The sequence below is a fragment of the Amphiura filiformis genome, chromosome 2 (genome assembly GCF_039555335.1).
Source record: "Amphiura filiformis chromosome 2, Afil_fr2py, whole genome shotgun sequence".
Classification (NCBI taxonomy): Eukaryota; Metazoa; Echinodermata; class Ophiuroidea; order Amphilepidida; family Amphiuridae; genus Amphiura; species Amphiura filiformis.
Genome location: NC_092629.1, coordinates 25,609,302 through 25,660,328, shown reverse-complemented (window position 1 = coordinate 25,660,328; position 51,027 = coordinate 25,609,302). Strand labels below are relative to the sequence as shown.

Genomic DNA, 51,027 nt, shown 5'->3' with positions numbered 1-51,027 from the left:
AGTCATGTTGTATGATTTTTCAAAGTAAAATGCTAATACCTTTTACAATACATCCCCGTGTCGCTGGAACTGGAATAGATAATAGCACAATTAATAAGGCGAACAAGGTGCTCGGCTTTCTCAGGAGGAATTTTTGGTTCTGTACAACCGACGTGAAAACTTGCACATATAATATGCTTGTGCGACCTATACTGAATATGCCAGTATTGTTTGGGACCCCATACCCAAATACATAAGCACAGAATCGAAATGGTGCAGAGGAGAGCAGCCAGATTTTGTAGCCGGAACTTTAGCAAATACAGCAGTGTCACAGATATGTTAACTAAATTGAACTGGGAAACATTAGAAAAAAGAAGAAAGAATGATAGACTTACAATGATGTATAAAATTTCAAATGGACTGGTCGGGGTCAAGAGCGAGGATTATCTGATTCCTGCACAAGTCACCAGAACCAGGGGAAGCCATCTTCATAAATACCAAAGACAGCACACCAGACTCAATATCAACAATCGAACAATCCCAGACTGGAACAAGCTACCCGGGGAAGTCACAGCAGCAACTGCATTAGACATTTTAAAACAAAAAACTGAACAATTGTTAGAAGTTCTCAAGTTAAAGTCCTGCAAGCGCGTCAAGTCAATAAATACTCTAATGAAGTTGGCGAAATGTGGACAATTTGTCTACCCTACCGACGACAACAGAAACTGAAACTGAAACTGAGTTTATGGCCTTCTCATCGACTCTCGGACTAGCTATATCATTAGCTATATTATTCAGTGTAGACTGACATTTTCTTTCAGAAAAAAGTGAAAAAACAATAATAGTAATTATTTCGTTCAAATAATGGCATTTTGTTTTACCAGAGTAAGAAACTGGCGAACCTGTTATTTCGGTTTAATGGTCCTACAGACTCCAGATATTACGACGTAGAATAGTGGATGTAACATGCCTTCGTTATTTAATCTACGGTATTCTTGATGGCGTACAATCAGTAATTAATTTATGTTATGTCGAATATCTGGTGGAAATATTATCGATTTTACGTTATCAAACATTCGTTAGAGTTAAACACTACTGGAAATAGAATGGGAATAGATAAATAACGTACATACGAGTATGTTACATCAAATGTTCTACGTCGCACAGTAGCTCGAGATACTCTAGCTAAAATACAGGTTTACATTTACTATCTTACATTATCTTGCTGTATTGTCGCACAGTGTCATCGCCCCGATATCTTCATGGCAGAAATCGCCATGGTAGGTTGAATCCACCGCCACGCATGGCCATTTTGCTCCGACCTGTTAAAGACGCATCGGGGCCGAAGGACATCTGACTAATGCTACTGATAATTGCCCGGTGACTGACCTCGCTGCGTGTGAGTCGAGCATGGTACGCCATAGGTCATATATGCTTTTAGACTACCCACGATTGGCCTATACACTGCGCTATATAATTCGGCACATATAAAATCAGAATTATTGTCAGTTTTTGAGTTCAAGACGCAAGCTTCTTTCTCAAGACGCAAGCTAACGACTATCATATCTGTTCAACACATATATTCAAGTGCAAGGAACTACATCTGGTTTCTTTAGACGAAATCATTTACGGGAGATATTCATCATTTTCTATCCCGGTATCCAAAGATTTTCCTTTAGCACATTCACGAGTATCGATCCCGGGTATTGATTTTAGCATCTCTGGTGTACCAAGTAATTATTAGCCAGGCGATGTCGGTGTGCGTCGAATACTCGGTCGGAGTCTGTAGGGGCCTTATGATATGAAAAATGTTAATCATTTCTACCCTCGGGTTCGATTCAGATCTCTGTGCCCTGTCCCCCTTCCTCGTCCCCCACGCATTAAGACAACTCTTAATAACAAAATAACAACTTCATCAACACAACAGAATACACAGACATTTTGGGATGGATTAACCATTTATTTTTAATGAAGTTTACAATATCATAAAAGTATTAAAACTATTAAAATCGTCTAAACTACGAAAACAACTTCTTACACATAGAAATGCCAATATTATTAGAAAGAATTTTATTATTTGAAGCTCATTTGTTGAATTATACTAAAACGATCATCCAAAATGGGAAAAATCACATGGTAATAACATGACATGTTGGTTTTTTCTCTCTGGAGTACAGATTACAGAAATATTACAAACTAAAGTCACCATGGTCACAGTTCAATTATACGGTATATACAGGGTGTCCCAAAAAAAGAGGCCCCTAATTGCGCCCCCTTTTTCGCCTATTTCTGAAAAGTTGATCAAATATATTTTGGTATGTAAAGAAACCTTTAATTGTTAGTTTTAAGGGGTACTTACACCCCTGCCCAATTTTGTGCCTATTTTTGCATTTTTCTCAAAAATTATAGCGCATTGGTGACAAGTAAGATATGTATATTAAAGGGGCAAGGACTACAACTACTGCACTGGAAGTTTTATTTCAGCACAGACAAAAGTTGTGGAGTTACAGTCAAAAATGAGGGAAACCCAATATTTGATCAATAAATCAATAACTACTTGCCTTGAGTTGCTGAATTTTCAGTGCAGTAGTTATAGTCCTTGCCCCTTTAACATACATATCTTACTTGTCACCAATGCGCTATAATTTTGAGAAAAATGCAAAAATAGGCACAAATTGGCCAGGTGTAGTACCCCTTAATAAACCAAAACAATTATTTCAATCGGCTCACAACTTTTGAAGATATGCCCTTTTAAAGACAAGTACCCGTTTTTCACTCTGTCCACGGACATGACGGATAGCAAACAGAGTGGTTGGGACCCGGGGTTGGGATGGGTCATGCTGTGGAGTGGCCTGCAAGATTTGTGGCAAAATCCGAGATCTTTGCAAACGTATTACTGCTATATTCGCAAGTATCCGGCGTACAAGGTTGGTACGCAAAGCAATTGATGCAATCACAGATATTCCAATATCTGTGATGCAATGAGGACTAGGGCTGAAACCTGTATTCGTCAAGGAGGCAACTAGGTAGGGCAGAGCAGCACAGTAAACTCACTTCAAAAGAACCAAAGACAAACTAAACAGCCCTTTTCAGGGCTACCTTTTATTCCAAAAAGAGAAATGACTTATGTTGTCAATACAAAATAAAGTAAGACATTAAGAAACATGATAAAACAAAAAGGCATAAAATAACCGAGAAAAACATAAGTAATTGCAAGTATAGCAAAAGAAGTCCCATCCCACATCAATTTCGCCCAAATTAATGACACTTATCAAAATCCATAACCCATAAGCCCACCGGTAAAGCCCATTCCCTAAAATAAAGTTGTTATTTTATCAAGTTATCATCGAGGAATGTTTTATATTCATGCATGGTATATGCCCTTTTCAATCTTTTGAAGTAGCCAAACCTCCTCCGTGGACAGAGTAAAAAACGGATACATTTCTTTAAAAGGGTATATCTTCAAAAGTTATGAGCCGATTGAAATAATTGTTTCGTTTTATTAAAGCTAACGGGTAAAGGCTTCTTTAGGCCCTACATACCAACATATACTTGATCAACTTTTCGGAAATAGGAGAAAAAGAGGGCGCAATGAGGGGCCTCTTTTTTGGGACACCCTGTAGGAAATATCACATGGTAATAACATGGCATGTTGGTTCTTCTGTTCTCTGGAGTACATATTATAGATTACAGGCTATATCGGATCACTAGCGGCCCTGCTGGACATGGTTAAAGCAGTAATGTGTGATTTGCATAAAGAATAGATTCTTATTTAAATGTTTGTTTTCACTGATCACATTATCCCCTTTTAATTTCCAGCCAAACAAATGAGGTATAACGAAGAAAATTGCGATTCATTCCAACGCTTACAATGTGTGTACTACGCTCGCCGATCGTATTAGGCATTATAATTATGCAAAAAGTAGAAATCCGAGTAAAATTGTGGGCGTCGCTGTGAAACAAATCACACATTATGGCTTTAAGAAAGGCAGCGATATGATAAACCAGAGCAAATTGAAACGGCAAAGGTCATCTGAGGTCAAAGGTCAGGTCAAATTTAAAGTTGTTCTGCTTAGACTGTAACTCGGGGAAAATGATCCATGACACTTGAGTATAAAACCGCAAAGGTCATCTGAGGTCAAAGGTCAGGTGAAATTTAAAGTTGCTCCGATCGGCCTGTAACTTGCAGAAAATGATCCCTAACACTTAAAGAGTATGAAACCGTAAAGGTCATATGGGGTCAAAGGTCAGGCCAATTTTAAGTTGCTCCCATTGGGCTGTAACTCAGGGAAAATGATCCCTGGCACGTAAGAAGTATGAAACTGCAAAGGTCATCCAAGGTCATAGGTCAGATCAAATTTAATGTTGTTCCGATCAGGCTGTAACTAAGGGAAAACAATCACTGACACTTCAGGAGTATAAATCCGCAAAGGTCATCTGATGTCAAAGGTCAGGTCAACTTTTAAGTTGCTCTGATTGTGCTGTAACTTGCAGAAAATAATCCCTGACACTTGGGTAGTATGAAACCGAAAAGGTCATCTGAGGTCAAAGGTCAGCTCAAATGCAAAGTTGCTCTGATGGGGCTGCAACTCGAGGACAATGATCGCTGACACTTGGGGAATATGAAACCAAAAAGGTCATCCGAGTTCAAGGGTCAATTCAAATAAAAAATTGCTCCATTCAGGCTGTACCTTGCGGAAAATGATCCCTGACACTTGGGGAGTATGAAACCATAAAGGTCATCCAAGGTCACAGGAAAAGTCAAATGAGGTCAAATGTTGATATAGGCCCGATTGGGCTTAAATGTGATGCAAATTACCCTTGGTTTGAGAGAGCATGAGTAGTCAACCCGAGTTTACTCGAGGTCAAAGGTCAAATGAGGTTAATCAGAAGTCACCACCCGATATTCGTGGCTTTAGTAGCTCTAGTTCTTGTTTTCCAATGAATACCTTGGTGCCGTAGCTACATTGATGAGGTTTCTCACCCTTATGAGTCATTTCATGTTCTTTCTTGTGTCCCACATTAGCAATGTGTTGCAATAGCTACAGGTTTCTCTCCTGTATGTATCATTTCATGTCGTTTTTTGTTTCCCAATTGGCTGAATGATTTGTTGCAATAGCTACATTTGTGAGGTTTCTCACTCGTATGAATCATTTCATGTGTTTTCTTATTTCCCAAATGACTGAATGACTTGTTGCAATAGCTACATTTATGAGGTTTCTCACCCATATGAATCATTTCATGTTCTTTCTTGTGCTCCAATCGGCTGAATGACTTGTTGCAATAGCTACATTTATGAGGTTTCTCACCCTTATGAATCATTTCATGTTCTCTCTTGTTTCCCGATTGGCTGAATGATTTGTTGCAGTAGCTACATTTATGAGGTTTCTCACCCTTATGAATCATTTCATGTTCTTTCTTGTTTCCTGATTGGCTGAATGATTTGTTGCAGTAGCTACATTTATGAGGTTTCTCACCCTTATGAATCATTTCATGTTCTTTCTTGTTTCCCAATTGGCTGAATGATTTGTTGCAGTAGCTACATTTATGAGGTTTCTCACCCTTATGAATCATTTCATGTCTTTTCTTGTTTTCCAAAAGGGTGAATGACTTGTTGCAATAGCTACATTTATGAGGTTTTTCTCCTGTGTGAATCATTTCATGTCTTTTCATGTCATACGATCGATTAAATGATTTGTTGCAGTAGCTACATTTATGAGAGTTCTCTCCTGTATGTGCCATTTCATGTAACTTCTTTTCATATTTTGTGACGAAAGATTTCGTGCAATAGCTACATTTATGAGGTTTCTCGCCCTTGTGAATCATTTCATGTCTCTTCATGTCATGTGATCGACTGAATGATTTGTTGCAGTAGCTACATTTATGAGGTTTTTTTCCGGTATGAATCATTTCATGTTGTTTCTTGTGTGCCATTGTCCCGAATGATTTGTTGCAGAATCTACATCTATGTGGTTTCTCTCGGGTTTGTGTTATTCCATGCATATGGTCAAGTCTCATCATGGTGTCTGCAAAAGAATATCGGATAAATAAATATTACGATAATGATTTGAACGTAACTACTTATTGGGACGAAAATGGTCTCGAATTATTAGACGCAAAGCAAAAAAGAAATGTCTTTAAAAAGACAACGCCATGAATGAAGTTCATGTTTCATAATTTTACATTGACAAGTACTTGGAATGCTAGTAATATTTTGTGTGTGGTACATGTACAACTAGCCGGTGGGAAATTTCGTTATACTAGGAAATTCTCAAGAATTTTCATGTTGCAACCTAAATTGAAAAATGTATGCTAAATAGGTCTACGTTTTGGCGCAGAATTGTGATCGACAATCTGACAATCTATACTTAATTCACCTCGGATGACTTTGACATGGTCCTCAACATTTTCGCGCATACACCTATCATGTCCATAACAATTTAACTCTTACAACTTCCTGTCAACTCTCTAATTCATAACTCTAAACTTCTGTCTATTTGCCTTTTCTGTCTTTTACCATTTAGTCCACTACAGTTTTTTTAAATTAAGGAAGGGGTATGAACGTTTGGACAGTATTTATTTTGGGACATTAGAGCACATCAGACATATCGAATTGCATTCTGAATACGAAGAATGTCCTTCTGATATCAAATAATTTTGATTTTTGAAATTCGCAATTTAATACACATTTTATGGCAAATCATTAAAATTGATATTTTTGATATTTAACAGTACTCGAAGTAAACTTTACAAATCTGATGATTTATACTTAACGTGTATGTAGGTGGGATGAAAAGCCGACGATCAATTGAAAATTTTGACCTTTTGTATTGAAGATATGGATATTTTTTCCCAAAACACCAAAAAAATTAGTTCTTTTGGGGAAAAAATCCATATCTTCAATATGAATGGTCAAAATTTTCAATTGACCGTCGGCTTTTCCTCCCAGCTACATACACTTTAAGAATATATCATTAGATTTATATAATTTACTTCGAGGACTGTTATATATCAAAATTTGAAAAATATCAAATTTTTATAATTTGTCATAAAATTTGTATTATATTGTGATTTAAAAAAAAAAGAAAATTATTTGATATCAGAAAGACATGCTTCGTATTCAGAATGCAATTCGATAGGTCTGAGGTGCTCTCATGTCCCACAAAAAATACTGTCGAAACGCAATAAACGCTCATTCTAGATCCCTTAAATTGCTAAAACTGAAAAAAAAAATGGATTGGTCACGATTAGTAAGGTTAAATCCTGCAAGTGTACCACAGATGGGAGAGATCGAATAATTTTAATGATTATAAGCAGCACTAGTGGCATGATTTTGCATGTAAGTTAGCTAATCCCCGGACATCATAGACTTCGAGGGCAAGTCGTAAAAAATAGCGACTGTCAACCTATGTGCCCAGTCAGAGGGATCAGGCAACGGCTGATTTCAACCATAGATGTCGCTAAAGGTTCGTTCATACTACCACCGCATCTGCGATGCGGTGCTTTGCGATACGGTGCGTTGCCGCATCGCATCGTACTGCAAACTACTGCATTGCGATATCGCAATGAAGTTAAATACATTTTAACTTGGAAATGCGACGAGTTGCGTTGAGTTGCGGCAAAAGTAATCGATATATCGGCATCGCAAAGCAACGCATCGCAAATGCGGTGGTAGTATGAACGGACCTTAAGAACTGAGTCGCTCCTGTGAAGAAAAGTTGATGTTTTCTTAAGGGGTACTACACCTCTGTGGTAAATTTGTGACTATTTTTGTATTTTTCTCAAAAAATAATAACACACTGGTAACAAAAGTTATGTATATTATTGGGGCAAGGGATCCAATTACTACACTGAAATGTCAGTAACTCAAGACAAGCGGTTCAGCATATATGATAGGAAATGAGGTACATCCTAGCGGTACCTTATTTCTTATCATAAATAACGAGCCGCTTGTCTTGGGTCACTGAAATTCCAGTGTAGTAATTGGATTCCTTGCCCCTATAATACACATAACTTTTGTTACAAATGTTGGTACAAATTTCTATGGGACTTTGATTTGGTGGGGTGATATCTGAAATATCACAACTTTGTTATAATAATGACGTTGATATTACATTGAAATATACGGCATTACTCGTAAACGTTCACCAAAATTCATTACAAACTTTGAAGAAAATATATCACCTTTGAAACGTTCTAATAGATTTCTGCTTTTGCTTGCACGAGCGTAATTTTATATAAACAAAAAGAGAGCAATGAGGAGCCTTATTTTAAACAAAATAAAGTAATATAAACCATGTGGTCCTTTCAGATTCAGATTGTTTTATTTTCACATAGATCTTCATCAACACATACAGAAATATTTGTGAAATAAATATAACATGGTTGCACATATAAAATTATTACAATTAACATACTAATCATCATTGTCATAACTATTTATGAAAATATTGGTAATAATAGCAATGACAAAGAAGGAGGTAGAAATAATAATGATAATAATACCATACTAATAGGCTTGAAATTATTACATATATGGTCAATTCCAGCCAAAGCGGGACAAAATTCTCTCTATGTTAACTTTCCACTTTAAAATCTTATTAATAAAGGAAACCACGTTATTGATGGAGCATATCATGTCACGTCCAATGTGCTCTCTTTGAGCATATAGGCCTTTACTAGCAAGTCATACCAGGGGACAAGTTATGATGGCTTAACTGAATTGGCGTTACCCACGAATTCAAAGATAAAGCACCATATATGTCATTGAATGTCCTTAAATCAAAATGAAATTATTACTGTTAGAAAAAGGTTTACATGATCTATCATCATATGTAAAACGATTGCACCAAAGTTTGTGGACTCCAGAGGTCATTAAGTCAATTTGGCTAATAATGTTGTTACCCGCGTATCAAAAATAAAATGATCGTTCTGAAAAATGTTAAGTGAATATGCCATAAATGATTATATCATGAAATGTAGTTTCGTACTATAATTCTGAGGTCCAAGTGCATTTTACTCATAAAAATCCACAAAATCAAATGTTACCCACGAGTCCAGCAAATATAATTGCCATAACTTAATTTAACATTTAATGACCTTGGACAGTGAATTTAGTTTGACAAGCGCTTAAAATTGTAAATCGTATAATTATGTTCACCGCTTTAAAAAAAATCTACGACGGTTTAAACTTTTGATACCCACGAATCCCGAATAGATGCTTACCTTGAAAAACAAGGAGAATATTTATTTTAAATCTAAATCAGCACATAGTCAAGCCATGGGTATGCTATAATTTTTACAGTACTTATAGTTTATGCACCTAAAAAACGCAAACCCCAAACGGTACTATAGTACTTATAGCTTTACCTACGAATTTGGCGTTACCCACGAATCCAAGGATTTACTCGTAAATTAGATGTTTCTTATTCTTCTTAACATTTTGAAAACATGCAAAATAGGTTCCAAAACAACCCTGTTTAATAGCGCCCTCTTGAAGGTATACTGAAGCTGTATCGTGAGGTTTTGATTAATTATCCTAAATTACCATTTGTTGGGTGCAAGCAAAAAATAGAAAAACGGGAATCATTGAAACACAATGGAGGAATAACCACATGATGATTTCCAACCTTCTGTAAAATTTTCTATTTTGCCGCTTACCAATACATACCTTCAAATATGTGTTACCCACGAAAATGTTGGTTACCCACGAATTACTACTAAAATTATAGTTAACAATGTCTTGATAATGTTTTAGTTCATAGGAACCATTAAACACGATTCAATAGAATATTGCTGCATGAAAATATGGAATGAATTTACTTAAAATAATAATATAAAACGGTTTGCTATGTCTTTTTGAATTTGGCAACTTCATTATTTTCAAAATTTATACCCAAAATGCCATAATGATAAATTCTAAATATTCCATGTATTTTATATTGTGATTAAAATTCATTTTAGTGCCATTGTAGCCTGAATTATTGACATACGGAAATTTTTATTTTTATTAAAAATTAATAGGAATTTGCCCATTTTCAGACGCTGTTACCCCACGAATCCATCCGAGGTCCTCATCCTGCGACGAGATACAAAATCTAACTTTATATTTCTATAAAGCATTTATTCTAATCTTTCGAATTTATGCAGTAATGTTAAATGACAGCCACTTTGGAAATAGTTCGAAGAATTGACACAATCTTACCTGTACACCTGGTTCTTTCTTAAAATGTGTAATAACCAAAATATTTCTTTGAAGATATATGTAATAAAATTCTATTTTACGTTCAAAGTCTTCACCGATATCTAGTGTGTATGGGACACAAGTAAAATATTGAAAGATATTAAAGAAAGTGAAATTTTATGGCGTACAACAGGTGAAAAAGGCTTAAATTCGTGGGTAACATGCATATGCGCATTCAACACTTTATTTGGTCTAGCAAGAAAAGTTATTTTTCAATCCGATGGCACTTCCACCTGATGATTCACTAGATATGATCTTCTCATTTGATAAGTCTAGAATTGAAAAGGAATACATTTTTAAAATGGCCCCCAGAGAGAATTTTGTCCCGCTTTGGCTGGAATTGACCATTATATAATAACGATTTTATAAAAAATTATATGGGTATCACTTAGATAATTATGAAGAAATAATACTTTTTCATTACAGATATGAATATCACAATCAATAAGTACTGTAAAAATTATAGCATACCCATGGCTTTATTATGTGCTGATTTAGATTTAAAATAAATATTCTCCTTGTTTTGCAAGGTTAGCATCTATTCGGGATTCGTGAGTATCAAAAGTTTGGCGTCGTAGATTTTTTTTTAAAGCGGTGAACGTATTTATACAATTTACAATTTTAAGGGCTTGTCAAACTAAATTCAGTGTCCAAGGTCATTAAACGGTAATTTAAGTTATCATGTGGTTATGGCAATTATATTTGCTGGACTCGTGGGTAACATTTGATACGTGGGTATCGTCAAATTTGATTTTGTGGAATTTTATGGGTAAAATGTATTTGTATAAAATAATCACTTGGACCTCAGAATTATAGTACGAAACTTCGTTTCATGATATAGTCGTTTATGGCATATTCTCTTAACATTTTTCAGAACGATCATTTTATTTTTGATACGCGGGTAACAACATTATTAGCCAAATTGACTTAATAGTCTCTAGAGTCCACAAACTTTGGTGGAATTCATTCGTTTTACATATGATTAGAGATCATGCAAACCTCTTTCTAACTGTAATAATTTCATTTTGATTGAAGGACATTCAATGATGGTACTTTATCTTTGAATTCGTGGGTATTCCCGCCAATTCATTTAAGCCATCATAACTTGTCCCCTGGTATGACTTGCTAGTAAAGGCCTATATGCTCAAAGAGAGCACATTGGACGTGAAATGATATGCTCCATCAATAACGTGATTTCCTTTTTAATGACATTTTAAAGTGGAAAGTTAACATAGAGAGAATTTTGTCCCGCTTTCGCTGGAATTGACCATATTCGTAGCCCAATCTAAGACATCATAAGCTATATCATAGCACCCAATTTTAGTTTGTGGTTTCGAAATATTGCAATTAAACATTGTTTCTTTCAAATATGAGCCGCTAAAACCCAAATCTAATACAAACAGCCATTATATTTTATAAAGACATAGCAAACTTTCCATGGTAGAGATTGGACCCAAGATAACTTACACCTAAATTAAGTACCGGTATCAATTCAGGGGTTAAGGGGGTACTATACCCCTGTGGTAAATTTGTGAATATTTTTGTATTTGTCTCAAAAACTAAAATAACACTGGTAACAAAAGTTATGTATATTGTTGGGGCAAGGAATCCAATTACTACACTGAAATTTCAGTGACTCAAGACAAGCGGTTCAGTATGATAGGAAATGAGGTACATCCTAGCGGTACCTCATTTCTTATCATAAATAAAGAACCGCTTGTCTCGGGTCACTGAAATTCCAGTGTAGTAATTGATTCCTTGTCCCTATAATATGCATAACTTTTGTTATCAGTGTGTTATTAGTTTTTGAGAAAAGTGCAAAATAGTCACAAATTTATCGAAGGGTGTATAGTACCCCTTAACTATGGCGGGAAAATGATAGTTTGCACCGCTATCATGGCTATGTACCCTTTAAATTATGTTAGGTGGAATATGCCAATTATATGGTCAATGCTATTAGCCATGTTTTGGTGGACAATTGACCTGCAGTTTTATTAGATTATTTGGCATGACAAACTACACTCTTATCTAATCGGTATTTTTCGTATCCTTTTAAAACGGTAGCCCCCTTAGAAACTGGGTAAATTCGACCACTATCTAAAATGTAATTCCTGTCACTCTTCTGTAATTTGTCACGTGATAAACAGCAGAATTAAAACAATAAACATGTACAAACTCACCTTAAAATGTCTCATAAAACTCCACCTCCGTGCGCTGATATGATGGCATCAAAACAGTTTTGACAAAACTGGCTGTGTAGCTCTGTGTAAGGTTCAACCCGGAGGTTCAACACCCGGCCGGGGTTCAACAGCAAATTTAGTTCTCGTGGACAGAGGAACCTGAGAGAAGAACGAGATGCTTTTATTTTTCAAGATATAGCAAATACAAGCCCACTTCGAGTGAATAAAGGCAGTATTCTGTTTCTGTTCTGAGACTTCTGAAATATGCTATAATGCTTATAAAATTGTGCATCAAAAAAAAATTCAAAGTAAGTGGATTTAGCGGAATCCCTGTAGCGGAAGCAGGTAATAATAATAATAGGGCATTCTTCTGCTTGTTCGATAATTACCTCTTGAGCCAATAAGAAACACTTTCAATGGAGAAATTGATCGATACCGTTTTCCAATGATTCTATGTTCAAAATAGAGGTCACGTTTACGGCCGAGTTACGTATATTGAACATTAAATCATCTTCAAAACAATGCAAGATTTGCGAAATTTTTGCAGAAAATTCTGCATAATAAACATCTCTGAAAATAACTCAACATTATTGGGTCTACTTTTTAATAAAATTAGCGAATGTGTATAAAAATAAATCAGATTTTCTTTTCAAATTTGTAGAGTCACATTCACAGATTCTAGTAAAACACGACTTAACACTAAAATTGAATATATTGTACTAATTTATCACAATATTTCTCACCATGTACACAGTTTACCATGTAGGCGTGATGAGCCAGGAAGCCGCTTCACAGCGCCAATTATCGCATGAACCCTTGATGAAGAGGCATTACAATTTTTGGCTCTTTAAGACAATTTTTGTTATTATCACTTTCACTCAATTTTAAAGTGATTTCGTACTGTTTTCCTAAGCCTTTATCTTTTGATCTTAATCAAACACAAGGAGGCCTCCATTTAAATTCTAAAGATATTAGTGAAAATTAATGATCGATTGTAAAAGTCTCCGCTCCACATTAAACAATATGAAGACCAGTGATGATCAGTTATGTTCTGTCGGTCCGAGTGTAGTCATAAGTTGATTTCGGCTCTTGATTTCATGATACCTTTTTTCCAGTTTTGTGAAGATTAAGCAGGAGCTGCATTTATGTATGAATTTTTTCATGCCTTTTCTTGTGTCCCAATCGATTGAACGCTTTGTTGCAGTAGCTACATTTATGAGGTTTTTCTCCTGTATGCAACATTTCGTGTTGTTGCTTGTGTGCCAATTGGCTGAATGATTTGTTGCAATAGATGCAATTATGAGGTTTCTCTCCTCTATGAATCTTTTCATGCCTGTTCTTGCTTCCCATTTGGCTGAATGATTTGTTGCAGTAGCTACATTTGTAGGGTTTCTCTCCTGTATGAATCATTTCGTGTAACTTTTTTTCACGTTTTGTGATGAAACATTTATTGCACAAGCTACATTGATGAGGTGTGTCTCCTGTATGAATAATTTCGTATTGTTTCTTTTGTGTCATTTTTCCGAGTAACTTTTTACCGTATTCACATGTAAATGGTTTCTTTCGCGTTTCGTTTAGCTCACATGTGGCATTAGAATTTGTATAAGAATCCTCGCGCTCATTTGAGTCCTGATAATGCGAATCCCTCTGTGGTGCATCACCGGCACCACATTCACTTCTCCTCTTTTGCATCCTGTTGATTTGTACCTTGACACAACCAGCTTTTGGTTTTATACTTGGATTGTTGTACCAGTACGGTTTAATTTTTAACTATGGTTGCGAAGATGTGATTTATAACGAGGAATATAATTGTCGATAAATCTTCTTTTACAGGATAGATCTAGCAGTAAATCCAATTGTCACTTAGGTCTAATCATGGTGTCTGAAAAAATAATGTCAGTAAAATAAATGTTATTACGACAGTGATTTAAGCATGACTACATTGTTTTGCATAAATTGTGTAGATTTTGTAAAGAAATATTATTTCAAGGTGGGAAATGCAATCCTTTGAGTGTAGCACTTTTCATTTGAAATTCATTTTTCGGGATTATAAATAAAGTGCATTAAAATTGGATTGTCCATGGTAACGGAGGACAAAAGGTTTACTAAATTATAGCGTATAATGAAATACATGAAAAGACATCATGAAAAATAACCACAGTATACGTGGTATATAACTTTCAACCCTGATTTAACAGATACTAAGGATGTGTAAATTTGATCCACAGTAAGGCATGTATTCTTTTTTTTTTTTTTTAAATCCAACAATTTGGCCAATAAACAGACTGTTTGAAGAAATTTTATTGTAAATATATTTTTAAGTAACTGTAAGATAGCTCAAATTAAAGAACATGTTGAACTACATGTATGATACCAAATGTGAACATAAAAATTATGTAGTTTCAAATCCGACCCTGTGCTGAGAGTAGTAGACTAGACCCCTATCATCTAAACGTAGTCAGTACGCAATTCGAAAATACGTTTTTAAAGTGTTTGAGTCTATAGACTCACCTTCAAATGTCTCATCAGACTCAACCTCCTTGTACTGATGATATCCGGACTGGCTGCGAGATGTTTAACGGCACAGTTCCTTTGGACAGAAGAATACAACTCTTTTATTTCAATAATATTATAATAAGATACAACAGTAAATACAAGCCACCTTCGACTGAAAGGAAGACAGACAGTCTTGCTCTAAAATAGACTGTGTTACCTTACCTGGTCATTGTTCATTTCAAAATAGAATGTAGAAAATTGTCCAGGTAATCAATAGCAAAAGATGATACAGCATTCTTCTGCCTATATATCGATACGGTAAACACCTCTTGAGCCAATCAATAAGAAAATCTTATGGGAAATTTATTGACGAAATAAAAGCATTCTGTGTCTGTGCAGAATAATTAACAAGCCAAAAAATGACGACCACTAATCATATCAGACAAGTCTTTCTCGGATTTAATCCGTTTTGTTAAAAATACATGAATGCCTAAATTAAAATGAATTAATATAAGGTATACCTTGAATGTTATAATAATTCACAATATTGAACAGGGGTTAGTATTGAGAAAACAGAGATCTATCTAACTTTATTCTGTTCAAAAATGAATAAAGTTCCTTTTTTAGGTTGGATAATGTCCATTTTTGATTTGTCGAAGTTTCAATATTACAAAACAAGCCATTGTTGTCTTTTTGAATTTGGTTAAAGATTATGGGCATCACAAACATAACATGCAAATGGAATAGGTCTACATGAATTCATTCTTTTCCCCTAATTTTTGTTTGTTTACAAAGTTGGAAAAAATATCACAAAAGTAAGCCTTTAAACCTTAATATAAAAATTGTAACTTTTCAATAGGTCAGTCAAGGATAAGAATTAGGACCCAAAAATTTTCATTATTGGAGGTACGAGGTAGTTTTCTTGTTCATTTTATCATGGATAAAACTAGATTAGATGGGAAAGAAATGCATGTTGAGTTGTATTGTATTTGAAGGAAAAACGTATTTTCCTGCAACTTTCACGTGGAGTGCTTCACCCCATACACAAAATGGTATGTGCCCACAGAGTGCATAAACAGTTCATTTGTTTACAGAAGGAAAAGCAGAAACAAACTGCGATCCAGTACCTAGCGTTTATGGCAAGCTAAGCGGCTCAGAACGTGGGACTAGCTACGCGCAGCTTCTTTCTCGTTACGTGCAGCTTATTAACCAATCAGATTCGCGGTTTTAAACACGTGGAGCTGATGTAAACATCCTCTCTCACAAATATTACGTTGTTAATTTTTGTAAATGAAAATATCTGTAGTATATCAGCAAAAAATGGTATAGGTGCTATTTAAGTAATATCTGAACAGAATGATGATTGTTCTATATTTAGGGGGCTATCATTTTCTTCGGAAGGGGATCCCAAATATAGGGGGTCATACTTTTTGGAAAGAAAAATAAGGGGAGGGGGTCATAAATTGATAATGACAAAATGTAGGGAGACACAAGATGACTACATATAGTGTGTTTATTGTATTCAAAAAGACTGATTTCAATACAATTTTAGCCTGTCTAGGGGGTAAGGTGTATCGGTGGTGGGAGTCGGGGGTCATAACATTTTGATGCCGAAATAGTGATAGGGCCGCAATTTATTGACGCCGACTTTTTGTAAATTTAGGACCCCCCCGTTCCGAAAAAAAATGATGACCCATTTTACTCTCTCCATATTTACACAGTGGCATGTGATATCGCTTTCCCTGCATGCAATATCTTTACACAGCGCTTTACATCAGTAGTAGTTGTTGTTTGACCTTCATATCCCCTGCACCGCTAATACAATACAGCCCGAGTATAAAGTTACTTGCTATTAAACACGGTGTAAACTTGGAAACACTAAATAAATATGCTTTGTGTCATTTTAGCCAGGCATTAGCAACATGTTCTCTTGACACGTGCTGTGATTTGGCCTCCTTTACCCGTTCGTTATCTATGCTAATTCCGTAAATTAATTACAAGATAATAATTGTGAAAGAGGATACCTATAACTATACTACGCGCAGCTAACGACCCAACCACGTGATTAAATTTGACTAGTTTGATTGGTCAAACAGCTGCTCGTAACGAGAAAGAAGCTACGCGTAGCTGTTCCACGCTTTTGGCCCCCTTGGCTTGCCATAAGCGTTGGTGTAATCCCCCAGCTCGGTAATTATGAGTGGCCCCCGGGGGCGACATGCGTACTGGCGGGCCTTTGGATCGGACACAGGAGACCTACAAAGATATTACTGAAAATAACCGATCGTAAAAGTCTTCCGCTCAACATTAAGCATATGAAGGCCCAGTGGTGATCAGTTATTTTCTGTCGGCCCGAGTGCCTAGTCATAAGTTGATTTCTCTGATATTTCATGGTACCTTTTTTCTCCAGGTTTGTGAAGATTTATTACAGGAGCTACATTTATGTATGACATTTTCATTAAGTTTTCTTTTTCCATAGATTTTAAAATCTATGCTTTTTCCCAATCTTTTGTCCCAGTTGGCCGGAACGATTTGTTGCAGTAGCTGCAAGAAAGTGCTATAATGATGAGGTTTCTCTTCTGTATGAATCATTTCATGCCGTTTCTTGCTTCCCGACTCACTGAATGATTTGTTGCAAATAACTACATTTATGAGGTTTCACTCCCGTATGTATCATTTCATGTATCTTCTTTTCCTGTTTTGTGATGAAAGATTAGCTACATTGATGAGGTTTCTCGCCTTTATGAATCATTTCATGTTCTTGCTTGTGTATCAATCGGCTGAATGATTTCTTGCAGTAGCTGCACGTATGAGGATTCTCTCCGGTATGAATCTTTTCATGCTGTTTCTTGTTTCCTAATTGGCTGAATGATTTGTTGCAATAGCTACATTTATGAGGGTTCTCTCCTGTATGAATCATTTCATGTCGTTTCTTGTGTCCCATATGGCAGAACGATTTAGTGCAATAGCTACATTTATGGGGTTTCTCTCCCGTATGTATCATTTCATGTGACTTCTTTTCATATTTTGTGATGAAAGATTTATCGCAGTAACTACATTTATGAGGCTTCTCTCCCGTATGAATTTTTTCATGTCTTTTCTTGTTTCCCAATTCGTTGAATGACTTGTCGCAATAGCTACATTTATGAGGTTTCTCTCCTGTATGTATCATTTCATGTAACTTTTTTTCATATTTTGTGATGAAAGATTTATTGCAGTAGCTACATTTATGGGGTTTCTCTCCCGTATGAATCTTTTCATGTGTTATCTTGTTTTTTAATTCGTTGAATGCCTTGTTGCAGTAGCTACATTTATGAGGTTTCTCTCCTGTATGAATCATTTCATGTTTTTTCTTGTGTTCCAATTGGCTGAATGATTTGTTGCAATAGCTACATTTATGAGGTTTCTCTCCTGTGTGTATCATTTCATGTAACTTTTTTTGACATTTTGTGATGAAAGATTTATTGCAGTAACTACATTTATGAGGTTTCTCTCCTGTATGAACTTTTTCATGTGTTTTCTTGTTTCCCAAATGGCAGAACGATTTAGTGCAATAGCTACATTTATGGGGTTTCGCTCCTGTATGCATCATTTCATGTACCTTCTTGTCACGTTTTGTGATGAAAGATTTATCGCAGTAACTACATTTATGAGGCTTCTCTCCCGTATGAATTTTGTCATGTGTTTTCTTGTTTCCCAATTCGTTGAATGACTTGTCGCAGTAGCTACATTTATGAGGTTTCTCTCCTGTATGTATCATTTCATGTAACTTTTTTTCACATTTTGTGATGAAAGATTTATTGCAGTAGCTACATTTATGAGGTTTCTCTCCTGTATGAATTTTTTCATGTGTTTTCTTGTGTCCCATATGGCAGAACGATTTAGTGCAATAGCTACATTTATGGGGTTTCTCTCCCGTATGTATCATTTCATGTGACTTCTTTTCATATTTTGTGATGAAAGATTTATCGCAGTAACTACATTTATGAGGCTTCTCTCCCGTATGAATTTTTTCATGTCTTTTCTTGTTTCCCAATTCGTTGAATGACTTGTCGCAATAGCTACATTTATGAGGTTTCTCTCCTGTATGTATCATTTCATGTAACTTTTTTTCATATTTTGTGATGAAAGATTTATTGCAGTAACTACATTTATGGGGTTTCTCTCCCGTATGAATCTTTTCATGTGTTATCTTGTTTCCCAATTCGTTGAATGTCTTGTTGCAGTAGCTACATTTATGAGGTTTCTCTCCTTTATGAATCATTTCATGTTTTTTCTTGTGTTCCAATTGGCTGAATGATTTGTTGCAATAGCTACATTTATGCGGTTTCTCTCCTGTATGTATCATTTCATGTAACTTTTTTTGACATTTTGTGATGAAAGATTTATTGCAGTAACTACATTTATGAGGTTTCTCTCCTGTATGAATTTTTTCATGTGTTTTCTTGTTTCCCATATGGCAGAACGATTTAGTGCAATAGCTACATTTATGGGGTTTCTCTCCTGTATGTATCATTTCATGTGACTTCTTTTCATATTTTGTGATGAAAGATTTATCGCAGTAACTACATTTATGAGGCTTCTCTCCCGTATGAATTTTTTCATGCCTTTTCTTGCTTCCCAATTCGTTGAATGACTTGTCGCAATAGCTACATTTATGAGGTTTCTCTCCTGTATGTATCATTTCATGTAACTTTTTTTCATATTTTGTGATGAAAGATTTATTGCAGTAACTACATTTATGGGGTTTCTCTCCCGTATGAATCTTTTCATGTGTTATCTTGTTTCCCAATTCGTTGAATGTCTTGTTGCAGTAGCTACATTTATGAGGTTTCTCTCCTTTATGAATCATTTCATGTTTTTTCTTGTGTTCCAATTGGCTGAATGATTTGTTGCAATAGCTACATTTATGAGGTTTCTCTCCTGTATGTATCATTTCATGTAACTTTTTTTGACATTTTGTGATGAAAGATTTATTGCAGTAACTACATTTATGAGGTTTCTCTCCTGTATGAATTTTTTCATGTGTTTTCTTGTGTCCCATATGGCAGAACGATTTAGTGCAATAGCTACATTTATGGGGTTTCTCTCCCGTATGTATCATTTCATGTGACTTCTTTTCATATTTTGTGATGAAAGATTTATCGCAGTAACTACATTTATGAGGCTTCTCTCCCGTATGAATTTTTTCATGCCTTTTCTTGTTTCCCAATTCGTTGAATGACTTGTCGCAATAGCTACATTTATGAGGTTTCTCTCCTGTATGTATCATTTCATGTAACTTTTTTTCATATTTTGTGATGAAAGATTTATTGCAGTAACTACATTTATGGGGTTTCTCTCCCATATGAATCTTTTCATGTGTTATCTTGTTTCCCAATTCGTTGAATGCCTTGTTGCAGTGGCTACATTCATAAGGTTTCTCTCCTTTATGAATCATTTCATGTTTTTTCTTGTTTCCCAAATGACTGAATGATTTGTTGCAATAGCTACATTGATGGGTCTTCTCTCCAATGTGTGTCAGTTTTTGTTTAAACTTCGTTGTTGGGAAATTGGCCTTATTATAATCACGAGCATCCTGATGCCCTATCGAGTCCGGTTGGTGCGAATCCCACTGTGGTACACTTCTCCTCTTTCGCATCCTGTTGATCCGTAGCTTGACACAACCAGCCTTTGGTTTTATATTTGGGTTGTTGTACCAGTAAGGTTTAATACGTAACTCGTGGTTGTGAAGATGTGATTTATAACGAGGAATGTTGTCGATAAATCTTCTTTTGCAATACTTGCAAACAGGATCTAGCAGTAAATCCCATTGTCTCTTAGGCCTAATCATGTCTGAAAAGGAATATCGGAAAATAAAGGTCAGTAATTTGAAAAAGTGCAAGATCTCGCCGACTAACACGTCGGCGTGTCCGGAACTTGAGACGCTGATCCAAGACGATGAAACTTTGCTCCCATTTTTATCCCATTTCAATGAAAATGGTTTCAAATTGTTCGTCATGTAAAATGAACTCAAATAGGAAGTGTTCTCACCTTCTAGGATGCTTCTTACCTAGTAAACATCATAAAATAGGTCATGTGCAATAGACCCTGTAGACTGCAAGGGGGTTGACCTTTATAACTGGATTTTGGCAATAAAAAGTCTTCTAGACTGTGCAAACTATTTCTATTTGCTCTGCGTGCTAGCCATGGGCTTCAACATAAAAGAAAATCCAAGATTTGAGATATCAAGAGCTATCTTAAGAACCATCGAACCAATACTAGGCTTGTTTGTACTCATTTTAATGCATTTTTCATGCTAATTCCAATTATGGGCATGTAAATGAACAATTCTGACATTTTTGAATTAGAAATAAAATTTGAAATTTGTCGTCTGCAGCTAGTTGAGGCCCGCGTGGAGAGAGTTAATTGAGGAAAACAGAGGCATTTCTACTTCTACGTTCGAATATTCATAACATTCAGTACGCCAGTGACCATCCTCTATTGTTACGTATAGTCGGCCGATACATGTTGAAATCAGTATTCAGAAATACACCTTTTTGCTTTGAAATTAATTTTCTCGGTCAAACAAAAAAACAATAATTTTTTTTTTTCAATAATGTCGGCACTTGGATACCTCTTTTTAAAAACATCCTGGTGTTAAAATTAGGCATGAAATTGTGTCTTTTAGAGTAAGATTTTTGATTTTTATAGGCCTCAACTTCGCCCGTGAGCTTTTTTTGGAATTAACCTTTTAGCGTTTCACATTAATATAGTTCGCTAAAGAAAGATTTTCCCAACTTTCTAAGGCACATCGTGTGCATGGTGTGAGTCTAATATATATATCATGATATTATTATACATGTAGTTTGGTCAAAATGTCCGTTTTGATCTCGCCTTTTTGTCACTTGTGACTGTCAAAATGTACTTCATTTCTAATAATATATAACCAGCAGAAATAATCAATATTTCTATTGTGGCTTGCAAAATCATCCATCCATGGGTACATTCACGAGTTAGTTGATTTTGACAAAATTGGTAGTCGGAATTGAAAAATGGTTCAATCGAAACCGAAATTCTAACAGAACTATGATATATACGGTAGCCCTATATGATGTGCTTTAGAAAGTTGGAAAATATATTTCATTAGCGAAATATGTTATTTTGAAAAGCAAAAACGCTGACCCCCAAAAAGTTCATGGGGCAAGTTGAAGCCTGTGAAAATCGAAAATCTTACACTAGAAGCCCAAATTTTATACCTAAATTTAACAACAGGGTTTGAAAAAATAAATATACAGTACCAAACATTTTTTTTCCCTTTCATTTCCTTACATTTGCTGAAAAAATTATTGCTTTTCAAAAGTGTAACTCAAAATTTTGCTCATTTCAGCACCATATTTGATCGTTTGTATTAATTGCCTCATTTTAAAAATGACTGATTGAAGCTCGTGCATTGTCAATTGGCCAGAACACATGGAACGCGTTCATTAATGTAACGGTTTAACACATGACACAAGTTCAACTTATTTAGGGACACTAGTGTGACTGTGAACACCTGAGACGTGTTCATAAGATAGTGACAGTTGAACACATGACACATGTGTAATAAGTGTTCTAAAATATTTCAAAACATTAGTGTTCAAACTTCAAGAACACCAGTGTTCAAATGAAACAAAGAAAGACATAAAGAAATAAAGAACATGTGTCAAAAGGTGTTATATATGTGTTCTAAGCTTTGAAAATGTTGTCTTATTTTTCAAAATCAAATATTAATGTAACAAGGTTTCCTTTTTGGGGTAAGGAGGAAAAAATGCATTCAAATTCAATGCATTTTGAAATCATTAATAGAGTATGACATGAATATCAATTTTCATATTAAAAATACAAAATATCTTGATTTTTTTTTAGGTCAACCATGAATGATCCTAGTATTTAGGTCTAGGTCCAGGGACACTACAAAACCGAAAAAATAAAAAACTTTTTTTTTTTACAAATTTTGATAAATGTTCACCCAAAAACGGGGTGAGACTATACTCGCGTCAGTAGGTATTATCATTACTGCCATTGAAAATGTAGTCTGCTTAAGGGGGTACTACACCCCTGTGGTACATTTGTGACTATTTTTGCAATTTTCTCAAAAAATAATAACACACTGGTAACAAAAGTTATGTATATTATTGGGGCAAGGAATCCAATTACTATAGGCCTACTGAAATTTCAGTGACTCATGACAAGCAGTTCAGTATATATGATTGGAAACGAGGTACATCTCATCTCTTTCTTCCATGGTACATCCTAGCGGTACCTCTTTTCTTATCATAAATAACGAACCGCATGTCATGGGTCACTGAAATTCCAGTGTAGTAATTGGATTCCTTGCCCCTATAATATACGTAACTTTTGTTACCACTGTGTTATTAGTTTTTGAGAAAAATGCAAAAATAGACACAAATTTATCGTGGGGTGTAGTACCCCCTTAAGCATGCATTGTTATATTATTGTATTGACTTACATTATATTGATTTAATCGTAACTACTTGATTATTATATTGATTCCTGATTGTATTTAACATTCTAGCTTCATATATTTTGTATCACTGGTATTACTTTGTTGAGTTTTATGTATCACATGCATTTTGATGATTGATGAAAATGAAATATGAATGAATGAATGAATGAATGAATGAATGAATGAATGAATGAATGAATGAACTACAGGACCTAAAAGGAATGCGAGACGTCTCACCCCGCAACACATTCGCCCCAAAAAGGTTCGCCCAGCACACAAGTATATTCTTCTATACACGCTCGCTATGAATTGAGCACAGTGGCGTAACCAATGGGGCCGGGGGAAAGCTGACCCCTCGGACACAAAAAAAAAAAACTGGGAAGAAGAGCAAACAATAGGGAAGGGGAAAAGAGGGGAAGGGGAAAAGAAAAAAAAAGAGGGAAGAGAGAAGAGAAAAAAGGGAAAGAAAGAGGGAAGAAGAGAAAGGGGAACGGAGAAGAAAAAGGAAAGAAGAGGAAAGGGGAGGGAAGAAGAGAAAAGGAAAGAAAAAGAAGAAGAAGAGAAAGGGAAATTTGTATTCTGAAACAATGATTTTTTAGCTTCTAATATGCTAAAAATCAGGAGCTTCCGTGGGCTCCGTCCCCTGGCCCCGCCGGGGCTTTGCCCCTGGACCACACCAGGGGCCCTTAGGCGGGCCGCTCGCGGTGCGGAATAATACAAGCCGCTCGCGGTGCGGAATAATACAACTTTTCCTCAGAAATTGGGAAATTTTAAAGCTTGCCCCCCCGGAAGGTCAGGTCTGGTTACGCCCCTGATTGAGCAATGCTCACTACGGTACCATTCACAAGAGGCTGTGACCTACTTTTTTTCTGCTGCTTCGACCAAAAACACATCGCATACCCTTAAAACAACGACATATAAAAAATAGCTTTACAACTCACCTTCAAGTAACATGTCTCATAAAAATGCACTCCTTAATTTTACAATACTGATTATATCCGCACTGGATGCACAAGGTTTTAAACTGCAACGTTCTCGTGGACAGAATAACGAAACGCGTTAAAAGAAGTTGAATATCATGCAAATAATCCTACGAGCTCACCTTCGACAAAATGGAAGACTACCTTTTGAAGACCGTGTTTTCTGGTCTGTGTTCACGTCACAAACTCAAAATAGACAATGGAATATATTGTCCAGAAGTGTACCAGAACATTAAATTTGGTATATTTGACGTATTATCGACAGAAAACTTCGGCGCGATCGATCTTTACTGAATAACCCTGGCCAGTCTGTCATAGATCATGGATTCTTCCATGCATAGATCGATCATCGACATCGAGATATTATACTCGATGGATCGATGGAATGTCATTTTAGACAAAATCGATCGGGCCTATGGAATAAAATTGACGTGTCATGTCAAAAGGAGACACTTTTGGGCAGGATCGTAAATGGAGAAATAGCCAAAAATCTGCCCTTGGTGATTTTTTCACAATTTGGGTTTGTTGCGAATTTGTGATGTTATTAATGTTTAAAATAATGTGTGATAGTTTCAGACCGGAATATAACTGGCATCTTGTATTTTTTGACACATTTTCAAGGTAATTCCTACTCTCAACATTGTCAATAATATTTTTAAAGGCCGATATCTCAATTTCCAATTTTATAATACCATAACTTACGAACACAATACCTTCGCTTATGAATGACCGATTTAATTAGAAAAAAACGGATTTGTGGAGCAAAATATCTCTATAAAATAATAAGATATGTAAAAACCTCAAAAGTACTCCTTTTGACATGACACGCCACATTGTAGGTGGACCTATTTAACACAGCAGAGAAGATCGGCTCTTTTTTAAATTTTATTTTACTAATACTTCTACTACTACTAGTGTTGTTTATTTGTACACTTTTCATTTTTTTCATGATTTATTTCACTTTTGTACTATTTATCTTGACTTATGGAGTTTTTATGTAACCCTATTAATTATTTTCCTCTTTAGTTTTATACCGGGTGTCCCAAAAAACGGTTACATGTAGATTTCTGAAAACAATATAGTTAATGTTAACAAATCTTAATGTCCTTTTCATGACATAATCTATGCACCCTCTACTAGTACTCCTGTGAATTTCAAGTTCACAACGTGCGTATTTTGCCCGCATTCCACGCATTCCCAGAGGATGATTTAAGCACTTCCCACCACGCCACTGTGTTGACTTGCGGTTAGCACAGCTGTGTGAGTGAACTCACCACTGCACGCACATTCCATTGACGGGCATGGTTAAATTTGAATTAGGACTGATATATTTACAATAAAAACGCATTCACAATGCTAGTCGATTTCACATTTTATGTTACCTACAGAAGGTGTGAATTATCTTTCATGCCAGGGATGCAAATTGTGATTTCTTCCTCAGGAGCAAGGTTTTTAGGCGCAAGATTTCCTCAATCATACCAGACAAAAAAAGGCAGTATCTGGACAATGTGCGCGCGTAGCGCGAAAAAATTTGGTATTTTACACTAGTTTGGGGTCAATTTTGGTGTGACACAGGCTCCTTTCCCCTTTTTTCTTTTCCTTTGCCCCCCCATTTCCTCTTTCATTTTTTGTCAGAGGGAGCACAATTTGTTCAGTGTTTTATGGTTCTTTTTAAATTTCCATAATATTTTCCAGGTCGTCCTCTCCTCACTGGCATTAGTATTGATACACTGAATTCCTTCATGACTTTTATTCCCATAAAATCCTCACTGCCGCCTGTCTATAAATTTACTACTCAGATATGATTGCCGCCTCTCAATAAATTTCCTCAGTTATGTGCCTCGTGTTTTCACTTGCCTGTCTTGTTCCTGTTATATTACATTGAATACCTCCTCCGGTGATTAATTGTAAATTTCCTCATATGTATTATAACCCAATTTCCATACACCAACACCTTCCTCTTTTTCGCTATTATTTCGTGAGTTCTTCCAAATTTTGCACATTCAGTAGCTTCACTGCCTCACAGCCCTCTTTGCTGAGATCTGTTTCCCTCTACATAATCTTCTAGGCCTACCTCTATCTCACTCCTATTCTTTTTCTTTCCTCTTCCTCTCCTCTTTTTCCATCTTCCTCTTCTCTTTTCTTTTCTTCTCCATCCCTCTTTTTTCCTCTCTTTCTTTTTTCTTCCCAAGGCATTATTTCCTCAATCTTGACTGTCATTTCCTAGGAGCGGTGCTCCCCGCTCCCGCACAATTTGCATCCCTGCTTCATGCATACATCACTTTAGATCTGAAATCGACCAAGTAATAATGACACACGCACAATTCTTAAACAACATCTTTTGCACAGAATTCAATGGGATTTGAAAAGTAAAGTAGCAGTTGTAACTCTGGTGATAACACGTTTGCAGTGCATGATGGGGCTTCCTTAAATCATCCTCTGACGCATTCCTGAACAAACTGTTTACCAAATTTACGTGACATAATTGTAGCTAAGTTCTATAAAGCATATCCATGTACAAAGTACTCACATTTTATGGAGACTCGACGTTTCGAAACCTTCTTGTCTGGTTTCCTAATCATGAGTGATGACTTGATCCAGCAACACTGGTGGTGTTTCTAGAAGATGTAGTGTTTCTAGAATTGTTCTGGATCAAATGGTCATAACTGTGACTGAGGTTGAATGCTGCGCCCCCTTGGTTGTTCATTGCTTTGTCTCCCCTGCGACGAATCCATATGGATTCCCTTATCCATCTGGGATATCTTTCATCTTCTCGGTGGAGGAGCTTTGCTCCCTCCCAGTCTATAACGTGGTTTGTTGCGGCGACATGGTCTGATATGGCCGATTTGTGTTGGTCTGATATTGAAGAGAGTCTATTTGCTCTGGTTTGGATTTTATTGATGATTTTGTCTGCTTCCTTCCTATGTTCTTTGATACGTCATTTGTCCATTCAGGACTCACACCACCCATTACAACATAAACTTGGCGTAGTCAGAACATTATTGGACAGAGCTGAGCGGATTGTCACAGATCACCGATGTGTCTGTTTCTCCACGTGCTTGATGATCTTTTGCCAATTCTTGTGAAGATCGTCAATAGATCTTTGTCCACTGGACGATTTCCTGACTCATACAAAGCCGCTCGTGTCATGCCACTCATTAAAAAACCCTCTCTTGATAGCGAGGACATGAAAAACTATCGGCCAATTTCAAATCTGCGGTATGATTCCAAACTTGTTGAACGGGTAGCTGTATCTCAAATCCAAACTTACCTGAAGGATAATGATCTCCAGAGCAATAATCAGTCGGCATACCGCGAGGGATGTAGTACTGAAACTGCACTACTGAGAGTGGCTAATGATCTGTTACAGACAATTGACAAAGGTGACGAAGCTGTGTTGGTGTTGCTGGACTTTTCCGCTGCATTCGACACCATCGACCATCAGGTGTTGATTGATCGCCTAGAGAGCAGGTACGGAATTAGCGACAAAGCGTTGGACTGGTTTTCATCCTACCTAGACAATCGCAGTCAGACTGTCGCCATCAGTTCTGCTCTATCTAATCTATTCCCTATGCCTTTTGGTGTTCCACAGGGTTCCGTGGCAGGCCCTGTGATATTCACCATGTATAGTGCGCCAATCGAAGACATTGCAGTGGGAAATGGAGTCCAGTGCATGTCATATGCTGACGACACCCAGCTTCACATTTCTATGACGCCATCTAATAGGAATGAGTGCATTGCTAAACTTGAACAATGTCTCGTCGATGTGGAGTACGTCTTGGACTGTCCGGAATAAACTTCAGCTCAACGCTACCAAGACAGAGATCCTGCATGTAACATCCCGGAATCGCCAAACTACTCCTCTTGCTGAAGTTCAGGTTGGAGATACGAAAGTGAAACCATCTTCGTCTGCTCGCAATCTGGGAGTGATATTTGACGATAAGCTCTCCATGACACAACATGTGAACAATGTTTGTGGGAACGCGACACATGCAATCAGATGCATTGGACGGATAAGACACTATCTGGATCAAGCAACAACAGAGAAACTCGTTCACGCCTACGTAACATCGCGATTGGACCAGTGCAATTCTCTTCTATACGGACTGCCTGACGAGGAGATCGCGAAAATGCAAAGAGTGCAAAACACAGCAGCAAGGCTTGTCACACGCGCAAAGAAGCAGGACAGCATCTCCAAGATCATGCGCGACTTACACTGGCTCCCTATCCGCAAGAGAATCGCTTTCAAGATCAGCCTACTTACTTTCAAGGCTCTTCATGGACAAGCACCACCATACATCTCGGAACTCATTACACCTTATACCCCTTACCGGACTCTTCGATCTTCGACGCAAAACCTCCTCAAAGCTCCTCACCGTCGCCCACGCACAGCGTATGGTAGAAGATCATTTGCAGAAGCTGCATACAAAGAGTGGAACAATTTGCCTTTGCATGTACGACTTGCTCCATCCATCAATGTCTTCAAAACACAACTCAAGACTTTCCTATTTAATCAATAATGTTGTCATGTGCAATCTCATTCAATTGACTTTATAAACTGTATTTACTGTATTTTTGTGCAATCATGCGGAATAATGTCCAGAGGAAGAATGTCCTGATGTCGTGGTTTTGTTGTTGTTTTTTCCTTGCTCATTTGATGGCCTGATATACAGGCTACCACGACATGACATTCTGCTCTCTGTTCTCTTTTATTGTGTATTATTTGTCTTTATTTTAATTTGCTATTCCTGTTGTATAATATTAGTTTTTAAATCAAACTGTAGTTTTATTCTAAGATTTGACTGTATATTGTAGACTTAAGTATTCTGGTATTTTTATACTGTACTTTGTTTTTTAGTTTGTTAAGCGCCTTGAGACCCTCTGGGTTAAGGGCGCTATATAAGAGCCTGTTATTATTATTATCCCAAAGACAGACAGAAAGAAGAAGACCACATCCGGCAAGCACTCAAAAAATGTAACTATCCTGAATGGACAATTAATAAAGCCAAAACTCAGCAAAGAAACAAAACGCCCCAAACCAAGAAAAAGACTGACCAGAACCAACAGTAAAAAGGCATGGTAGTACTTCCATATGTGCAAGGAACTTCAGAAAAACTCCATCGTGTCTTCAAGAAACATAACATCGCCACCGCCTTCAAACCTCACAGCACACTAAGAAAATCACTTGTGCATCCAAAAGACAAACGCGAACCCACAGAGACCACGGGCTGCGTATACGAAATAGGCTGTAACAACTGTGACTTTGTCTATGTGGGCGAAACTGGAAGACTCCTCAGCACACGTATCAAAGAACATAGGAAGGAAGCGGACAAAATCATCAATAAAATCCAAACCAGAGCAAATAGACTCTCTTCAATATCAGACCAACACAAATCGGCCATATCAGACCATGTCGCCGCAACAAACCACGTTATAGACTGGGAGGGAGCAAAGCTCCTCCACCGAGAAGATGAAAGATATCCCAGATGGATAAGGGAATCCATATGGATTCGTCGCAGGGAAGACAAAGCAATGAACAACCAAGGGGGCGCAGCATTCAACCTCAGTCACAGTTATGACCATTTGATCCAGAACAATTCTAGAAACACTACATCTTCTAGAAACACCACCAGTGTTGCTGGATCAAGTCATCACTCATGATTAGGAAACCAGACAAGAAGGTTTCGAAACGTCGAGTCACCATAAAATGTGAGTACTTTGTACATGGATATGCTTTATAGAACTTAGCTACAATTGAACATTGAACTATCCAAATGAACATCTTCCAGAATACGTGACATAATGCAACACGAGGTTCACTGCCCGCACACGGCGCACAGTGCATTTGGCGGGTCATTTGAATAGGTCCAGGCATAGCATAGCAGACGTGGTATATTATTTTATTGAACAGATAATTTGACTTGTTTAGTTTTATTTCGAGAGTTCAGTTAGAAAATGGACAACATTCTTACAGTACATAACACAGAAGCGATTTCAACTCAACTAAACCCAATTAACAAAGCCTAAATGCAAATTTTTATTACTTTCATTATGTTCATGGCAGAAATGTCTTCATCCAAAAACTGTCCCTCTCTAATGACCTTACTTTTTTAACACCAAGAGTCAAGAAGCTCTAAAATGTGCAATATTTCATTTGTCAATAAATATGGTTCTTTAGTGCAATAAGCTTGTCAACCATGGAAATAAAAATAAGAGAAAAATAAAAGTAATAAGAAAAATATGAAAACATACGCTACAAGATGTGCTTGTGTTCAACTTTCTTTGTACGATATTTTGATGATTGGTCACTTGACACCCCTGTCATCTTGCCCTCATAAGTTAAGTTGCTTTTAAGATACGGAGTTGAAACTAAAAAAGAATGACAAGAAGGATGAATAAATAATACCTGAAAAAATGACATTGTTTTGTTGTACCATCGCTTAACACGGTTCATTTTCTACATGTAACCTTTTTATGGGACACCCTGTATTACAAGGTTTGCTCCTCGGTTTGTTTATTTAAGGTATGAGAGATTTCATTTATGGTCAAATGGACGTGGCGAATGGACGCTGTTCGTTTTAAAGCGGACGACAAAACGGCCGAATGGACGTGAAAATTAGACAAATGGACGTATACATGTAGTCACAAGTAACCAATTCCATGCGGCAAGCAGACGCGAGTCCATTTCCAAAATGGACGTGAAAAACGGACGTATATTTGCTGAAATTATAGGGGTTCATTCATATATTTTCATGACTAAACGGTTGTAACATAGTTAAAACTATGATTTTCCTTCATATTTCCAACCCGGCGATCTCACATCCGGGACACCGGGCAAACGCTGTTTATGCCCGGCTCTTGACCAATCACACGCGCTGTTACATAGCGTGTATGTATGAATGAAGAGATCGTCACTGAAATTTCCCGGAAAATGGTAAAGAAGTTCTTTAAGTAAATAAATACCCCCCCCCCCAAAAGCAACCCACAAGCAAACAATATGCATGATGTTAAAGTGTATTATCTATAAAGTTTTTTTTAAATCTAAAATGTGTTAAATGAATGAATAAATTATTAAATAAATAAAATAAAATAAATATTATTATTTTGTATTATTTATCAATGTATATTCAAGACTTTATTTGAAATGAGTATTGTTATGAATGCAGTTGGATAAGTATTTCCGATGTACACTTAGTCATGATAAAAATAAAATAATAAAAAGATACTTTGGCTTTGATCCCGGTGGAGTTCTGTAGAAAAATCCCTCCCTTTTCCAGAAAAATACACCACTAATTTTTTAGGATTAAAATAATATTATCAAGTTCTGCCAAATGAAACATAGCTCAATCCTGCACTCATAGAACTTGTTCGTTGACATTACTCAGTAAGTTGATGCAAGTCGTTGCGTCAACTTTCCGAGTAATGCCAACGCGTACAATTTTGAGTAACGCTGACTCGATATCATTATGTTGGTCGCACTCATTTGCACTTACTTTATTGAGTTGTTACGACTAAGAAAATGAAACTAAGTTAGCATAACTTTCTAGAGGTGTGCTATAGTATACAAAATTTTGCACTGATTACAAAAATAAATATTTGAATACTACTAATTGTGCAGAAAATGATCCAATTACGTGAATTAAGTAACAAAGTACCAAATTGGAATAACTCTGAACTTGAATTCAGAAGTTGGCATTACTTAATATTTTTTTAATCCCCAAAAATTAGTGCTATATTTTTCTGGAATAGGGAGTAAGTATTGATTTGTATTAACCCCTTTATGAGGTGATCAGCGCCGGGGGGGGGGGGGGTATTCACATGTATGGATGGTACGGGTATTGTTTTTTTAATTTTTTTTTTCGGATTTGGCGTATTTCTGGACCTTGCTAGAGCTAAATGCTGCGGTGACTTTAAAAAAAACCAACATTTTGTTTCTTTTTATGCAGTTTAAGTTATAATTTGTGTTCATGTCATAGTCTTTTAATGATTTGGTGGCCTTTTTTTATTTTCAACCATGAAAGATCTTAGCATTAGCTCTAGATAGGTCCAGAAATACTCCAAATCTGGAAAAAAAATTGAACTTTACTTATTTTTATTTAAAAAAAAAAAAATTGAAAAAAAAAAAAAAATTGGTCAGGCCTTCATCTGAGGAGCGGGCGGTGGAGGACAAACAAACAACTTTTTTTTTTGGCCTTATGGAAGAGTCAAGTTGAACTTTCCCATTATTGAAAAATTATATAAATGCCACACTTAATAGTCACCTTCTGTGAAAATATGAAGTCAATCAGGACTACCGTTTAATTTTTATGAGTCCTTTTGCTGGTACCATGTATTTTGAATGAGAGCACACAATGCACGGTAAAGGCACCAGCTCTGAAACTGACTTTAACTTTTTAAAAAGTTGATTTTTGCGTTATTTTAATTTCTTTTTTCTGTTCAAACAAACTTTCTAACATTACCTTCATACCTCACTGGACTCCAACTCGAGTTTTTTTAAATCCCAATATGTCCAACTTACTGGATATTTTGTAATTCACTCCATTTCAATTTGCGCGCATTTCATTTCGACATTTGAAAAACCCGCCTACAAATGTGTATATTTTTGATAGAGAATAAACATCTTTAAAGTAAAGGTAAAATGAAAATAACAACAAATAATGTTTCTTTTCCTTAAACTAGACCAAGGGCAATAACACTTTGGGTGCTCCTTTTTATTTCAATGCCAATGAGGTTAAGAAAATGGCAGTTGTTCCAAATCTACCTTACACCATAGACAGTAGTGGGCTGATATTCAAATTTTAGATGTCTCTTGGACAAACATTAAAATTGGGTATCGCAATCAAATGTGTCATAAAAACAAAACGGTAAATCCTAATTCCTTGATTTTTTTCACACAAGGTCACTGATGGATATATCATATATAAAATGTTTTAAAACATACAAGATTCAACTCGGTTCTTAAATAGAAATGGATTCTTTTCTCTATTGCACTTTTTTTGACTCACCCTGTATTATAGCAATATTTTGAACATTTTAATAAGTAGATTATTCTCCTTGGACTTTTAAATTTATGATGCACATTTTGCGCCTGAAAAAATACCAATACCATGATTTTGACACCACAGAATGCATATTCGTGCTTTTTGATGGTATCGAACAAACCAATTTATTAGTTGGTGAAAGCAGTATCATGGATTAATAAATCAGGATGTGGCACTTGATCATTTGCATGTATCCCTATTCTTATGTTAATAGCGTATTGTTATTAAAATGACTTTGTGACCTTGCTTGGGGGCGTTAATATTTCGGACAGGTAGAGCTTGACTCGGGAGTATGATGACGTCTCGTATCGTACAATAATAATCTATGTTGGGTTAAATAAGTTGAATAATCAACTTTTTGTAGTGTATATCATATCTTTATAAAATAAATGTATTTTTTCCCAATTTATTGCATATAATCTTTGAAGTTTACATGACTTTATAGCATCTAGAAAGTGCATAGCTGAAATGAAAGCTAAACTGCGGAGCACCCTGACTGCGTGAGAGAATTCTTGTCAAATATTTTTGAATTAATACAGATAGGGCGGTCGCAAACATGGTTTATCCGCATTGAAAACATATTTTAATTAATACAATTTAATAATCGAGTATACCCAACGCCCATGATTACACTCAACTCTGTAAAACGAGCTGTGAATGTTATAATGTTGAAAAACGTAATTTCACGCAATTTCACGAACACGTGTTGATAATTGACGTTTGATTCAGGGACACAGTGGTTTCGGCATTCCATGTCACCAGACAGGGTAGGCCATGTGTAAAGTGAGCGGGAAAGTGAGCTAACGTGCCGAACGTACATTTTAAATTATTTCTGCATACAATTATAAGCTATTATACAGTATCGTTAAAGCCATACATTTTGTGACCATCACCAGTCATGTAATAAAAAGATCTATCACGGAATTGTCATGATTTAACTTTGTTGTGCAATAGGCCTATTAGGCCTATATGCAATTCTTCATGTCCACCTACATAAGCCTAAAAAACATGATTTTAACATGATTTTCGTTATACTGTGTATTAATTTGGCCAAACTTTGTTGTTAGTATATAACCAACAAATGTTTTGACCATCCCCATCAAAGTATTTTTGAAACTGCATAGGTTACACGGAATCCGAAATTTATTTATTAATGTTCATTAGAGATTCGTACACAGTCTAAAATAGCATAAAATCAAGGGTGTTAAAATAGAGGTTGTGCATATGACGTATCATACCGTAAACTATGGCGGACTTCTCAAATGCATTCAATAAATGATTGCAATCTACCGCGACAGTTCGTCTCACACACATAACAAAAACGCACTACTATCAAATAGGTTGATGACAACATTTGATTGAATGGACTGCACTACGCCATGATTACGGCGAAGGACATCGGTTCAAATCCATTGTTTGGACCCAATTGATTACTGAGAGCGCACACACGTAGGCGGCTTGACGGTCGAGTGAGCCTATTATCGTAATCCCTTTCTGAGGTCTATGGTTGAATAGGCTGGTTTCACATCATCGATGTCATGAAATTCCTATGTTCCTACGTAAGAAAATGAGCCAATGGACGTGATGAATAAAGATCATATTTTTAGATCATTGTGGCTCTATAGAAATGAAATGTCAGTAGTATATGGTGCTTTTATATATATACTTTAAAAAACAATAATCATGCTGGCAGGCTATCGCCAATAAGTCTGTATTAGGCTGCGTTCACATAGAAGTATACTATTCGGGTATACGGTGCACGTTTTACAGGTGCACGCGTATATAGTTCAATCGAGCAAGGCAATTTCATAGTACCGGGTCACATAAGGCTACGATCGCATAGAAGTATACTATTCGGGTATACGATGCACGTTTTGCAGGTGCACGCGTATAGATTAAATCGAGCAAGGTAATTTCATAGTACCGGGTCACATAAGAGCTATTCGAAAAGGCCGTATACCTGCGTATAGTATAGTATAGTGGGAATCGCGCGTGTTCGATTTTAGTGCAGCGTATACCGTCCAAATTTTAAAAACCTAAACCATATGTGGGCAAATTCATTTTTTAAATAGATGCACTGTCTAATTCTGCACATTATGACACCTCATTGAATGCAATGTGACCTCAAGAAGTAAAGTTACAAGCATTTGATAAGACGAAGAAAATGGGTAAACTGACATACTCGCTATTCGCTATACGAAATACGCTCATTCGATCAGGCTGAGTTCACATAGTATACTCCTATATGAACTCAGCCTGATCGAATGAGCGTATTTCGTATAGCGAATACCGTATACCGTATACTTCTATGTGAACTCAGCCTTAGTGTAGATTGATAATCATTTACACTCGAGAACACATGTACGAACAACCACACAAAATGGCGCCACGATACAACGTCAGGTCAGGTGACAAGGTTTTTTATTCCCAAATAAACTTGTATTTGCTTACATGTCATGCATGTCACTTATTTCCTTCGTATTGTTGATATTAAATCCTAATTTCGACATTATTATAAGAAAAAGTCATTCCCTTATCAAATTAGAAGACTTTCTTTGAAAACAATTCACTGCTGCCTGATGGGATCATAGTAGTTGACCCCATTTCCGTTCATTGTGACCGCGAAAGAGGGCGCTTTTACGCTCTCTTCAACAAGTACGATTCGCTAAACTTACGACACCTTTGTGTGGTGACCTCAATCACATGGGCTGAATAAGAGTTGGTGTGAATTATTCATAACCGATCGATAACTTGCCTCAATTTGTTGACAGAAAGCCAACCAAATTTGCCATAGGTTTGCGTGGCTAAAACAAAAACCGTGAATTTAGTGCCACCCCCTGGCAGTATTTCTAGTAATTACTCCCCCCTCCGAGGCTCCAGCGCCATATTATATAAAAATCGGATAATCTATTGTTTAGTGTGCATATTTCAGAAAATATGGCTATGAAAGGTAGTTCGTAAAACATAATGCACGGAATGACTTGTTCCTATAGCTAACATTGATGAGGTTTCTCTCCTGCATGTGTTATTTCGTGTGACATCTTTTCGCGGTTTGTGATGAAAGATTTCTTGCAGTAGGTACATTTATGAGGTTTCTCTCCCGTATGAATCTTTTCATGCAATTTCTTGTATCTCAATTGGCTGAATGATTTGTTGCAATAGCTACATTTATGAGGTTTCTCTCCCGTATGAATCATTTCATGCAATTTCTTGCCGCGTTTTTTTCGATGAAAGTTTGATTGCAGTAGCTACATTCGTAAGGTTTTTCTCCTGTATGAATTATTTCATGTCTCTTCATGTTACTCAATTGATTGAATAATTTGTTGCAGTAGCTACATTTATGAGGTTTTTCTCCTGTATGAATCTTCTCATGCTGTTTCTTTTGTACCACTGTCCCGAATGATTTGTTGCAGTATCCACATTTATGAGGTTTCTCTCCTGTATGTATCATTTCGTGTGACTTCTTTGCGCTGTTTGTGATGAAAGATTTAATACAGTAACTACATTTATGAGCTTTCTCTCCTGTATGAATCTTTTCATGTTCTGTCTTGTGTCCTGATTGACTGAATGACTTGTTGCAGTATCTACATGTATGAGGTTTTTCACCAGTATGAATCATTTCATGTAATTTCTTTCCCTGTTTTGTGATGTAAGATTTATTGCAGTAGCTACATTTATGAGGTTTCTCTCCTGTGTGTATCATTTCATGTGTCTTCTTTTCACGTTTTGTGATGAAAGATTTATTGCAGTAGCTACACGTATGAGGTTTCTCACCCTTGTGAATCTTTTCATGGTGATTCTTGACTCCCAACTGACTGAATGACTTCTTGCAATAGTTACATTTGTGAGGTTTCTCTCCTGTATGAGTCATTTCATGTTCTTTCTTACGTCCCAATTGACTGAATGACTTGTTGCAATAGTTACATTTGTGAGGTTTTTCTCCTGTATGAATCATTTCATGCTGTTTCTTGTTTCTCAAATGACTGAATGACTCCTTACAATAGCTACATTTATGAGGTTTCTCACCCTTATGAATCATTTCATGTTCTTTCTTGTGTGCAAATAGTCTGAATGATTTATTGCAGAAGCTACATTGATGAGGCTTCTCTCCTGTATGAATCATTTCATGCCGCTTCTTTCCCAATTTTGTGATAAACGATTTACTGCAGTAGCTACATTTATGAGGTTTCTCGCCAGTATGAATCAGTTCATGCCGTTTCTTGTATCCCAATTGGCTGAATGATTTCTTGCAGTAGCTACATTGATGTTTCTCTCCCGTATGAATCTTTTCATGTTGTTTCTTGCTTCCCAATATGCTGAATGATTTATTGCAGTAGCTACATTGATGAGGTTTTTCTTCCGTATGTATCATTTCATGTCGTTTCTTGTTTCCCAAGTGACTGAATGATTTTGTGCAATAGCTACACTTATAATGGGTTTCCCCTGTGTGTTTCAGTTCATGTAACTTCTTTGCGCATTTTGTGGCGAAAGATTTAATGCAGTAATTACATTTATGAGGTTTCTCTCCTGTATGTATCATTTCATGTAAATTCTTTTTATGTTTTTCGGTGAAAGTTTTAATGCAGTAGCTACATTCGTAAGGTTTTTCTCCTGTATGAATTATTTCATGTCTCTTCATGTTACCCAATTTGCTGAATGATTTGTTGCAGTAGCTACATTTATGAGGTTTTTTTTTTTTTTTTTTCATTTCATGTTGTTTCTTTTGTGCCACTCTCGCGAATGATTTGTTGCAGTATCCACATTTATGAGGTTTCTCTCCTGTATGTATCATTTCGTGTACCTTCTTTGCGCGGTTTGTGATGAAAGATTTAATACAGTACACACATTTATGAGCTTTCTCTCCTGTATGAATTTTTTCATGTTCTGTCTTGTGTCCTAATTGGCTGAATGATTTGTTGCAGTATCTACATACATGAGGTTTCTCTCTCGTATGTGCAAGTTCATCCAAGCACTTGTTTGATGTGAAGTTAGACTTCTTGTCACAATCACGGGTATCCGTATACACGTTATGCTCGTTTGAGTTCTGATGACACGAATTCCTCTGTGGTGCATCGCTATCTTCACTTCTCCTCTTTCGCATCCTGTTGATTTGTAGCTTGACGCAACCAGCTTTTGGTTTTATACTTGGATTGTTGTACCAGTACGGTTTAATACTTAACTCATGGTTGCGAAGATGTGATTTATAACGAGGAATATTCTCGATAAATCTTCTCTTGCAATACTTGCAGATTGGATGTGGTAGTACATCCCATTGTTGCTTAGGTCTAATCATGTTGTCTGAAAAGGAATATCAGAAAAACAAATATTAGGTAATGTTCAGAAATACCTTGGCGGAGTGGATGGAAAATTTTATTGTTCTTGTATAAAAAACTTTTGACCCCCTCTCATCTTTTCAAACCAGAATTTGCTTTCCCCTTCTGACTCCCGTGGCACTTCACAACTTATTACCTGCATGAAGATTAATTACAATCTGATTAACCACTCCAGGTTCGTAGGAACTGGTAATTACAAGACGTCTGCACGTCTGGTAATTACCAGTTTCTACGAACCTGACTCTCTACACCAACATATCCATGCCACTTATTACAACAAGTTTCCACAGACTGAGTGACAAACTTTAATGAGCTGTGATATCATCACCCAATTTACATCTCGCCGTCCACAGCCAATACAATTGGAGCACCATTGGCCTCATGACCAACAGAAAAAGTTTGGGTAAGAAATTCAGACCAAGCAAATTTTCAAGGTGGCGTCCAAAATTACCGCAAAATAGTAGTTTTCCATTACACTATAGCTACATAGAAATGACTTAATGATACAAAAATATCAATGAAATGAATGTTTCTAATTAACAGAAATACATATGTACGCATTGGATCTATATGAAGATTGCATTACTATATAGATAATCTAGTAAGAGCACTTTTGTCCAATTTCGGCAGCTCTACTTACAGTATATGGGTGATTCCCAAACCATCAAACTTGGAACTGCTCGTAAAATGCACTGAGCTATTTTTAGCTAATATGAAGTATTATAATGATAATTTTGTACCTCGAACCATAATGTATGCCAACAAGTCGTGTTAAAACGTTGTTTGTTACATGTATACTATATAAATAAACCTAAAAGGAATCAAAATAAATAATTTATTTAAGGCATATTAGTGATCTATTGGTGCATTATGTTATTTTAGTGGATTTCAATAGAAATAGCCTATTCTGGTGGCCATTTTGGACGCCATCTTGAATTGGAAAGATGCAAAAGAAACAAAATGTGCACATATTTATTCCTGTTAAGTAGAAACATTCATTTCATTGATATTTTTGTATCATTAACTTAGTCATTTATATTTAGCTATAGTGTATTTTAATGGAAACCCCCTATTTGGCGGCCATTTTGGACGCCATCTTGAAATTTTCCTTGGACTGAATTATTTTTTCTGAAGATCTTGGCATATACTAGTATAACATAAAAATGCACGGTAAGACTTTAAAACAGTTATATACACGAACTCCCCCCTATAGAGCCTATAGTAAATAGGCCTACATAACCTGATATTTTGTGTTTGATGTGTCATTCTTCTTTTCGGGGACTGTCCAACCTTCCTTAGGGGGCTGGCATTTTCTTCGGAAGGGAGGTCCCAAATATGTCGGTGACCGGAGTCAATTTTTTATGACCCCCCCATCGCGGGCAATTTTTTTTACGACCCCCCTATCTTGGGTCGAACATTTTTATAACCCCCTTCCATCTACAAAAGACTCAAGACCAATTATTCATTGCCGGAACTAAGGCGCAGAATGCGTCATAACGAGTGAAGAAAGTGCAGGGAGCGCGTTAAAATTTTTATCGTAAGTGTAAAGAAGACGCATAGATTGTACGCAGATTTCGATTGTGAAGTTAAAGAATGCGCGCGCAGCGCGCGAAAATTTTGAGTCACCAGCCATGAATAATTCTATAACCCCCCTATTTTGGGTGTTAAAAAATTATAACCCCCCTATTTTTGGTTTGAAAATTCTATGACCCCCCTGTATTTTTGGGACCCCCTTCCGAAGAAAATGCCAGCCCCCTTATAGGGAAGGAAACGAACCTACAATCTTGTCACGTTATAAGTACTAGCGGAATTAAAACAACATTCACACAGTACTACAAACTCACCTTTTTAAGTAAAATGTCTCATAAAAGCCACCTCTTTCACTGATGATACTGATCGTCCTGCCGATACTAAGACTAGAATGTAATTAGTGGACAGAAGAACGGAAAGCTTTATAGAAGTCGCTCACCTTCGACAGAATGGAAGACCACCAAGTCCGTGTTTCCTGGTCCGAGCTTATTAGTTCACGTCAAAAACTAAAAATAGGCTAAATTGATCGAGTGGAGTTGGCAGTAATCAATATGAGCGATGCTTTTGTAACCCCTGGATTTGTAACTATAGGCATTCGTCTGTATGACACTCGGGAATCGACAGTCACCTCTGTAAACAAAGACCGAAATTACCTGACTTTCTTTCGACGTAATATCCCCGTCAAAGATGTTACTTTGTAAAATATATGTTATTCTGCACAATATATTTTTATCGCGGTTGCGCTCAGTTACAGCCACGTATGACCACTCCGTAGATATGGCGGACGGTGATCGATCGATTTACCAAATGACATAGCAGAACCTCATATTTGACTTGCCTATTCTCATTCTCATATTCTCTGCCAATATTTACCCAAGTCATTTCAAACAAAATCGATCTAGCCTTATCTGGAATGAGCGTTTTGAGCGTTTCGACAGTATTTTTTGTGGGACATGAGAGCACATCAGACATATCAAATAATGCATTCTGAATACGAAGAATGTCCTTCTGATATCAAATAATTTTGAATATTTGAAATTCACGATATAATACAAATTTTATGACAAATTATTAAAATTTGATATTTTTCACATTTTTGATATATAACAGTCCTCGAAGTAAATTTTATAAATCTAATGACATATTCTTCAAGTGTATGTAGCTGGGAGGAAAAGCCGACGATCAATTGAAATTTTGACCTTTCATATTGAAGATATGGATTTTTTCCAAAAAAGACCTATTTTTTTTTTTGGTGTTTTTTGTAAAAAATCCATATCTTTAATACGAAAGGTCTAAATTTTCAATTGATCGTCGGGTTTTCATCGCACCTACATACACTTTAAGTATAAATCATCAGATTTATAAAGTTTACTTCGAGTACTGTAAAATATCAAAAATATCAATTTTTAATCATTTGCCATAAAATGTGTATTACAAAATTATTTGAGATCAGAAGGACACTCTTCGTATTCAGAATGCAATTCGATATGTCTGATGTGCTCTAATGTCCCACAATAAATACTGTCCAAACGTTCATACCCCACCCCTTAAAATAAAATTGATATTTTAGGCGGACCTATTTAATGTAGCACAGAAGATGCACCTTCTCATTTTCTTTGCCGCTACTAGGCCTACTTTTTTTAAATTTATTTTTCCCTTACTCATTTATTTCATATAGTACTTTCTTAATTTCTTTTTATCTATGATTGAGCTTTTGTGTAGCCCTATTCATAAGATTATGAACTGGTGGCCATGGGCAACAGGGACCCGTTATTAGTTTGGACCGCCCCCCCCAGTGTGTATTAATGATTCAACTAATAGAAAAATGCATAATCTAGAGAAAGCCCGAGGATATGGAGTAAGTCTAGCCTACTGACCAGAGGCGTAGCTAGCTTTCATGGGGGGGGGGCAAAATAAAATTTCGGAGGCACAAACGAACAAAAAATTGCACTTGCATCATACAAATTACATATACCGGTTTTGTTTTTTAGAGAGACTGCACATGTCTTTGAGATTCCAAAAAGGCTAAATTTGGATGATGTGCGCGCTAGCGCGCAACAATTTTGTATTTTTAGTCACACTATTTTCGCCCATGCTCAGGATGAAAAGGGATTTAATGTGATAATTGTGCGCGCACCGCGCCAACATTTTGTATTTTACACTATTTTGGCCCATGATCGGGTTGAATTTTGGTGGAAAAGGGGCTCCTTGCCCCATTTCTCTTCCTTTGCCCTCCAGATTTTCTCTTTCATTTTTTGTCAGAGGGGCACTTTTTTCTTTCATTTTTTGTCAGGGGGCACTCTGCGCCCCCACCCGCCGGCTGGCTATGCTACTGCTACTGAGCAAATACCAGATTACTATTTAGAGAATAAACGATAGGAATTTTTATTTTGCCTATCCTCTACCGTGTGATAGACGACAGGCAGGTCCACACTACGATAAACAAGATATTCCTGAAAAAAATTGGTGTCAGTTCCAATTTACAATGTAATTATTATTTGAATGTAATGTTAAAGATGGTTCCGAAAAATGGCCAAAAACAATTCGACAAATAAACCAAACAGGCAAATGTGGTGACTAATTTGCATATCTTGCGACAAAAATTGCATCGGATCTTACGACTGCCGCTTACCACAACCTCATCAAGTTACATCCCTATACACCTCACCAGTTCTTCGAAATGACAAAAAAACAACACCCAAAAACAATTTTTAAGTTAAATATGCAAATTAGTTACCTAATTTGCGCCAAAAATTGCATCAAGTCTTAGGGCAGCCACTTACCACCACCCTACCAAGTTATACCCCAATACACCTCACAAGCTCCGCGAAACTGTCGCTTCCTCATCAAGTTATATCCCTATACGCTTCACCAGTTCTTCAAATGTGTTGTTTTGCTGTTATTGTATTGTTGTATTTTGAATGAAATAAAATAAAGACTGATTGAAATGGCAAAAAAAACCCAAAAAACTATTTTTAAGTTAAATATGCAAATTAGCTACTTAATTTGCATATGTTGCGCCAAAAAATGCATCAAGTCTTAGGGCAGCCACTTACCACCACCCTATCAAGTTACACCCAGATACACCTCACCAGCTCCGAAAAACTAACCTGGAAGCCAAAGGCATTTAAAAACAAAGTTCACACAATACAAATGTATAAGACCCCATTATAGCATAAGGCAATTTATAAGTCCATTTTAAATGATTTTAAATGTGACGTATACAATTTGTCTATAACACAGGGAGATATAAAATGTAGGGATTTGGGTACTTTTTGTTCAATTTTCACAGAAATGGAAGGATTTTGACCTATGTTTTTGTTGTCTGATTACCCCTGGGTCGCTGAAACAAAGAATTATATTAATTAAATCACCTAATTTATAATTAATAAAGGACAAAGAAAGATAAAAGCAAAAGTATGCTTCATTTAGTTAAAACAATAGTAACATCCCTGTTGTGTACAAAAATATAACTCTATACGACAATGCAAACCAGGAACAATTCATGGACTAAGTGCACAGGGAAATGTTGAGTATGTAAATTAAATGGAACAGCCAAAATGCCAATGGGTATGTAATTGAACTAGAACAGCCTTAAATTGATATCGATATTAATATTGACGTCACAGATTCGATTTGTCACGTGATCGTCAAACCTGTACTAAAGGTGTCAGTTCTGCAGGAACTGACACAAAAATATTGGACCTGCCTAGATGTAGTTCACACAGTATTCAGTGAATAAACGAATTGGAGTTGACATTCATGTGGTCATGAATAGCGATTGAGCGCCAAATAAACTTGTTCTGCATAAAATGTTGTCAATGAATTAGACCTAGCAAACAAATGCCTTGGATATCGATTGGCAAAGCATTCTTCAATCTTCGGATGATTGATGTATAGGGGTGCTCATGACGGGGCTCATGATTGTAGTTTGATGGAGACGATGGGGTCAAAAACACAGACTGTCCCTGATAAACAGGACTCAAGTCTGGTACTTATGGATATGAGCAGTCATGCGGGGTAAACAGTACATACAACACATTACATACCAGTGTACGAGATCAATTAATGATGCTTACCCGCCGGCCTAATATAATAATGCAAACAAGGGAAGAGGCCTACGCATCATACACTGGAACATGGAAACATTCAAACAGTACAAACTAGCGCACGAGATCAAATTAATGATGCTTAATCGTATTCTTAATATACTGCGCCAATAAAGTATCCTTACACTTGGAAAAATAATCACAATTTCCAAACTGAACAATATTGGGGTAAATTTATTTTTTTTAATAGATGCACTACCTTATCCTGCACATTATAACACCACATTGAATCCAATGTGACTTCAAGAAGCAAAGTTACAAGCATTTGATTAGACGAAGGTCCAGTTTTAAAAGTGACAAACTGGCCTATTCAAAACTCCACAGACTAGACATCTGGTTTGAGAGTGGTGAATGGCTGATTTATGCGTTTACTCCGTTTAGCTTTAATTTAAAACAAAAGGAACAAAAGAAAACTGAAACAAAAGAACTGAAAAATAAAATGAAAGTTATGAAAAGTACAGAGAAGTAAAAACTTAAATAAAAACTGCTTTAAATAACGCTTCATTGAGGAAACTGTGTTGTCTCTTTGTTGCGGCTTGTTGGAATCTTTTTGCGCCTTGTATAGGCCAGTTTGTCACTTTTAAAACTGGACCTTCGTCTATTCAATTGCTTGAAACTTTACTTCTTGAGGTCACATTGGATTCAATGTGGTGTCATAATGTGCAGGATTAGACAGTGCATATAATGAAAAACAAACTTACCCCAATATTGTTTAGTTTTCTAATTATGATTATTTTTTCAAGTGTAAGGATACTTTATTGGCGCAGTATATATCAATATACAGGGGAAAGAAGAATTACGCATCGCACACTAGCACAATTAAACATGAATTTACAAATGGAAACATAACATAATAGGTTGAAAACGTTATTTTATCGTGCCGCCAGTACATGTCATGTCATGATTATACTTTGATAGAGGACGGGAGTAAAGAAAGTTTGATTAAAAAGTGTTATAAACACAAAGAAAAGCAAGGTTATCGGAAATATTCAATTATTCTCATGATCATACACGATACAAAATATACGGGGGGGTGGGGGGGAGGGGTCTCCTGGTTCGAGGTATACGGGGATGTGCCACGGTTTTAGGGTACCGTACCTTTTCAGCGATTTTGGTATATGATTATGGGTGGGTTTTAAGTGCATTGGACCAATATTTAAATGATAAATCCTTGGCGCTGCTTAACCCTTTAAAAAGGTTTTTTATTTACAACTACAGTTATCATCATCATCAGTCGGCTGCGGAGCAGGCGACTACAATCTTTCTCCAATCTTGGGCAAGCGAAACAATTTTATTTGGCTGCAGCATCCCTTCAGTATCTCCCAGGAGGTGCTGGACATACTGTAAGTACAGTGTGCGCGGCCGTCCCGGTTTCCTCTTCCCATGTGGTGAATATAAAGCGCATATTCTTTCACAGGCTCGCCATCTTCAAGACGCAGTATATGGCCGAGAAATTTGAGTTGATGATGACTCTGGCAACCAGTGGAGTGGTGTTGGTCAGGTTGCAGATAGTTTCATTTGGCATCCGATCCACACGCTTGATGTTTAACATGACCCAGCAAACACAAAACGTTTAAATGTCGGGTTAAATAAAGGGTATATTAACAGTACGACAGCAACTTAGCTCACTTCCGGTAATTTTTACCGGCGTGACCTCTGCTGTTACGTAACGCAATGTTGAAAATCAGGTGGCAAATACGGTTTTTAGAAAACATCAAAAAATGGAATACACGAGTCGTTTCTCCTTCATTTCCATATTGAGCCCATAGATAAGATATGAAACATGAGTATAAGGCAAAGAATAACGTGTAAAAGTTGAATTATTGTGGAAAAAATGAATGCTTTTGGTGCGCGAAGTAGCCTAAAAATGAGAGAAAATGCATGTCACGATCACTAAAATGGTTATATCTGCAGCTTTGAGGAAACGCCGGTCTAATGCTTTTCTGTTGTGATAAACATTAATTAACCACAGCTTGTATTAAAATTTCAGCGAAAATGAGCGGTGGAACAACCTAGTCGTAGGTTGAAAAGTTGCGTTCTTTGAGTCCTCGTGCCGGAAGCGCGCGTTGCAAGTATCACGATGCTTCACGAAATGGATCCCAGCCGGCGCTGTCTATTATACATGTTATATTGATTAATATAGCAATTAAAAACGTCTATTGTTATATATTTTATAAATGCAAAATACTCTATTGTGTAACAAAATATTGTAGTCGTCAAAGAAGGTAGTATCATCTCATTTAACTGAAGTACAAGCAGTTTTGAAAAGATTGTTGTTGAGTGAGATCCTTGAACACGTTGAACGAGAAATAAGATAGCAAAAGAACACCCTTTGCCCGAACAAGTTGCGATGGCTTAGTGGACAGAGCGAAGGTGTGCAGTGCCGAAGGTTGAGAGTTCGATTCCTATGTTATCTTATCGATGATGTGGAATTTTTCAGTTCGTTTTTCTTTTCTTTTTCCTCTCCCTTTTGTCTTTAATAATATAGGCCTAATGAATGTCGGCTTGAAGGCCCACTTTTTTCATGATTTATTTCTTGTTCATGTTTAAGCCTAATCCTACATTCGAGTTCATATCTTTTAAAAAAAATGCATTTAAGTTCAATAGCTTTCAATATGATATAATCAAATAAAGCATGTCAAACTTAAGTAATTTTTAAAAGTTCAAGAATACCGGTATAGGCCTAGGCCTATCAAATAAAGGAACGTCAACACAGATTTTCACGATTTTTTAATTGGACTAGACCCCTCCCATATCGGCAACATATTTTATGAGCTTTTATGCATATCAAATCACGAGATGCACGAATTTCAACCCTAATATTTTGGCATATTTGTAATTTTTACACAATGTTCAACTTACACCTCGGATTACACCTAATATAATTGGAATCAGCCAAGTTCGTTGTCTAGACCAATCCCCCATAGAACATCACAGTTAAGCGGTCAAGATATTAGGTGTTTTCTTTCATTTTTATCTCGCTACTTCTGCTTCAAATATAACGTGAAAACCTTCCTGACAGTTATTTACTAATATTATAAATATTGTTATAATTTTTGTAATAACAAAACTTCAAATTTGCCCGAAATCGTATATTATGGCTTTAATAAAAATATGAAAATTAGGATTTAAAAATATGAGTTAAAATCAAATCAAAAATCAAAGAGAGGTGCTTGCGGGGTTCGAACCAAGATCGAACTTCCAAATACATGTATTTACCACTAAGCCATACCAGAGATATGATTAATTCGGTGACAATATAGCAATGTTATTCCCACTCAGTGCCTCACTCGTGTATTCTATTTCTGGAATGAATTAACACCGTCCAAATAATGTAACACAAACCTTTATGCTGACTTTTAAAATTGTTTGAACGTTGGGAGTATTATTTTCAAGTTAAATAACCAACAATGGACAATTGACAATAAAAGTTTCTTTGCAGGAAAAACATCGGCCGTACAATATATGGCGTGACAGTAGTCACGCACAAAGATAAACATTTCAACATGTTCAATATACGACTACGAATATACCCCAACCAAAATTCACGAAATTTTCAGGCAAGCTAACTTAAGTTATTCTATAACATGACACCCATTTTTGATTCCGGCGCTTTTTCTTGCTTGATGATATGAACATTTTTGTGTTCGTGACATGCAATTTTTCTCATTTTCCGAGCTACTTTGGATATGTTCAAGCTTCTTTTTTTCCATTTAATTCAACTTTTACACGTTATTTGTTGCTTTACACAAATGTTTGATGTCTTATCTGTGGTCAGGGTACATGAATGATGCAATATACGACCCGTGTCTTCCATTTCTGGAGCTATTTTGATAAAAAGCGTTTGCCGGCTAAAATTTCAACATTGTGTTACGTAACCCGTGTTCACCAACCCGTATAAATTTTCTGTCGAACAAAAGAGGTCACGAAGTTGCTGTCGTACTGTTATGAGTATAAAACGTTTTCATAACCTTAAAAAAACATTTTTTGATAATCTACTGCTCAGCAAACAAAAATGTTTCACAGAAAACGTTCAATTGTCGGGTTATATAAAGGGTATAAAAACGTTTTAATGACATTCCAAAAACATTCTTGAAAACTTGATACAAAACATTCTAAACAGAATGTTATTTTGGGGTTGAAAAATATTTTGTGAAAAATGTTTGCCCAAAATATTTTCAATAACGTTTTAAAAACGTTTTCATGACCTTTTTATAATTCTACTTTTATTTTTTATTAAAAGGTTTTGAAAAAAAAAAAACATTTAAAGAACATTTCTGTGTTTGCTGGGTTCAAATATTTTAACATAATGTTATTTAAGTATTGACACAATATTTGCCAAAAATGTTTGCAAAAATAGTTTACAATAACATTTTGTGAAAACATTTAAAAATATTGTTGTAGTTTGTTTTCATACAAAACGTTTTAATACGTTATCATGACCTTTATATAACCCGACATTTTAATCTTATTAAAACGTTTTTACCTAAACCAAAAGCCAAAATATAACTTTTTTAAAACGTTTTTGTGTTTGCTGGGGACTCTGTAGCAACTACAGTATCCGTTGCAAAAAGTAGGTTGTAGTCTTTGCAAGACTGATTCACAACAAGTCTGAAGAGCTTGAATTAGGGTTTTTTCCAAGTTCAAGAAATAATTAAATTCGTTTGCTCTATTATCATAATTTAAAACCATATAAATGTTATGCTAATCTAATACGTTATTTGAAGAAAGCTAATTAAATTGTAGCCTGTATTTCAACCTCACTACGGTTTTAGTCAATGGGTATAACTATTATTAGGCCTATACTTTATGAGAAATAAGCATTTGGTTATCTAATAAGATAATAACTCGCCAGTCTAAGTCTACACCCAAGACAAACATACTGATAACAAACTATTAATAATTCTATCTAGTTTTCAATACATTTCATGTTTTCAGCTTCAAAGTTTTGTGGCAGAAGTGCCAGAGGGAAAGAGGAGAGGGAGAGCGGAAAGAGGGAGGCTAAACAGATGGAGCCTAGGCGAGGGGGACAACGAAGAAGAAAATGATTAAAATTAATTAAATAAAATGAGTGATTAATCTTTCATAAATTAAGGATTTGATAATCTTTTCGTGATAAAAACTCGGGAGGGTGAAATGTATTTGCAAATTGCATTATTACAATGTTAATCATAAATCTTAGTAATTAAAGTCCAAAAATTACTACAAACAGCCTAAATTATCATAATTATTTCATTTACATACAATACCGTATAATAATGCTTCACAGCAGTACAAAAGATATTAGTCTTTTGAATCTCAATCCAACATGGTATTTGAAATAAATACCACATTTTAATATTAATTGCCAAAAAAAAGAATCATCGCTTTATCATTTACGAAACGCGAAAAACGGGTGACTGCTAGTGCCTTCCAATATACGACCCAAAATTGTCAACATTTCAGGATTACGTTTCTAGCAGGGAGGGAGGGGGTCAGCCGAGAAACAAAACTAGTTACGTTTATATGACGTCGTCGATCTTTTGGTTTGTTCCCTAACAATCGTGTTTTTACGGATGTTTGAAATTTTACAGAGCAATTGTTAACCAGAAAGTGGTTTCTCTATATTTTATGAATTTGCCTTGTGGCAGGCAGTAGACACATTAATGAGGTTTCTCAGCCTTGTGAATATTTTCATGCCGTTTCTTGTGTTCCATTCGAATGAATGATTTGTTGCAATAGCTACATTTATGAGGTTTCTCACCCGTATGAATCTTTTCATGACGTTTCTTGTTTCTCACTTTGCTGAATGATTTGTTGCAGTAGCCACATTGATGACGTTTTTCTCCCCTGTGAATCATTTCGTGCAATTTCTTGTGTCCCATTTTGCCGAATGATTCATTGCAATAGCTACATTGATGAGGTTTCTCTCTCGTATGAATGATTTCATGTTCTCTTCTTGTTACGTTTTGTGATGAATGATTCATTGCAGTAGCTACATTGATGAGGTTTCTCTCCCGTGTGAATCATTTCATGTTGTTTCTTGTTTCCCAGTTTGTTGAATGATTTGTTGCAATAGCTACATTGATGAGGTTTATCTCCCGTGTGAATCATTTCATGTTCTTTCTTGTATCTGAATTGACTGAATGATTTGTTGCAGTAGCTACATTTATGAGGTTTCTCGCCTATATGTATCATTTCATGCCGTTTCTTGTTTCCCAATTGGCTGAATGATTTGTTGCAGTAGCTACATTTATGAGGTTTCTCTCCTTTATGAATCTTTTCATGCTTTTTCTTGTTTCCCAAATGACTGAATGACTTGCTACAATACCTACATATATGAGGTTTTTCACCCTGATGTGTCATTTCATGTTCTTTCTTGTTTCCTGATTGGCTGAATGATTTGTTGCAATAGCTACATTTATGATGTTTCTCTCCCTTATGAATCTTTTCATGATTCTTCTTATTTCCCAAATGTCTGAATGATTTGTTACAATAGCTACATTTATGAGGTTTGTCACCCGTATGAATCATTTCATGCCGTTTCTTGTTTCCCGATTCGCTGAATGATTTGTTGCAGTAGCTACATTGATGGGATTTCTCTCCCTTATGAAGCTTTTCATGCCGATTCTTGGCCCCTAATTGACTGAATGATTTATTGCAGTAGCTACA

At 36.2% G+C, this 51,027-nt stretch overlaps 2 protein-coding genes and 1 long non-coding RNA gene across 3 annotated transcripts; 2 read left to right on the top strand and 1 right to left on the bottom strand.

The window, feature by feature from the left end:
- Positions 1-12,471: 12,471 nt before the first annotated feature.
- LOC140146026 (uncharacterized) lies at positions 12,472-24,576 on the bottom strand. The gene is made up of 4 exons (XR_011858176.1): positions 24,325-24,576; positions 14,914-14,992; positions 13,146-14,284; positions 12,472-12,561 (listed from the first exon to the last, which is right to left on the bottom strand). It is a non-coding gene; the product is annotated as an uncharacterized lncRNA (long non-coding RNA).
- Positions 24,577-28,313: 3,737 nt separating this feature from the next.
- Positions 28,314-28,883, top strand: LOC140139370 (uncharacterized). The gene has a single exon (XM_072161144.1). It carries the CDS (start codon positions 28,314-28,316, stop codon positions 28,881-28,883), a length of 570 nt encoding a protein of 189 aa, XP_072017245.1.
- Positions 28,884-29,439: 556 nt separating this feature from the next.
- LOC140139358 (uncharacterized) lies at positions 29,440-49,424 on the top strand. The gene is made up of 2 exons (XM_072161135.1): positions 29,440-29,935; positions 49,315-49,424. Exons 1-2 carry the CDS (start codon positions 29,440-29,442, stop codon positions 49,422-49,424), a joined length of 606 nt encoding a protein of 201 aa, XP_072017236.1.
- The last annotated feature ends 1,603 nt before the right edge of the window (positions 49,425-51,027 follow it).

Bases quoted from the DNA above. Each gene is read 5' to 3' on its own strand.
- LOC140139370 (XM_072161144.1), top strand. From the start codon at position 28,314: ATGACACAACATGTGAACAATGTTTGTGGGAACGCGACACATGCAATC.
- LOC140139358 (XM_072161135.1), top strand. From the start codon at position 29,440: ATGGTAGTACTTCCATATGTGCAAGGAACTTCAGAAAAACTCCATCGT. The intron at 29,936-49,314 runs GTTATGACCATT...TCATGTTTTCAG, and splicing joins AGCATTCAACCTCAGTCACA to CTTCAAAGTTTTGTGGCAGA.